The sequence below is a fragment of the Trematomus bernacchii genome, unplaced genomic scaffold, assembly GCF_902827165.1.
Source record: "Trematomus bernacchii unplaced genomic scaffold, fTreBer1.1, whole genome shotgun sequence".
Taxonomy (NCBI): Eukaryota; Metazoa; Chordata; class Actinopteri; order Perciformes; family Nototheniidae; genus Trematomus; species Trematomus bernacchii.
The window spans coordinates 33278-104435 of NW_022987797.1; the positions used below are offsets into that span (position 1 = coordinate 33278).

A 71158-nucleotide genomic window follows, 5' to 3' on the forward strand; every position below is an offset into this window, starting at 1 on the left:
ATTTCTAAGTAGCAGCCAGATGAATGTTATGGATGTTGTTTTTCAACAGTTCTGGTGTTTAACAGTTTCAACAGTTCAGGTGTTTAACAGATGTTGTTTCAAAAGTTCAGGTGTTTAGCAGTCTTATTGCCTGTGGGATGAAACTGTCCCTGAGTCTGGTGGTGTTAGTCCTGATGCTGCGGTACTGCCTGCCAGACGGCAGCGGACAGAACAGTTTGTGGCTGGGGTGATGGGGGTCTTTTATAATCCTGAGGGCTTTCTTCCTGAGCCACTGGGAGTAAAGGTCCTCCATGGATGACAGCTCCATCCTGGTGAAGTTCTGTGCAGTTTTGACCCCTAACATCGCTTTAGAATGTGTGTGTCTGTACCACCTTAAGCTGTATTATTCTGTTCTCTGAAGATTGCAGCCTCATACTGTAGGCCCTTGAGACCATTTCTTTTTATATTTGCTTATGCCCTGCAGAGAGCAAATGTGCTCATTATAAACAATACCTTTACAACTCTTAACATTTTTGAATTGCTTAAATTTTAGTAGCACTAAATAAAAATTGACTTGAGCCAGGATTGTGTAAATCTGTGTCTGCATCTCGCCTAAACCCCCAGTAGCAGTACCTAAAATAAGTCCATAAATACATACAAATGCTTACAATACTTTTTTGACAACTAGTGCAGTAACTTTGCTAGACTGCTGCAAAGTGGGAGCAACAATAGCTTTACTATTCTCTATTCAATTATAACTAATATCAAACATGTCGTAGGTTCAAACTGCACCACTTGGGTTACCAGAAATACACCCAACAAGTGAGAACAGTCCTCCAGATTGTACATGTTCTCTGTGCAAATTCTCGAAGTGTACAATTGTATCTACACTTTATTTGTATTATTATTAAAATTACAATTTGTATTATTTATTTTCAGAACATTTTCAACAAGTTGTACGCCATGAAAGTAGCAAGATAACATGTGAACGTAAATTCACAGTTGATAGTTGTACTTTTGAAGATCCCTAAAGCCAGTGGCGGCTGGTGGAAAATATTTAAGGTGGGGCTGTGGAAATGGTGACCAAACAATATTAGGGAGGGATGCTCCCCCGGTAAAAAAATGTGAGAAAAGACCCCTTAAATTATGACTTCTGGTGATGTTAGAGGGGGGGGGGGGGTGGGGGGGGAAAGGACAAATTGAGGCTTAAAAATATGAGAAGACTGATCAATACCTCCATAATCTTCAGTGTGGTTAGCTATGAATCTTCCAAAACTTCCAAACACCTTGTCCTGGACATAGTTTCTACAGCATAAACTGTGTAACAGTACAGTAGGCCCACACAAACTGCAGAACACCGGGGCTTTGGGAACACTCAAAATTACTTAAAATGATTGAATTCCCATTTAACCTGTTAAGGGGCTTTTCCCCCCCGTTTTTTTCTCACGAAACTGTGTCTCAGGGCTTCTTAAAATGTAATAAACTATTCATGTGTCCTACTCAGAGGAAACGCAGCTAACTGATGATATGAACCATGTTTACCGAAACAAAACACAAGTCTCACAAGAAGCGTCTAAATGAGCCCTGAGCGAAAAAATGCTAACGCACTCTAGGTATAAATCAATCGATATACTTATCGGAAATGCACAAACAAGCTTAGCTAACAAGCTGAGATTCCACAGATTCTAGAAATATAAGTATCATCACTGAGCGATCAGAACTCGCGACAGGGGAAGCAAATACAGACATCACACGTCGTAGCTTTAGGTAGCAAAACACGGAGATATGCTCACCTTTTGCTGTTATTCTGATCAAAAACAATTATTGATGATCCATAATTCAATTTTTATGTCAAAAACTGAGTTTTCATTCGCTGCTAATGATAGCTTCCAGAGTGTATGACAGCTTCCTGTTTTGTCTCCTTGGATACGAGTCCAAACAACTCACAGACTGCACCGGGCGTTGACGTAGGCGCCCTGTGACCATCAGATTTGACGACGCTGATTGGCTGAAATTATGTTTCGGCGGCATAGTTTAAAGATAGCAACCGTTGGCTTCTGCTGCCTGCACTTGCTGCACTCTCGTCTGGGCGCTGTGCATAGCGCCCAGACGAGAGAGGGTAATGATACACGGGCAAGGCCAGGCAGGAAACATGTGACTTATCAGTAACTTTAGACATCTTAACACAATTTTAAACGAGATTTTATTGTAGATTATACATTTTACTGATACCAATTATATAATATTTACCTTGTTTATTAAAAAATATATATATATATATATATATATATATATATATTAGGGCTGTCAGTCGATTAAAATATTTAATCGCGATTAATCGCATGATTGTCCATAGTTAATCGCAAATTAATCGCACATTTTTTATCTGTTCTAAATGTACCTTAGAGGGATATTTTTCAAGTTTTTAAAACTCTTATCAACATATGAGTGGAAAAATATGCTTTATATGTTTGTTTATTATCATTTGAACAATGACAAATATTCTCATGAATATTAAACACAACAAGCTCTGAACATTACAAATATTCGCCTCAAATCAACCTGGAACCTCTCTCATACAATAATACAATACAAAGTGTGTGTGTGTGTGTGTGTGTGTGTGTGTGTGTGTGTGTGTGTGTGTGTGTGTGAGAATGTGGAGACACTGTGATGGATCGCTGGAGCTATGTGCAGCTCAAGGCATATATGCTCGAACGGGAGCTGCCTGGACGCTGCAATCATGTTGCGCGCACTATCCGTGCTGAGTGTGCTGACTTTTCGTACAATGTCCCACTGTCTGGCTACCTGCATAAAGTCAAGTGCTCGGCGCAGTTGTCGGCGACATGTCGCTCCTCTGTTTTCATTGAAACAGCTCCTTATATCCGTTAGCGCAGCTAGCTAGCACCAGATGCCAACAACAACAACAACACGTAAGGTGTGCCTCGCTCGAGTCGCGCCACACATACACACACCCTCCCGGTCCTCCCGATGGCCAGTCCGGGCCTGCCGGTGAGCGTGGAAGTGTGGTCTGCCACAAGCGGGCGGCAGGAGCGGGGCTGTCAGCATCAGCTTGTAGATGGTATCTAACTCATTACTGGATCAGCTGCTGCATGAGACAGACACTGACACTGTCAGAAGAGAGGGAGGAAAAAGAGAGGCTCCGTGTATTTTATTATTATATATAGTCGTTATTCATTTGTTTTAAAGCTCAATAAATAACAAAGAAGACCTTTTATAATTTTGTCCGGAAGATTTAAACTTTAACACACGTTGACCGGCGAAAAACTCTGCCCGGTTCCCTCGGCCCCCACCTCGGAGAATAAACAGAAGTGCAGCCATGACAACCATTCTTCTTCGCTGCTTTTGTGCTTTTGTTACAGCGCCACGTACAGGCTCGGCATATGTACTGCAGCTTTTCCAGCGGTTGTAGCTAAACGGAGCTGTCTCGTGTGGGTAGACACTATCCGGTGTATATTGCGTGCAACCCGGTATCACGGCAAGACGTGAACATGTGACGATCTACCATGCTGGGAGACGTGAATATGTCACGGTTTCGTCCCTTCAAACGTGACAGTTACACGGTATTGTTAACATGGCCCAACCAGTGGAGAAATACCCGGAAGTGCCAAGCAAATGGTCTACCGCGCCTATTGGTCGGTTTTTATTGTCAAAATGAGATGTTTTTAATTTATTTTTTAATCATCACACTTGATTTCGCCGATTTTCTTGTTTCCCTAGCTGGTCGACACCTCTTTTAGCAGAAACAAAGGCTACATTAATGTATTAAATCGATGTTAATCCATGTGTGTGGAGGTGAGGATGTGGAATTAACGGACGTGACGTTGTGCGATTGCGTTGCCAGGCAACGCAATTTACAAACTCTTCAACTACAACCCTAATTATATTTAAAAACATTTTAGACAGCCTCACGAAATACTTTAATGTAAATTCAAATGTAAATGTGAAGGGGTGTGTGTAATGTGGTGATTGACATTATTCACCCACGGATCTATGGGTTGGGGTATTGTTCCGCACGGACATTTTAGTTAACCGGACTCCTGTTGATTTAAAAACCCCTAGGGTCTGGGCCGACCTTACATGGAGGGGCAGAGTGTTCCAGAGCCTCGGGCCAGCTGCTGCGAAGGCTCGGTGCCCTCGGGTTTTGAGCCTGGTCTTGGGCACTATCAGCAACAGCTGGTCAGCAGACCTTAAAGCTCTTGTTGGGGTGTAGCGCTGGAGGAGTTCAGCTACAGTATATAGGCCGGAGCCAGCCCATTTAGTGCTTTAAAAACAAATAAAAGGATTTTAAAATCAATTCGGAACCGAATTGGAAGCCAGTGCAGTGAGGCCAGAATTGGGGTGATGTGGTCACGCTTTTTGTGGCCAGTGAGTAGACGTGCAGCTGCGTTCTGGACTAGCTGCAGGCGTTTAATTGACGCCTGGTCCATACCCACGTACAGAGCGTTGCAGTAGTCCAACCTCGAGGTAACAAAGGCATTAACAACCCTTACCAGGTCCTCAAACGATAAAAACGACTTAGTCTTGGCCAATAGTCGTATTTAAGAAAAGCAGGTTTTGACTACGCTGCTGACCTGCTTATCGAATTTAAAAGCGCTATTGAAGGTCACTCCAAGGTTCGTGACAGAGGGGAGGATATTATTTTTGAGGGAGCCCAGAATATCAACCTGGGAGGCTAGAGGTTGGGGTCCAAAAAAGATAACCTCAGTATTGCTCTCATTGAGGTTGAGGAAATGTTGGTTCAGCCAGGATTTGATATCTGCTAAGCAGTCCATCAATAGCTGTAATGAGTTAACATTTGAATTGAGTGGCAGATAGATCTGTACATTGTCAGCGTAGCAGTGGAAGGGGATGTTGTGTTTTGTGAGAATTGAACCTAGGGGCAGTATGTACAGTAGAAAAAGGATGGGGCCCAAAATCGAACCTTGGGGGGCTAAACTCATAAAGAGTTTAAAATCTTGAAGGCTGGACGTTGACGGTGCAGCTGGCCTTGATGTCTCTGAAGGTGGAGCAGTCGAAGTCGGCCACCAGAGTCCTCTTACCGCGCTTGTAGGGAACGAAGGAGAAGTTGACACGAAGACGGTTGTTTGGCTTTATGTCTGGAAGCCTGCAGGGATCACAAATAGCAAAAGGTGAAAACAAGACTCAGAATGGCTCAGTTTGTGGGTGAAACTCGTGGTCACACACACACACACACACACACACACACACACACACACACACACACACACACACACACACACACACACACACACACACACACACACTTGACTTCCACCTCTTCCTTCACCAGTCCACTCCCAGAGAGGGTCAGAGTGCAGTTGGTGAGCGTCTCTGTGACCACGGGGTTCATGAAGATCACCTCTCCTCTTGTGGCACGGTTCACTTTGGCAGAACTGGTCATCTTGAACGCACATTTCACATTTATTTTAGCAAAACTTAATCTAAGATTTTGAGTATGAGAAGAACGATGACAGTCGTTGACAGAATTCCTTTTTTTAAATATATATTTGGAGATACAGTGTTGAAAGGGGGAGATAAACAATGACGATTACATTATCCAATCTGTTGAAATAATACATTAAATTAGAGTCAACGTTTTAGTTTTTTCCGGTGGCCAAACATAATTCTCTTTTACTGACCTTGAGGGAGATGGGGGGGTCGATCAGCACAACGTCGTCCACAGCCAGGTACGTGTTGTCGGGCCTCTCTTTGTCCGTCACCAAGGCTGAAACCTTCAAGCTGTCACAGTCCAACATGGGCTTATGGTAGGCCGAGAATGGGACTCGGATCCGGATAGACAAATCTCCAGGAGACAGAAAAGGAGAGTTAATATAGGTTAACAGCAAATCCTACAAAAAGATACAGATATTCCCACCCAATGCTCATGGTAAGTTAGGTCGGAGTGCAAGAGTTTATGAGATGTTTTTCTTGTGAATGTATTATTGTACAATGTCAGAGTAATATTATATAATATTTTATAAAACTAACAGTTAAAGGAGACACTTTTGGTACTTTTACTTTTCCTACTTTGAAAAATATTGATGCTTACACTTATACTTTAACCAAAGTTACAACATTTTACTAAAAGCTTTGATTCCAGGACTTTTACTTGTACTGAAGTGTTTATGCATTGTGGTATTTAAAAAAGAAAATGTGTTCAACCACTGTAAATGTGAATATTTTTGTGTAAATATAACACGTCAAGCAGGGAATATCAGAGCTGTTTTCTCCTAAATGTACCCCTTTAATAACAGAAAACTCTTTTTTTCCTCAAATGTAACTTCCATCCCCAAACTAAGTTATTATAATATGTATTACCTTCAGTCGAGTTGCAGTGTTTAGACGTTAAGATTTTGGTTTCATTTAGCTTAGGTTACTTTATTTGTCTCTGTAGTTAGATGTTACCAGACTTTTAGACATCCGCCTCCAAAACTAAACAGCCCCATCAGAGCAGCAGAGGATCACCTTTCCCGGGCCGCAGTATCTTGTCCTTCACCTCGGTCTGGATGCTCGCGGCCGGGAAGCCGTTGTAGGTCATCGCCTGGACGCTGATGTTGACGGAGAGCGACCTGACGGAGCTGCTCTCACTGCGCAGCAACAGCTTCAGCCTCACATCCTTACCGTTCCTCGGTGGGCTCACCTGTAGCAAACAGAGTCGACTGAATACGCTAATGAAGTGTTTTTGTCTTGAAGAAGTTGATGTAGAAAAAGTAATTACATATTCAAACTTGTGCTGTTGAATGCTAACCTAACTAGTTATGTTGTTGTTAAGATATTCCATATTTCCATGTGTAATTTAAGAGTTTTGAGTCTCCTCACTTTCATTCATCTTTAATAACAATCCTGTGTTTATGATATATCACTTTAAGTTGTAAATCACTAAGACATATTTGGTACATATTATTAAATCTGCTACAAGCAATTCATGCTACATTTTGGTGCCCTGTGTGAGGCCCAAGACACAAACTGTTGGTTTGATCAAGTAATTAAAAAGGATTTCAGTATTTGGGTAAGGACACCAACAATAAACTGCCTTACCCAGCTTTACCCTCTACGGAGCCCCTAAAGCAGGGGTGGGGAACCGCGAGACCATTTGGTACGGCCCTCGAGGTAATTTAAAAATTAAACAAGCGAGTGCCTGTTTTTTCTGGCCAAGGTCAGGGTCCTTGAACACAACACGAGCCTAACGTGTCATCACGTGGTATATGTCTCGTCTGACAGGGGTGCAGTTCTGTCGGAGAGCACTAGAACGCGGCTCTGGCACTTCCAAAAATTGCAGTAGCCATAAGGAGCCGTACACATGCCGCAGTTTGTGCGTGGCTGTGTCTTAGTTGAAAGCCCAGTGGCGATCTGTTCATCTGTTCATTAGCACCTTGGGATTGCTGCTAGCAATTAAAGGTGCTTTATAAATTGAATTTATTATTATTATTATTATCTGTCATACTGATCATACACTCAATAACTTTGTTGTTATTAGCATCTGGTTAGCTACACTGTAAAAAAAGATCGTAATTTTACAGGAAATAACTGTAAATTTTTATAGTAATTATCATGTTTTTTTAAATAACTTGCAAAATCCTGTAAAATGACAGATATTAACTATAAATTAACAATCCAAAACATTATTTTAAATATTTTGACAATAACAACAAATAACGATTATTTCATTTTTTTTTACAGTACATTTACTATATAATATTTACAGTATTTTTGCACTTTCAGAAAATACATGCAGATGTACGTAAAATAAAAAGTATTATCTGTAATTAAATATGTAACTCGTAATATAAAAGTGTATTACTATTATAAGACTTTAAGATATTTCTTTGTAATTTTAAGGTAAACATAAAACTGTAAAAAAAAGCGTCAAACAAAAAAAATGTAAAGTAAAACATTTTTACATAAATCATTTTCTCAATATTCGATTGAATCCACCACAAACACAAAATATCCAATGTTGAAACAAAAGTAAATAAATATGTTTTCATTAAATTCCTAACTTACTATATTGTAAACATCTACAGTTGACAATATCATTAAAAAAAATAAAAATCTTAGAAAGTGGAGAAATCTCTGCAGGGAGGACCCAGGTTTAAAACACACACTGTTATTTACTCAACAATAAGTCACAGTTATCCTTGTTTTATTGATGTGTTCTGTTGCTGTGTTTTTTTCTCCCATTGGTCAATATACAGTAATAAGCCTTAGTCTTTCATGCAGTATAATGTGCATGGTTTTCGGATTCTGGCCGACATTCAGCCATAACACAGCAGACAAGTCAGGCATGTTTGGAATGAGTCCACAACACTCCTGATTGGTTAATATAAACGTCATCGAAGAAACCTGCCAATGAGAACTGCCCGCGCCTGTTGGCTCAAGGTAAAATTAACAAAAGCTAACTGTTGTTAGACTATGTTCCCCCCTTCTAAACTTATGAAGTAATCAATGCCCTTGGGATGCTCTCAATTGTGTGTGTGTGTGTGTGTGTGTGTGTGTGTGTGTGTGTGTGTGTGTGTGTGTGTGTGTGTGTGTGTTCATACAAGATTTAGGGGATCTATTGGCAGCTGCTGATAATAACATCCATCATTATGGTTTACTAATAGTTATCACTTCACTTCCTCCTCCAGCACCTGGACACAGCAGGAACCTACGCCAGGATCCTGTTTGTGGACTTCAGCTCTGCCTTCAACACCATCATCCCAGCTCTGCTGCAGGACAAGCTCTCCCAGCTGCAGGTGGATCACAGACTTCCTGTCTGACAGGAAGCAGCACGTGAAGCTGGGGAAACACGTCTCTGACCATCAGCACCGGTTCCCCTCAAGGCTGCGTTCTTTCCCCTCTGCTCTTCTCCCTGTACACCAACAGCTGCACCTCCAGTCACCAGTCTGTCAAGCTCCTGAAGTTCAGACGACACCACGCTCATCGGACCCATCTCTGGTGGGGACGAGTCTGCCTACAGGTGGGAGATGGACCATCTGGTGACCTGGTGTGGGGAAAACCACCTGGAGCTCAACGCTCTCAAGACAGTGGAGATGGTTGTGGACTTTAGGAAGAACGCAGCCCCGCCCGCCCCCATCACTCTGTGTGGCTCACCATCACTCTGTGTGACTCCCCAGTCACTGCTGTGGAGTCTTTCCGCTTCCTGGGCACCATCATCGCCCAGGACCTCAAATAGGAGCGGAACAGCAGCTCCCTCATCAAAAAAGCCCAGCAGAGGATGTTCTTCCTGAGGCAGCTGAAGAAATTCAACCTGCCAAAGACGATGATGGTGAACTTCTACACCTCCATCATGGAGTCCATCCTCACCTCCTCCATCACCATCTGGTACGCTGCAGCCACAGCCCAGGATAAGGGCAGGCTGCAGCGTGTCATCCGCTCTGCAGAGAAGGTGATCGGCTGCAATCTGCCATCCCTCCACGACCTGCATGCCTCCAGGACCCTGAGGCGGGCAGGGAAGATAGTGGCCGACCCCTCCCACCCTGGACACAAACTGTTCACCCCCCTCCCCTCTGGCAGGAGGCTGCGCTCCATCAGGACCAATACCTCTCTCCATCAGGACCAAAACCTCTCTCCATCAGGACCAGAACCTCTCTCCATCAGGACCAAAACCTCTCCATCAGGACCAAAACCTCTCTCCATCAGGAACAAAACCTCTCTCCATCAGGACCAAAACCTCTCTCCATCAGGACCAGAACCTCTCTCCATCAGGACCAGAACCTCTCTCCATCAGGAACAAAACCTCTCTCCATCAGGACCAGAACCTCTCTCCATCAGGACCAGAACCTCTCTCCATCAGGACCAGAACCTCTCTCCATCAGGACCAGAACCAGGGCTCTCGACTAACTTTTTTCACCATCCTCCCGGAACCGTCCCGAAATACAATCTAAGCCGTCCCGAAATTAATGTGGATCATCCCGAATTTAAAATATTTGTTTTTCTACATTATCATTAGTTAAAATCATTCAAAGTGACCTTTAACATAAATAAAACATCATACAAATCATTAGATGATAATTCATCAACCTTTTTATTTGAGTAAATCAGTCAAACACATAAACAAAGGCCAAATATATTAAAAAAAAACACACAAGCGAGAAAGTTACTCGTTAATCCAATCAAGTCCCATCCGATTAACAAAAAAATCCAACACTCTGTCCTGAAGACAGAAGACAGAACCCAGAGTAACCACTAACCAGGATGACAGTCTGTAACACAGTCAGGAGACCTTTACAAACTGCCCCGCCCCCTCGCACACAGACGGGAGAGAGAGCTCTCTTGTCTGGATTGGAAAGATCGAAAATACATCATAGACGCATTTTGTAGTCTTATTGCATATTAGAAACGGAGTTGGCGAAACTAAAACTGCAATATAATGTTCATGTAGCAATAATACATATGACATATGTTTTAAATGTCTCCAGTACCGATAAAAAGACCACTGTTGGTACCACTGTCTTTAATAATTCCGGCCCGCGGCCCGTTTAATGCCGGGGCTCGGTACCCATCCCTACATGGGGAGAGGCGAAGCATATTGCTAAGGACTAAATACGATGGAGAGTTCTCATCTCAGCTGCAATGACATGTCTGGAAACCCCCTCTAGGGTGCTCCATGCATAGCGCGCCGTCAAAAGCTGCTTCATAAGTTACGTTTTGTTTCTCCGCACCGCTCCGGGGTAAAAAAAATGGTAGTTACATCACAGCTGTGCGGCTGGCTGACAGCTGTAGCTACGTACTGTGTGTGTGTGTTTCGCGGGTTGCTAAATGCTTTGTGTGTGTTTATGTTGACAAGGAGGTTTAATAACTGTGTACTACACAAAACGTGCAGTCAGTTTCATTTTCATCGCCGTTCGTAGTAGAGTTAGCAGGGTATTTTTATTTTAACTCTCGTCCCAAATTCGTCCCAAAATTAATTTGTATCCTCCCCGACCCGATTTTTTTCGGCCCCGGGACGACGGGAGGTCCTTAAGCTCGAGCCCTGACCAGAACCTCTCCATGAGGACCAAAACCTCTCGCCACCAGGACCAAAACCTCTCGCCACCTCAACAAGGCCCCCCCACTGACACTTTACCTCATCCACAACGCAGACTCTATGCATTACATAATGGAGATCACAGGATGGTAAATAATGCAATGTTTAAATATTGCTTACTGCACATATTTTATATTCTATAATTTATTGCATTCTATTTCGATGTATATTACTGCTTTATTTTATTGCTATCTTACTATATTTTTATTACAGTGTTCTTAATATAGTTCGCTATCTGTGTACTTTTTTTTATTTAATTTTTTTTATTTATATGTGTATGTACGACACCTAGTCAAATTCCTCATACGTGTGAAAAACCTGTTTCTGATTCTGATCTTTTTGTCCTCTAGGTTGCACTGCCACGTCTACAGTAGTGCATAATGGACAGAGGAAACATGATTGGGCCTCAAGTTTTTTGCAGCCAATATACATTCTACAAACTTGGGATAGGAGGGTGAGTGAACAAGTTATCCATTGGTTGGAACCTACATCCCCATTGTTAGACGTACTAAATCCTGCACACTGCTCCTTCAAATTGACAATGTGAACATATGTCGCCATTTTGTAATTTCTGTTATTTTCAGTTGAGAATGTTTCAAAGTACTCTTAAAAAATTCAACTTACTTTTTGTTTCTACTGTTTATAAGTATGATGTTTAAATATGAAATGCTGTATTCATTAGTTTTCATATTTTAAGTTTTCAGAGTAATTGTTTCCGACAGAACATTTTGTGATGTCTTTTCATTGAATGTCTTTGATTGGAAAATGTTAGAAAAAAGCTGTAAAATAACAGTATTCTACCTGTAGAACTTTAGGTTCTGTATTTATTTTAGTGTTTGATCATACAAATCTAATAAAAAAAAAAGTAAAAAACAGTTTTTCTCATCCGAACTTTATTTAAGGTATTTGAATGTAACATTTTAAGACAATGGATTTTGAAAAGAGAGGAAAGTTTCCTGTAAAATCGTTAAGGACAATTTCTGTATATTAATTGCTTTTGCACTTTATTTGAGTTAAAGTATTTTTACTTTAATTTTATGGTTTTTGTTTGGCAGCCGCTGCTGCCAGTACTTTGACCGTTTTTTTACAGGTTTTTTGCACGTTAAAGTATTAGTAATGTACTTTTATTAAAGGTTATTGACTGTAAAAAGAGAGGATAAATCTGTAAAATTAGAGTATTTGTACGTTAAAGTATTAGTAATGTACTTTTATTAAAGGTTATTGACTGTAAAAAGAGAGGATAAATCTGTAAAATTAGAGTATTTGTACGTTAAAGTATTAGTAATGTACTTTTATTAAAGGTTATTGACTGTAAAAAGAGAGGATAAATCTGTAAAATTAGAGTATTTGTACGTTAAAGTATTAGTAATGTACTTTTATTAAAGGTTATTGACTGTAAAAAGAGAGGATAAATCTGTAAAATTACAGTGTTTTCCTGTAAAATCTTTAAGGACAATTCCCGTAAATTAATGGCTTATTCACTTTATTTCAGTTAAAGTATTTTACTTTAATTTAAGGGTTTTTGTTTGGCAGCCGCTGCTGCCAGTACTTTGACCGTTTTTTTACGAGTTTTTTTTTTACAGTGTAGCTATGCTAACGAATATAAGAAGCTTCTACAACCAGTGAGGTAAAGGCACATCTTTATATGATCATTATAGTTATAAAAAAATAAGAGAATAAAGTAAACAGGTATAAAATACTATATGACAGTAAAAGAAAGTTGTTATTAATAAACAAGAACACAGTTTGAAAGGGGAGTGATTTGTAAAATATCCATAAAGAAAAAGAAAATCTGCTTCCAGTTCTGTTTCATATGGGTGTTGAGAGATGTATCCATAGAGCTCCTAATGTTGCTCTCAAAGTGCACCAGATTGATGCTTTTAACTTCAACATTTAAAAAAAAATCTTCCCGGGGGAGCATGCCCCCCGGACCCCCCTAGAGGAGGTTAGGCCCCCCCCCCCACTTAAATCATCTTCACATGGATAGGAAACCAAATACATTTGCACACATCTTGTGTCCATATCTTTCTGTTTTGGTGGTCATGCCACAACCGTGCACGTGCGTGCATGCGCAAGTCATGGTAAGATATCTGGATTAAGAGGTTGCTTTTTCTTTTCACAGCATGAAAGAAAGGCCAAATGAATGGGCTGTGATTTTTGTATTTTTAAGCAGAGGTCAATAATTTGTACGGCCCTCGGAGGATGTTGAAAAATTGAAAAGGCCCTTGAGAGGAAAAAGGTTCCCCACCCCTGCCCTAAAGGGACATGGACAAAAAGAAAAACGTACTTGTGCTCAAGAGAAAGTTTCTCGTGCGAAATAATTAGTTCCTCGTGATCACGAGAAAGCTAGCAGTTGGCACAGGAGGAGGTGGAGCGCACAGGAGACCACCAGCTCACTGCAGACTGTTATGTTTATGTGTGGGAATAACAGTACAGACTTTAATTTAGTTACATTTCAAAGTTGGACTTAATTTTAAGGACATTTACCTGCAGTGTGGAGCTACTTATTGAAGCACCGGAGCACATCGCTGACGCGCACAATCGATCAACCAATGAAATTGTATTTATATAGCACAATATCACAATGTACACTTGTCTAAGGGGGCTTAACAGTGTGCACAGAAAACCCAAGAGGTATTAAAGGTCTCCTATTGTACTATTTGTAGGCATATATTGTACGTCTCAGATATATACAAATATATAAAAACATGTGCATGAAGTGCTCAAAATACAAAACAGATCACCCATTCTAGCCATGCCTCATACCCCTCTATTTCAGCCCTGTTAGAGAAGTGCTGATTCTGGGTCCGTAGATTTAAAAGAAGAAAAAAATGGAGGAAAAAAAGAGGAGGGGGAGCTTGTGCCTGCTCAGAATTCTACTGAGATACTCAGCTAAATGCTGCAGCGATGAAACGCCATATCATGTTCAGAACCACATCAAGGATTATTTCTGAAACAGTATGGAGCTTTTAATACATACTCTCTCCAGTACAGGTTAGTATGAGGGGCCGTACAGGCCGTAATTCATACTGGTCCTCTCACGCACATACATTCTCCTTTTACATACATATATTTTCACTCTTACACACATATATTCTCCTTTTACATACATACATTTTCACTCTTACACACATATATTCTCCTTTTACATACATACATTTTCACTCTTACATACATACATTCTCCTTTTACATACATACATTTTCACTCTTACATACATACATTCTCCTTTTACATACATACATTTTCACTCTTACATACATACATTCTCCTTTTACATACATACATTTTCACTCTCACACACGTATATATTTACACTCACACATTCATACATTCTGCTCTCATATTATCATATTTCAATGCACACATTCATACATTGTCACTCACACATTTATACGTTTTTCACTCACACATTTTTACATTTTGTTCTCATATTCATATATTTTAATGCTCATATTTATACATTTTGCTCTCATGCACATTCATTCAATGTTTACATTTAATATTATAAATAATATATGCATGTATGAAGACAATATATGTATGCAAGAGAAGAATGTATGTATGTATGAAGACAATATATGTATGCAAGAGAAGAATACATGTATGTGTGAGAGAAAGTATAGTGGAAACGGAAGGAGTATGGTTGAAACGGAAGGCAGGTCATTATCGCGCTGTGATTGGCTCAGAAGGTCGAGCGGGGCGGGCTCATGTTCAGAACTTCTGATTCAAATCAACATGATGGAGGGAGATTAATCCGTGTATCTACGGACCATTTGTTTTTCTTTATTAAACAAGTAAACGGAGGCGCGAGGCGTTTTTGCTTTTTGTTTTTTACCTTACTAATTGGTCTAATGGTCATTGTAGCGAGGGGGGAGGGGGGAGGGGGAGGGGGGGCCGCGAAACTCGCGGAAGTGATTTCAAAACAAAAGCACTCGTTTGCTTGGAACGTTGATATTATTATAAACAAGGGGAAACAAGGTGAATTTAGCGATCACAACGAAAACGGCCAAGACACACATTGAGCCCAGAAAATGAATGTTATTAAGGACTGTAATGTAAATATAATAAGTCTATGTCTAAAATGGACAACATTGTTAGGAGATTTAAACTATAGGCTACAGCGATTCTGCACTGCGGTCACTCAGCCGTCTCTCCACTTTGTTTTTTTCAAATCAGCTGCTCTTCATTTTTTTTTTACAAATATTTTGTACCGCAAGTTCTTAATAAAACTGACACTGTTGGACTCGGTATTATTTTGACTGCTACCAACAATAAAATGAAGTACTTTTTTTTTAGTAATCCTCTGTCAAAGTCCCCTCCTGAGTACTAGAATGCATGTTTCTCTACTATTTTTGAATAAGCGTTAAAACACCTTTCTTCATGAGACTTATATTGTTGGACAGAGTATTTTAAGAGGATGGTAGACATGATATCAGCACTAGTACTGCAGCAGCAGCATTTTACACCATGCAAAGTCTTTAGAGTCTGGCCTGGACAGCTGGTCTATCCTTCAGCAAAGTGACACACCCTTGTAACTCTTGTTGGCTGCTGTCTTTTAAAATATGATTATTTCTCTGCTCCTAGTTAATTCCTCGCAGATCTTCCACCAGTCCCAGTCATTGCATGTCAGAGCTTCGAAAAATGTGTCCAATTCAACTAAATGTTTTTTTGTGAGTGAAGGCCAGAGCTAAATTATAGATTGTTTGATTGTGTACGGTGAGAGAAAATAATTCCACATCCTCCTATGAAACTTTTTTTATTTACTTTTCCATTATACTTATACTTACTTGTATTAGACAGGGTTCTTATGGTCATTAACCTCTTAAGCACGGCAGTCCCCCCATTGGACCCCTCCCACCGTTTCTTTTTCGAGATAATGTCTCAGGGCTTCTTAACATTTATGAAACTATTAATGTGTAGCACCAGATTAACGGGAAGAGTCTCAGCTAACTGAAGATATGAACCATTTTTACCAAAACAAAACACAAGTCTCATAAGAAGCGTCTAAGTGACCCCTGAGCGAAACAATTCTAACGCACTGCGGCACATAATTCAAGATAAAGATACCCTTAGTACTTATCGTAGCTGCACATACAATATAGCCGATTAAAGCTGAGACTCCACTGATTATTTAGGTATAGTATCATCACTGAGCGATCCGAACTTGCGACAGGGGAAGCAAACACAGACATCACAACACGTACCTTTACGGAGCTTTTACGGCAGATCGTCTCACCGTAGCTGTCAATTAGGTCAAAAGACGTGTTCAATGGCATTAAAACGAAAAAAAAAGAGGCTACAACTGTTGATCCATAGGTTGATAATGTACCTGTGCCTTTGAAGAAATTATTTATAATCCATAATTCCATTTTTTATGTAAGAATCGGAGCGGAAAAGTTAGCTGCTAATGGTAGCCACCAGAGTGTATGCAGCTTCCGGTTTTGGTAACGCGTCACTCTCACTCCTTATTTGTTAACGTGTTGGTGTGTATATAACTTTCCCTCGATTCCATTGGCTCTAGCGGTTATAAAGAGATTTCATTCATCAAAATCGAGCAAGGGGGGCCAGAGATAGGTCAAATCCACCCAAATGACCCCAGAAGTGGGTTTTTTTTTGGCTAAATCTCTCTAAAAAGGTCAAATTTCACTTGTTTTGCATCAATCTTGATACAGGGTACTTATTATATGTTGTACTTTGGATTCCTAAAGCTTTTAGTCTACTAACCCATCATCCAAGGGTAGTTTTCACTATAAGTAAAAAAGAATTTTTGGACGGACACTATAATTTACAGTTTTTTACTATGTAAAATCTGAATTTTCATTAAAATAAAAAACATCTATATTGATTCTGACTTGTCTACATCCAACTCACAGGTTTATCATTACTTTGAGAAAAAAGATTATTAATTTAACCCTTTTAGAAGGGAAGATATGGTCATTTGTTCTGGGAATGTCATTCTCGAGCCTGAGACCTGAAAAACAGGCTCAGGGCTTAAGAGGTTAAAAACCTGGAAAAGTCATGGAAATTCAAAATGCTAATTCCAGGCCCTGGAAAAGTTATGGAAAACAATATTTTCCCCAAAGTTTTGGAAAAGTCATGGAAATGTGACTAAAATTGCATCAAATATAATTTATATTTGATCTAATCGCCAAAATAGTAATACTATAATGATAATAATGACTGTATCGTATAGTAATGAAACGTAAAATGGCATTTAACTGACGAGGTATTTTGCTGGTGAGAGATTTTAGTTGCTTTAGCCTGTAGAAGCTAGTAAGCCTACCTGTTTTCAGACCCTATTTTCCTGTTCCATGTTAAAATAAACCATTTTCAGTGGTACCGCTGAGACAGAGTATTGTTTTTGGTCATGGAAAATTAGGTATAGGTCATGGAGAAGTCATGGAGAAGCATTGGTGAAAAAGTGTATGAACCCTGATTAGAACATTTGCATGTTGAACTACATGCTGGATATCTTCCCCAGCCTCAAGGAAATACAATAAAATAAATGGATTCATAATTTTAAACAATTGATAAAAATGTATAAATTAATAATGTTTGGTGCAAACATTTCAAATTTAAATACAAAAGGAAAAAAAAGTTTACTTTTGAAATGATTTCTCACAAAAACCTTTCTAAATAGTAAATTATTAAAAAGCGTGTAGTCAATAGACGTTTTTCTGCCTAAAATAGTTGAAATTGAACGTAAACTATATCAAACACCACATCCATGGCAATTAACCCATTTTTGCCCGCTATTTAAATTGACTTTGGTTGAAGTTAATACAAATATTCATATTATATATATATATATATAAATATATATATATATATATATATATATATATATATATATATAGCATATCATTGATGCAGTCTTTCTGAACACTTATAAAATAAAATACTGCAAATGAAGAATATTTGTAACCCTTTAACAGCCAGCGCCACCATTTGGTAGAGCTCATTTTGTGTCTTGATATCTTATAAAAAAAGTTTTACTCCATCTGATTCAGCCAGCTCTACAATTTGGTTGACATGTTATGCACAAAACAACCTCTAGATGTCACTGTGGTTCGAATAGAAAGCCCTTCAGCTAGCTTCAACTTGTATTTATAGATACAGTCTATGGCTTCAACTGAGAAAGTTGGCATGCTAAAAATCACTGCTGACGAAATCACTCTTTTTGGTCAACTTTTGTAAGGTAACCATGTCATTTTTGACATATTTTAGTGTCAGAGCACTGAGTGAACATAATCAGATAACTTGATGCACAAAAAAAGTTTTAACAAGGGTGTAATTATTTTTTTGAAAATATGCTCAACCAACCGGTCGAATTGGCCTTTTATGGTAAACTAGCAATATGACTTTTTCAGAGTTTCAGAGATGTTTTTCAATAAAATATGGTAAATAAATGGCTAGATTTGTGGTAATATTACTACATCTAGTACTGCCTTATGATTCTCAGAGTGAAAGAGTGATAATAATTCATAAAGCAGCTTTCATGCATGGCATTCAGCCCGAAGTTGCACACAGATGAGCAAGTTAGGCCAACACAGGAATTAGGCCAGTGGTTTCTTGTTAGGCCAATTCAACATCTAGATGAGCAAGTCTTTTTTTTATTATGAAAAACACTTAACATTACTTTTTTCCTTTTTTACAATTATAATTTATTTTCTTTTATGAATATATCTATATATTGCTAATTTTATTTGAGTTTGATGCATACAAATACTGTACTGTATGATGATTGTTGAAAATGCACTTTTACCATAGAAGGCCAGCTCGACCAGTTGGTAGTCTGGCTCAAAAAAACAAAACTGTGTGGTCAGTCAAAAAAAAAGAAATGTGTTTGTGGTTAGTTGTGGCCCATTTGATAAAAAAATGCAAACAAATAATTGTTCCATAGCTTTTTTCTTGGTCTGGCAGTTAAAAGGTTCATGTTCTGCACAGATAGTGCCTTAACTTGAATTTGAAAACACGTGGCAACTTTATTAATACAGCAGATGAAAAGATTTGTGGAAGGATAAATTCTTCATGGGCTTCAATGGCTCTCGAGATAAAGGGCGTTTTATGGTTGCTTGTATTATCCTCAGATAGTGGTTTGTTTAAATAACTAGTGACATTTTAATAAATATTGCAAAAAAGGGCATATATATAACCTGGCCGGCTTAACCAGTCTGTATTTCTTCAAGCACCACAAGATTCAGAGTTTATAAAGTAACTACACAGTAAAAGTACTTCATAGTACTTGTGTTATTATGTTATGTTATTATGTTGCATTGTTGGAGAAGCCTGTGACATAAGATTTTCAACTGCATAATTACTCTGTAGCTATGTCAGATTGACAATAAAGAACCTTGAACCTTGAACCTTGAACCTTGGGGGTTTCACTAGTACTGAGTCCAACAGGATCAATCTCACGAAGAACTAATGACAACAAAAAATAATTCCCTCATCAAACTTAGCAGAAGTGGCTTGCTTTTGTTCTCAGGAGGGGACTTTGACAGGGTATTTCTCAAAACATACACAGTAAAAGTACTTCAATGTATTGTTAGTAGCAGACAAACTAATACCGAGTCCAACAGTGTCAGTTTTATTAAGAACTTGTGGTAAAACATATTTGTAAAAAAAAAATGAAGAGCAGCTGATTTGAAAAAACAACGTGGAGAGACGGCTGAGTGACCGCAGTGCAGAATCGCTGTATAGTTTAAATCTCCTAACAATGTTGTCCATTTAAGACATAGACTTATTATATTTACATTACAGTCCTTAATAACATTCATTTTCTGGGCTCAATGTGTGTCTTGGCCGTTTTCGTTGTGATCGCTAAATTCACCTTGTTTCCCCTCGTTTATAATCAACGTTCCAAGCAAACGAGTGCTTTTGTTTTGAAATCACTTCCGCGAGTTTCGCGGCCCCCCCTCCCCCGCTACAATGACCATTAGACCATTTAGTAAAGTAAAAAACAAAAAGCAAAAACGCCTCACAGACACTCTTCCGTTTACTTGTTTAATAAAGAAAAACAAATGGTCCGTAGATACACGGATTAATCTCCCTCCATCATGTTGATTTGAATCAGAAGTTCTGAACATGAGCCCGCCCCGCTCGACCTTCTGAGCCAATCACAGCGCGATAATGACCTGCCTTCCGTTTCAACCATACTCCTTCCGTTTCCACTATACTTTCTCTCACACATACATGTATTCTTCTCTTGCATACATATATTGTCTTCATACATACATACATTCTTCTCTTGCATACATATATTGTCTTCATACATGCATATATTATTTATAATATTAAATGTAAACATTGAATGAATGTGCATGAGAGCAAAATGTATAAATATGAGCATTAAAATATATGAATATGAGAACAAAATGTAAAAATGTGTGAGTGAAAAACGTATAAATGTGTGAGTGACAATGTATGAATGTGTGCATTGAAATATGATAATATGAGAGCAGAATGTATGAATGTGTGAGTGTAAATATATATGTGTGTAAGAGTGAAAATGTATGTATGTAAAAGGAGAATGTATGTATGTAAGAGTGAAAATGTATGTATGTAAAAGGAGAATATATGTATGTAAGAGTGAAAATATATGTATGTAAAAGGAGAATATATGTGTGTAAGAGTGAAAATATATGTATGTAAAAGGAGAATGTATGTGCGTGAGAGGACCAGTATGAATTACGGCCTGTACGGCCCCTCATAGGTTAGCTCTGAGTGCTAGCGATGCTTGCTAATGTAAACAAAGACCGTATTACTTCCAAAACACGTAGCGCATTGTTTCTGATAGTGACGTTTCTGATAGGGCCTTGGGTGTAAAGCCAGCCCAGATTTCCGATATTACGTTATATTGGCAGCAAATCTGGATCAACTCCGTTGCAGCCCCGTTTTTAGAGATTTGGGTACGGAGGAAAAGAGAGAGGGTTGTGTTTTCTGACACTTTGTGAGTTCCCTGACACACCGGGGACACATATTCATGTATAAAAGACATACAAATGTGCATTTTGCATGATAGGTCCCCTTTAAGGGAGTTTCTGTGACGCACCTCTTCAAACTGCATGGTCACAGGCGGAGGTGGAGGTATGCAGATCGGTATTTCTGCATCTGAGGTCTCATTCCCAGCTTCGTTCTCCTCCTCCTCTTCACTCTCATCATCTTCCTCCTCATCACTCGGGATAGCGTCATCTGTCTCTTCCACAGCCACGTTGTCCTCCATCTCATCATCGTCCTCGCCCTCCTCAATCTCATCCTCATCCTCATCCTTTTCCTCATCATCATCCATTTCGGATTGGGCGTAATCAAAGACCTCCCTCTCCTTCTCTGTTCCTGTAAATTGACAGGAATAGTTTCAAAATCAATTTCCAGAGATACCTACGGCTGTTTACAGAGGGGGAAAAGTAGAAATATGAGTTAAAGTCCTGCAATAAAAACATTCCCTTATTTAAAAGTATAAAAATATTAGCATCAAAAGAAGGCTACATAAAGTTATTTTTGCACTGGCCTATTACAGAAAAAGATATACAAAATAATGGTATCATATATATTGCTTTTTATATATAAGCTTCTTTTTTTTACTATAATGCTGCCAAGTAGCTTGTGAATTTCCGTTAGGGATCAAAACAGATTTACCTTTATTAGCACATAACACATTATTTGTTGATTATATTTTGTATTATTAATCTGAACCGTTAAAGTAACTTTAGTCATGAAAACATTTAGTGGACCTAAAAGGATAATATTTCTCTCTGAATTGTGGCGAACTGGAAGTATAAAGTAGGAGGAGATGGGAATATTGGAGTGAAGTACAAGTACCTCAAAACTTGAGTATCTCTAGATCAGGGGTTCCCAACCCCCGGTCCGCGGACCGGTACCGGGCCGCGGAGGTGTTACTGCTGGGCCGCGAAATAGCTGTGAGTTTATCGTAATATTTGCAGAAATATAAATATATATAAATATTTTATTAAAAAAAAAAAAAAATTCTTTTAAATTTTCGCACCTATACCAGTCATATTATTTCATCCAAAACATACAAAATAAATCTAAATTGGTTAGCATAAGGTCTCAGCCTCTCGTGCGCAGAGAAAGTTACCGGTGCGCCAATAGGAAGTGGAGCACACAGGAGACAACCGTTTCATCGCAGACTGTTATGTTTATGTGGGGAAATGGCAGTGCATACATTATTTGAGATATATTTTAAACTCGGACTTCATTTTAAGGACATTGCGGCCAGGGGTGTTGTGGAGCTATTTTTTTTTTGTTGTAAAACCTCCTTCACTTGCAGCATCAGGAGGCAGCCTCTGAGAAGTGCAGCACCAGCGCGTACACAGCGCCTTCACTGTGTTCACCACTGCAAGGCAGGCTGCTACGTTTCAACCACACACACCTCTACACACACACATCGAACGGCCCGATTATTCCCCCTATTACTTGTTGTATGAAGGAAATACGGTCAATACGGTCACAAAGGCGCATGATGTGTGTGTGTGTGTGTGTGTGTGTGTGTGTGTGTGTGCGTGTGCATGTGCGTGTGCATGTGTGTGTGCTCTGCGCTCTGCTCAGCTCCGCTGTGTGTGTGTGTGTATGTTCGGTGTGTTTGTGTGTGTCCAACAACGGCATTTGTTTTCAAATGACCATGAACAGTAATTTACACACATCTGGCCAACTCCATAATGTATATGTGGGTGTTCCCAAAATAAATTAGTTTAATCTTAATCTCGATGTAGTGCTAAATGCTGTCGGAGAGCACCGGCAGCTCTGTGATCGCTTGACACCGCCGGAACTAATGATCCGTCAAGCGAACTATTCCGGACACCAGCACCCGACCGGACTGTCACTGGACAGCGCTGTCAGTGTCAGGGTGCTGATGTCAGTGAGTGTAGAGGTGAGCGCAGGTGCAGAGATGAGTGGACCTCAGCAAACTTCCATGAACCGCTTCTTTGCGGGCTATTCTACTAAAAGAGATGGTGAGGCACAACCCGAAAAAGCTACCAAAAAGAAAAAAACGAGCTTTAATCGCAAATACGATTCCTCGTATATCAAATATGGATTTGTTGCAACGGGCGATTCGTTGGCGCCAAAACCATTGTGTGTTGTGTGTGCCGAAATGCTTTGTAATGAAGCAATGAAGCCATCGAAACTTCAACGGCACTTGTCAACCAAACATCCTTTTCTGATTGACAAACCAGTTGAGTTTTTTGAAAGGAAAAAACGCGAGTTGGATGGGCAGAAGCAAGTGTTAAAGTCCACAACGTCAACGAGCGTCGCTGCAACAAGGGCTTCATATCTGGTTGCTCACCGAATAGCCAAAGCTAAAAAGCCCTTTACAATAGGAGAGGAGCTGATACTGCCCGCTGCCAAAGACATCTGCCGTGAACTTTTAGGAGAAAAAGCAGCTGGGATGGTAGGACATGTTCCACTCTCGGACAATACTGTTGCCAGGAGGATCGATGATATTGCCGAGGATATTGAAGGGCAATTGTTGGACAGAATAAAAGCATCTCAATGGTACGCAATTCAAGTGGACGAATCCACTGATGTGGAAAATAAGGCAGTTGTGTTAGTTTATGTGCGCTATGTGCATCAAGACGAGGTGGAGGAAGATTGGCTCTGTTGTCTTTCACTTCCAAGCTCAACCACCGCCTCCGAAATATTCAGAGTGGTGAATGAATACATTGCAGGCAGACTGGATTGGGCGTTTTGTGTCGGGGTCTGCACTGATGGGGCTGCTGCGATGACCGGCCGGTTGTCGGGGTTCACTGCCAGGGTGAAAGAAGTGGCACCGGAATGCGAGGCAACTCACTGCATGATACACCGTGAGATGCTGGCAAGCAAGAAAATGTCCCCTGAACTGCACACGGTCCTGAATGATGCAATAAGGGTCATTAACCACATCAAAGCCCATGCCCTGAATTCGAGGGTGTTTGAATTATTGTGCGAGGACATGGATGCTGATCACAGACGCCTTCTTCTACATACAGAGGTGAGGTGGCTGTCGAAGGGGAAAGCCCTGACGAGAGTGTTCGAGTTAAGAGAGCAATTACAGAAATTCCTCTCTGACAAGCAGTCACCTTTAGCCGCGCACTTTAGTGACAAGAGCTGGCTCGCAAAACTAGCCTACTTGAGTGACATTTTTATGGCTTTGAACCAATTAAATCTGACAATGCAGGGGAGGATGGCTGACACATTCAGGCTCGCAGACAAAGTCGCCGGATTCAAAGCCAAGTTGGGAACCTGGGCACATCGCGTCAACCAGGGTGTTTTTGACATGTTCAGCAACTTATCCAGTTTTTCGGAAGAAGCCGAGGGACTTGGCGAGTTGATACACAGCCACCTGCTATCACTGTCTGATGCGTTTGAACGCTATTTTCCATCTGCAAAGGACCCGAGGAATGGCAAAGGATGGATGCGTGATCCATTTCTAAATGACGATGGACGAGACCAGCTCCCATCGCAACAAGACGATCAGCTGATCGAGCTAATGAATGACGGAGGACTGAAAACACTCTTTAATTCAACATCGTTGACATCCTTCTGGATCAAAGCGTCGGGAGAATACAAAGAGATCGGCACGCTTGCTCTGAAGACACTGCTCCCGTTCCCAACGTCATATCTGTGCGAGGCAGGTTTTTCTGCCATGACGGCCACTAAGACCAGACTTAGAAGCAGACTGGACGTGAGGAATACCCTGTGCATTTCATTGTCAACCATCACGCCCCGGTATGACGTTATTATGGCTGGCAAACAAGCCCAGGGGTCTCACTGACATTTCAGTTATATCAGTGGTCCTAATTTGTTTTAATTGTATCCTGGTTTTAAACTTTGTTAATATGTTTTGGATGCATATTGTTCTATTATTTGTTCAGGCTGTTACATACAATTAGCCACTGTTGCCACCTAGGCCTATATTAGGCTATATTATATTATATATTATATTAATATTTGTAAAGCGGTCCTAATTTTTCGTTTGAATTGTATCCTGGTTTTAAACGTTAATATGTTTTGGATGCATATTGGTATTTGTTCAGGCTGTTAAATACAATTAGCCTCTGTTGCCACCTGCTGGTGAGTAAATATTAAAATCAGTTAAAATTGACAACCGGTCCGCGATTTTTTTTTTAATGTATCTGCCGGTCCTTGGCACAATAAAGGTTGGGAACCCCTGCTCTAGATAATTACTCTTCATCCCTGGCTGTTTATGTGTTCTTCAGGCGAACTCACCCTCTCTGTATTTGTAACTGTCGGTGATGTCCAACCTCTTCTTGGAGCCGACAGACTTGGTGGAGATATTGTGACCCACCCTTGCAGTGTCAGAGAAAATATTCAATTTGGAGCCATCAGCCTTAACCTGATAGGACACACAAACAGTAGCAACACAAAGAAACAATGAATTACACAAAATCAGTAAAAAATGTCTTTGAAACCATTTAGCGGTGTGTGTCTGCACTGAAAATAGTGAAACGTTGACTTGTAAATGTATTATGTCAACAGATTTCACATAACTGTATTAGGTTAGTTGAAAGCAATAACATTAAGTTTAAATTAAGAGAATATTCAACTTAATATTATTGCTTTCCATTTTGTTGTCAATTTGTTGACATAATACATTTAATTAATGTCAGTGTTTTAGTTTTCCCGTGAACGCTGATTTGTCATATTTAATAGTTCAACATTTATTTTCATGCTGTTTTGTATATAGCAAATTAATCATTATTTAGTGTCATTAATTAAGTTATTACCCATAGTAGTACATATGGTTTTTCACCAGGGAAATAGAGGCACTCAAAGCCATTGCCTTATTGTTTGATCTTTGAAACCTAAGGGAAATAAACCGAACACACTACAATCTTGCCTGGACAATGGACTGCTACCCGATGCCTCTATGGCAGTTTGATTTCGAGTTAGTTTTCTGTTTTTTTGGTTTTTGAAATACCAGCTACACTGTGTACTGTGTGTGTGAGGCTCACTGACCAGCCAGTCAATGCAGTCGGCGTTGACCTCGGCGAAGACAAATGGGATGTCATATTTAAGGTCTGTCTCTCCTTTTAGGATGGCTTTCACCGGGGCGGGACCACAGCAGAAAATACCTGCAGGAGGAGAAAAATAATTAAATAAAAAAACATTCCAGGAGTGTTTACGTCACTTAAAACCGCTTTCTGAAAGATTTTGAAATGTCTCACTTTGATGCCAAGTGGTGGTTGTATTATTTTTCTGGTGGTCATTTTTGACGTTAAAAAGCCGGCCCGTAAGTTTGCCTAAACCTAAAGCCAGAACTCTCACATCTGTAATTGTGAGTCCTCCTAAACCTGTCCCTACATTGACATTTTTTTAACTTTGATTATGCGTAATATGTCATCAACGTTCACATAACTGTATTAGGTTCGTTGAAAGCAATAATATTAAGTTGAACCTAATATAGTATATTTAAACTTAATATTATGGCTTTCAACTAACTTAATAAAGTTAGGTGAAATCTGTTGACATAATACATTAATGATTCAATTCAACGTTTCAGTTTTTTCAGTTTAACTTAAATCTGAAAAAGTCATAATTGTAATGAGGTTAATTGGATCTACAGGGCTAGATAGGGTTAGGGTTTTGGGGAGCACGGTGCACAGGCTCTCGGGTAAGTATTTTTGTTTAAAAACCTGTAATAGGGGGTGACGTAGGAGCAGCGACATGTGAGGATGCAGTTTTCTGAGCTCTGCTTGGAAAGAACATTTAAAAAGTTATTTTCGCCTCTTTTCTCGCTCCCGTGGGGTAAATGTATCTCTAAAGTGTTCAGCTATCTAAAAGTGACCGTGTTTTGATTTGGTTGTACATAACACTCTCAAAAAATGCCGAAGAGCCAAAGATCGAAGCCAGGCCCAAACGCCACGGACTCGCCTGAGAAAGTCACGGCCGGGTCGGCGGAGCCGCTGTCGGATACACAGACAATCATGATCGCCCTAAAGCAGACTGAGCAGTGTGTGCTAACTAAGATCGACTCAACGGTGACGGCGGCTGTAGGTGAATTGCACACCAAAATAGACAACTTGTCGAGGGACTTAAGATCAGAAATCTGCAATGTGCGCACAGAGTTTGCTAAGGTTGTTGAAGATGTTAAGAAGGAGAACGCAACTTTCGTAACGCGCATTGAAGACCTTGAGGAGGGGGCTAATTGCTATGCTAACCGGGTAGTGGAACTCGAGGCTAAAGTTACTACGCTGTCCTCACAAGTAAACAGGTTGGTGGACAAAACCGAAGATCTAGAGTCTCGACAACGGAGAGATAATTGTCGACTAATCGGTGTGGCGGAAGGGGCTGGGAATATTCGACCAGAGAAAGCCATAGCTCAACTACTGCAGGATGCTCTGAGACTGGACTACACACCGACGCTTGACCGTGCACATCGGGGCTTACAGCCGAAACCAGCTGATGGGGATGCCCCGAGGCCGATCATCATTAAATTCCACTACTTTCAGGAGAAAGCTGATATTATACGGAAAGCCATGGGAGCGGGGCCCATCTTCCACAACGGAAAGCGTTTCTACATCTACCCGGACTACACGCTCTCTGTGAGGAAAAGGAGGGCGGCCTTTACTGAGGTCCGGGGGCTGCTGCGCAGATGCCCTGGTGTGAAGTATGGTCTTGTGTATCCAGCCACACTTAAAATCACAACCTCAGCTGGTGAGCAAAAGTCATTTGAAGACCCAACCAAGGCAAAGCACTACATTGAGACGGATTTGCACCCGCGGGACCCGGAGGGAGAGTGATAATCAATATTGGGGCCATGACAGGTACTGTTGGAGCTGCAGGATAATGTCACAGCCTGTGTCACAGTGACTAAATGTTTGACTGTTAATTACACTACAGTTGGTTGCGCTTTATGTGTGGACTATGGACAATGATGAGTCAGGGAAATGACAACAATGCAGATTTTCTTAAGTTATAGCTGTTTGTATCTCCCAACTGTAGGTATTTAAGGCTGTTTTAAGTTATGACCACATAAGTGCAGCAATGTCGGTGCTATGAGAGGGGCCATGTTTAATTTAAATTCATATTGTTCTGCCCTTGCACAGTTCAGTTGAGAGTTTAGGCTAGTCTTGACGTGTTATATGCCTAAGAGTAGGATGAGTGTTTGTAGGGCAGTCTCAGGTTTTAAGAAGACCAGCCCAGGGATCCAGGATGGTAAGAGTTTATTTGTTACCTTTTTAGCTTTTGTCGGTTTTATGGTATTTTTTTGTTTTTCTATTGTTTCATGCCTTAACCCAAGATTGCACATATGTGTTCAGATTTTGCCAGCTTTCAAGTCCAGACCATGTATCCAGTGGCAGAGTTATGGCTCCTGATGCTGTAGACAAACAACAAGGTGCATTCTCTTTCATCAGCTGGAATGTCAAAGGCCTAAATAACATGGTGAAACAGAGAAAAATATTTGCCCATTTAAAATCATTGAAGCCGGATGTGATGTTTCTGCAGGAAACACATCTGAATATTAACTCCCAAAAGAGACTAAGATGCAGTTGGATTGGACAAGTGTATCATTCACGTTTTGATTACAAAACCAGGGGCACAGCAATTTTAATTAGAAAGGGGATACCTTTTGAACTCTCTGAAATAATATCTGATCCCAACGGTAGATATATTGTTGCAGTTGGCAGGTTGTTTAATACTCCTTTAATATTGGCTAACATCTATGGACCGAATTGGGATGACTCACAGTTTTTCATAAACTTCTTTTCAGCTCTCCCTGACCTCAATACCTATACATTGGTATTGGGTGGTGATTTTAACTGCCCACCATGTTCACCATGCCCACCTTGACAGATCCAACCCTAGACCTAATAGTACCCTGTCAACATCTGCGATAAACTCCTTCCTGCGCTCCTGTGGCCTATCTGACCCGTGGCGGGCAAAACATCCTAATCCTGTTTCAGATGATTCCGATTTTCATCCCAAAATCCTTTTTTGCCCAACTAGACAGCCTTATCTCTGCGTTTATATAGAATAAGAAGCCTGCACGCACAAAGAAGGCAAATCTGGAGAGGGTCAAATCTGAAGGTGGTTTGGGTCTACCTAATTTCCTATTTTATTACTGGGCAGCTAACATTGCTAAACTCACATACTGGATTACCACATTTGCAGACAAGGAGGGCCCAATATGGGCTACAATGGAGTTGGAGTCCACACTCCCAATTTCCCCAATCTCATTTTTAACTGCCCCCCTTCCATTGAATGTTAAAGTAAGTGAGTTTAACTCAAACTTAGTGGTCCAAAACTCAATTAAGATCTGTGGTCAATTTAGGAAACATATGAATCTGAAAAGCATATGCAGTTTCTCGCCAATAATGTCCAATCACCTTTTTACACCATCCCGTTTGGACATGGCATTTGCTGTTTGGCATAGAAGTGGCTTGGTCTTTTTTCAAGATCTTTTTAGTGACGACAGTTTTGCATCCTTTACACACTTGTGTAGGGATCACAACATACCAAAATCTCACTTTTTTAGATATCTCCAGGCTCGGTCTTTTGCGTCAAAACATTTTCCAGGATATCCGTGTCCACCCTCTAAAGATCTAGCTCACTCGGTTCTTAATGTGAATCCATTTAATAAAGGGGCTGTGTCCAAAATATATACATTGATTCTGAATAACTGCCCTCCCACATGGGACAAAATTAAAAAAGCATGGGAAGGAGATATTGGTGATTCTATTTCAGAGGAAGCCTGGGAAAGCATTGTTTCACGTATACACACCTCTTCTTTCTGTATTAGACATGGATTAATCCAATTTAAGGTAGTACACCGACTACATTACTCCAACGACAGACTAGCTAAGATCTTTCCCAGTGTCGCTCCAACCTGTCCCAGGTGTCATTATTCCCCTGTCTCCCTGGGGCATATGTTCAGGTCATGTCCGTCATTAAGCAGTTTCTGGGCTTCTGTGTTTCGGTCACTTTCTGCAATATCTGGCACGATACTATCTCCTAACCCTCAAACAGCTATTTTTGGAACTGTTGACACTGGACTAGGGTTCTCCTCCCTCCACAAAAATGCGGTTGCCTATGCGTCGTTGCATGCCCGCCGTCTCATACTGCTAAATTGGAAAGGAAAAAATCCCCCTTCCTATATTCATTGGATCAGGGAAGTGATGCTTGGGTTAGACTTGGAAAAATTGCAGTGCGCGGTTTAGTTAACAAATACAACAAAACTTGGTCGCTATTTATTACCCATGTTAGAGGCCTTTCCCTCACCTGATTCACTGTGCATTTTTCTTTGACTATTGACCTGGACACTCTGGGGTCCTTAGTTGTGGGCTTGAAGTTGTTACGTACCTTGTCACACTAAGGGTTTAGAAGACTGGCAATAAGAATAGCATAAACTAAAATGTTTGTTTGGGTTATGTGTGTGATGTTTTATATCTGATTATTTACTCGTATACTGTCTATCGTCATTATTTTTGTTGTATGTGTTTATTTTGGTCTATTTCTATTTTTTTTTTTTTCATTTATTTTACCTGTATTTATATATTTTTTATATTTGATTTCTATGACAATTCATTTATTTTTGTCGTATGTTTGTCTATTCACTGGGGGATACCACCTGGAGGGGGAGGGGGGTGGGATTTGGGGGGTTTGCAACTTTTTGTCATAAATATTGGACATACTGTATTTGTGAAAAACTGAAAAATAAAGTTGTTAAAAAACTTTTTTTTAAAAAACCTGTAATAAAACCAATACAAGTTTATAAAAGCCATGTTTGGTCTGTGTTAAAAAATGAAATGAAATAAAATAAAGAAAATGCAAATAAAGGGATAAAAGAGAGCAGCGGCTGAAGCACAGAGTGTGCGGCGGGGTTAAAACCTCATCCCCCGGTGGTGTGTCCGAGGCTGCGTCCCACAACATCTGGTAAAAGACCTGGTAAGTAAGCTAAACACATCTGGCTAAAAGGACCGAGGTTGACTTTGTTTAAAATCGGCATGCAGGTAAGATTAGTATTAAATGGTAAATGATAAATAAATACATAAAAGTGCTTTGTAAAATCAGTGCAACACTAGAACCGCCAACGGGTCAATTTTACCCGCAGCTGTTTTTTGATTGTATGTAACTTTTTTTCAATAAAATATTCAAGTTTCCCAGTCCTTGACTTTTCCTGAAAGTGTGTTATGTAGCACCCTCTGTTGTTAATGGTCAATATGAAGTCAGATTGAAAAAATCGCCCAAAAAAATGCCATTTATACCTATATCCGCCAGCGGGTAATATTTACCTCATAGAAAATGCAGCGTAAACATAACGTGTTGCTATAGCAACGTCTTTTGTCTACTGCGGTTCCTTATAGATAGAGAGATAGATTGAGAGAGAGATAGATAGATAGATTGATAGATAGATAGAGAGAGATATAGAGAGAGAGATAGAGAGATAGACAGATAGATAGATCGATAGATAGTTATGGAGAGAGAGCAGAGAGATTTGTACCTAAACAAAACACAAGTCTAACACCAAGCGTTTAAATCAGCACTGGTAGTGATATTTTATACTTCATGGTATCTGCACAAACGATATCATATGAAAAGCTGAGAGTCCACAGATTCTATTGGTATACGTTTCATCCCTGTGCGATCAAAACTCACTGTTCTGTATGATAAATAAAAGAACATTGTACCTTGAAAATCAATAGCGGGTAAATGTGACCCGTTGGCGGTTTTAGGTATACAGCGACCTCTGGCGGTTCTAGTGTTAAAAAAAAGGGCTGGTAAAAAAATCACATCAACCCAAATAATACAAGATAACATAACATATACAATATATCAAATATAATATATAGAACTATAAAATATAATATATAAAGTATAAAATATATAAAATATGTCAAATGTAAAGTATAAAATGCACACGGGTTAGTAGGCACACGGGGAAGGAAAATATTTTAAAGTAAAGTCAACCAAGTGTCCCTAAGGCCCCGGCTCCACGAGGACGAAAACGGGTTGAATCCGCATATTTCTCATGCGTATAGCCCTCTAAGCTCGACGACGCCGTAAGGGAAACGTAGAAAACAGACCCCGCAAACGACAACGGGTCCAAAGGTGGATAGATCTGGGAACGGAGCGCTCTGGGGGGTCCAACGGGGCCGTGGAGTCGCCTATACGGTCATTCGTTTTCATAGCCCCGCCTCTCCCCCGCAGGGTTGCTATCGTGCTCCAGTCGCTACTGACCATGCTACAGTTCTTTGTGCAACATCTACAGGAGCTCCTCCTTGAATTCAGATTATTTATCTTTATCTCGATATGGACATAAACGCGAGTGAAGTCTAATCTGACAGGACGGAGACACGCAGCTCCTGCCGCTGTGATGCAGCGGGAGCAAAACACACACTTCAAGTCAGATCATCACCCTTAGCTATTTTAATTACCTCTCAAACTACCTAAACTAGTTATAAATATGTTCATTTTTACTGTCGGGTCACTCATTACAGGATCAGCTGCTGCATGAGACAGACACTGACGCTGTCAGAAGAGAGGAAAAAGAGACAGGCTCAGTGTATTTGATGATTATATATCATTACATCGTCGTTATTCATTTGTTTTAAAGCTCAATAAATAACAATGAAGACCTTTGACCGGCACTTTTATCATTTTGTCCGGAAGATTTAAACTTTAACACACGCTGACCGGCGAAAAACTCTGCCCGGTTCTGTCGGCCCCCACCGCGGAGAATACACAGAAGTGCAGCCATGACAACCATTCTTCTTCGCTGCTTTTGTGGAGGAAGTTGCTGCTTTTGTGGAGGAAGTTACAGCGCCACGTACAGGTTCGGCATATGTACTGCAGCTTTTCCAGCGTTTGGATGCAAACGGAGCCGTCTCGTGGAGCTTGACACAATCCGGTGTATATTGCGTGGGGACGGAAGGTTTTTTGCGGTTGCATTTGCGTTACTCCGATGCGTTTTGCCGTATTTGTCCTCGTGGAGCCGGGGCCTAAAAGTGTTTAAAACCCAGGCCGAGGTCTAGGTGGTGCAGGTGAGACATGGGACACGCCTTGGATGATGTTTAGAAATACTTTATTAAAGGGATTGTTCCAGGGTGTTTCTCTGCGGGAGGCTCCAACATCCATTTCAAATAAATAAAAATAAAAAGTAATAACTCAAATATGAATAAAATAATATAAACAATGTTTAAATAAGAAACGGGGGATTAATAATATATAAAAAGATCCTCCTCTTTTGGAACCTATTAAAATAAGGAAAACATGCAATAAACCGTGCAAACATAGAATCAAGTGTAACATGTAAAATATAAATAGTAATAGAGTAGGGTTAGGGTCGCGAGGCCTTCTAGATTTTAAGGAGTGTAAGAAAATTGGCCCTTATCTCAGACATTTATTTATTTGTTTGAAGGAAACTAAAGGATACTTTATTTTAAAGTTTGGATTATTATTAATGAAATAACCTTCTCTCATGATACATGAGCAGTTACCTGTGCAGTTTATTACTTGGTCTGTAATGTTGTTTTTCATGCATTATAATAAAATAATATTTTTTATAGTGATTGTCTTTCTACCTGTCTATTGCATATTTCAACAGCGAAATATTAAAATAACGACTAGCCATAATTACAAGGGATTTGTTGGGAATATAAATGATCAATCATCATTTTATGATTTTAGTCAAACTTTCATCTAGAGCACAATAAATATGGAAGTTCTTCTGAGCAAAACTATAGACTCCAAAGGATGAATGCTGTATTATTTTGTAACTAAGAAAGTAATCAGCATGAACTGTAGTTTATAAAGTGTAACATCCGTACCATCGCTCTTCTCCTGTGGTGTTGGATCCACAACCTGCCAACCGTCAAATGCTCCGTCCTCTGAAAGATCAGGGCGCCTCATCCACGCCTCCACCCACACGTGGTAGTTCCTAAGACATTAAGTAACAGTTATATTAGGGCTAGGCGATAGTGAAATACAATAAGAATCATAATCTCTTTATTGTCATCATACTTTGGTATGAGGACATTTTGTTTGGATCGCTTACTAGAGTTAGACACAAATAAATAAAAGCAGTGATAAAAGCAGAGGTAGCAGCAATGACAAGGCACTGCATGGTAAAGCACTGAGATTAAATTAAATTAAATGTCAATGTACATATTTACAAATGTTACAGACCATAAAATGTTATAATACAAACTACACAAGTTTAAATATAACTGGGTGTTCGTAAATTGATGCAAAAAATGATCATAGATGCTAAAGAAAAGAAGAAAGAAAAAGAATGCATTTGTATTTATAAATATTGTAATTACAGTCTTTGAAGGGTGGAGGTGTAAGTTATCAACTTTATGTTGACGAAAATCATATATCAAGAAAAGGTAAAAAAAAAAAGCATATACTAATGCGTTCATCAACCCTGGAACGTACACATGGATTGCTGCTTTGACGTTATTGGGGCCATACACTTTTCATAGGACCTTGTTGTTCACTCTGGATACGTTTTCTTCAACGTGTCGTGCAGTGTGTTGATGTTAAGTAAATGTTTTTGTATCCTCTCACCAAATGCTGTCATGGGATGCTTTGGGTGCGACTCCGTAGTCGGCGTGGTACTCGTCGATGATCAGATTGGCGTTGTTGTCGTGGGCTGACGAGAAGTTGGTGACCACACGACAGGGGATGCCCAGCAGGCGCATCACTGCAACCAAAAACAAAGACTTGATTTAACACTAGATGTTACCCTATTGCACTGAAAAAACCCTGAAACGTTGACTTTAATTAAATGTATTATGTCAACAGATTTCAGATAACTGTATTTGGTTAGTTGAAAGCAATAATGTCGAGTTTAAATAAAAAATAGTAGGTTCAACTTAATATTATTGCTTTAAACTAACCTAAAACCGTTATGGGAAATTTGTTGACAAACTATATTTAGAGAAATGGCTTCAAACTCAGATTCAAATGTACACTAATCTGCATGGGAGTTTAATTCAAAGGGAAAGTTCACCCCAATATTAAACATAAACATATAGATTATTTTACCTTTTTAGGATATTAGTGTTTTTTTTCCTAATTTCTATGAAAGCTGAAATACATTATTTTCTTATTTGAAAATTCGAAATTATTTTCCATAGCTTTCAGATCATGTGACTCCAGATGAATGCAGCATTGTATTGCTACACTGGACGGGCAGGACATACTTTTATTGGCATTACCAATACTTTTACTTTTGGCACTGTTTTTTTTTTTTTATGCCTTATAACTTATTTGCTAGTTTTCAAATGTAGTATTCCTTATTTAACTTAGGATATAAGTACTTCTTCCATTCCATTCAAACTATCTTGTTGACTTGTCTTATGAGCATTTCAATAATTCAAATGTAATATTAAAACTGTTACCTGAGCACATCACCCCAGCAAACACCCAACACTGGCCATATTTGACGGGGTGTGCACCGATGTTGTACCAGCGACGCAGGATGGGGTAACTGCCACTCCAGTGAGAGGGGGAATACCCCCCAATATATGAAGTGCCCCAGTTCCCCTGCAGGACCCCCCGGTCATCTTGAGAGTTTATCTGAAAGAAAATAAGCACACTCTTTTTAGCGATAGAACGTTTTTACTTTCTGCATTAAGTGGTATCAATGTCTCGCATCATTTCTGGATTTTTGGTACACAACAGTCTGAACTGTCAGCCAACAAAGGCTTAGCTGCTATAAAAAGGTTTAGGAAGCAGTGCGTAAGAAATACAAATATATATCATACCATGGCGCTGACCACGCGGCTGACGTAGATGGGGTTACAGCGAGCGGAAACATCGTCAGCAGGGTCTTTCTCGTGTTTGAGGTTAAGGTCCAAAATCAATAAACTAATTTCCACCATGTTGTCCTCAAACTGGAAGAAGGGAGAGAATTTTGAATTGAAATATATAATATATTTGAATTATTTAAACTTTAAAATATACATCATTTGCAGTTTGCTTTATAGTAGATAATTAAAATTCAAACTTAAAGTTCACCCACTAAAATGTCAGATTTACAATTTAAAACTTACATCTGTGATACTAAAAAAAGAGTATTGGGTACTTGAATTCTAAAAAGTATATAAAAAAATGTTTCAAAACACTGTGTGTGTGTGTGTGTGTGTGTGTGTGTGTGTGTGTGTGTGTGTGTGTGTGTGTGTACCTGTCCAAAGTCCCAGGCTCCAGGGGAGATATGTCTTTGACTGCCTCTGTAGATGACTCCTTGTTCATTCATCACATACTCCTTTATCTCATTCTCATCCTTCAGATACACCCAGTCATCTACAGACAGACAGACAGACAGAGAGACAGACAGACAGACAGACAGACAGACAGACAGACAGACACACAGACACACAGACACACAGAGAGACAGACAGACACACAGACACACAGACACACAGACACACAGACAGACACACAGACTTTTTATTTGTATTTGATGGTATGGGTTTACAAGTATTCAAATTATATGATAAAATGTCCTGTATTCAAAATCTTACTTTAGCAATCTTACTTTATGGCAAAAGAGGACAGATGTAACTGTAAAAACCCTTTTTTCCCCTTTTATTATCTTAAGTCCTTCTGATGTACTTTTACTTGAGAAACAATTTGTAAAGCAGCATTTAACTACATTCCACATTAGCCTACATGTGGTACATTCTTTCTTGCATAGTGATTATTAAGATAAGTATTATTTTCTTCCTTTTACAACAAACAATTTTTGTCACCAAAGATAAATAAATAAATAATGTTTTGTTTGACTATTCCATCGACCAACCCCAACCCCCTTTTTATTTAAGTTTAAAATAAAAATGTTTTGAGTGACTTTAGTTTAGTTAATTTAAATGTTAATTTGTAATAATTTATAAAATAAAATAAAAATATACTATATATAATATACTATATATATATATATAGTATATTATATATAGTATTATTTATTTATATTTATATATATTGATAGATATAATTTTTTTTAACCAGACTGTTTAAACTCCTTTTCACTCTAAAATAACTTTAATTATTTTGCCATAGGGTAGATATTCTCTACACTGTTGCAGTGTATTTGAACTATTGAGTAACACAGTGTAAAAATACTAAATAATAAATAAATACGCAATATCTGATAATTACTTTTATGTTGCTGCTTGTTAATAATTGTTCAACTATTTGTTTTTTAAATAGGCCTACTGTATACTGTATTATTACACAAGTTAGTTGTTTACTCTATTCTGATTGGTCATTTGGACATTTCACAGGTTGTTAATACTCGATAGCACACAGCTGCTAAGCAAAATAATGACCGTTGCTAAGGAGGATCAAGGGAGAAAAGAAAAGACAGAGCTTTGAACGTCAGAAAAATATATAGAAGATAGACAGGAAGTAAATACTAACGGGAACAGCAGAAGAAGACAAGCAGGAAGTAAACACTAAAGGGAACAGCAGAAGAAGATAGACAGGAAGTAAATACTAACGGAAACAGCAGAAGAAGACGGAAGGGAAGTAAACACTAAAGGGAACAGCAGGGTTGCGGTCGAATAGTCCAAAAATCAGCTCCTAAATTCTAACCCTATCGTCTATTCCTTGACCTCGGAGTGAAACGTCACGGGGTTAAGGGATAGTGGATAGGAGAATTCAAAAGGATTTAGGAGAAGAGACTGCGGTACTTTAGCATACTACTTTAGCGGACTACAACATGGATGTTTAATAAGAACGAGGGACTACTGTAAACTCATCTAGAGACTCTGCACCGTGCTCTGATGCTGTTGTTTTATGCTTTATGAACGGGGACAACAGAGAAACATATTCTTCATGACCAAAGTTGGAATTGAAATAAAAAAGGAAAGTGAAACTTATGCTCGTCACCCTCTCCCTCCGGTCCACATTAATACAAATGATCCCAATACGTATGATTGTATGAAAAGATCTTAAAATCAATATAAATGTATTTATTATAAACGTTAGTCCTTAACATCTATCACTGTGTATATCACCATTCAAACATCTTTTAAAAGTTGAACAAACCCCACACAGCTCAGTAAAGACTGTGAAATGTTGACTTTATTTGATCATTTCAGTAAAAACTAACGTTCATATTTCTCTTTTTGATTATAATACTGATGAACGTTCAAAACAAAGCACTTTGGCAACTTACCACATACGTTTTAAAATGCTTAATAAGCACCGTAACTTTCATGATATCATTTCTCGTTCATAATCGGTTGTTTCCGTGAACGGCCGACTGTTGTGTGACGGCAAGGCAAATGCCGCGGCCGCAAGGCATTGTGGGGCAGCATTTTCTCCTCTCCTTTAGGTTAGGGAGGTCCAGTGGTTCCTAAGCTAAAGGAGGTTATAAAGGAAGTTTGAAACCTCCTTTCCTTTCATTTAGAGAATTCGAACGGCACTTATCATGGCTGCCACTGAGGGACTTCCGGGTCATTTCACTCCGTTAGGAAGGTTCCTAAGCTAAATGGACTATTCGACCGCAACCCAGAAGAAGATAGACAGGAAGTAAACACTAACGTGAACAGCAGAAGAAGGAAGACAGGAAGTAAACAGGAACACGGTATGGGCTCTGGCGGTGTTTAAGGACTGAGCTAGGTTAGTGGAAAAGAAACTGTGAACAGACTTGGACAGTCACAGAAAACCTTGTTCAGTGCTGCTGTCATTTTAGGTGGTTGCTGTTGCCGCCTTTCAGCAGTTGTTACGCAGTGGAGCAGACTATTTTTTAATGCCGAAGCAATACCATCATTTTTAAATCAATTAAATTATTTTCAGTTTGTATTGTATTATTGTACTAACTATAGTGTGACTATAGGCCTACTTGGTTACTTTTAAAAACTGGTATCTTTTAAAGATTTGAAAGTATCTTCCCATTGACCAGACAGATGAAGCACCTACCGGGACACCAGGGGTTGTAGAGCACCACCAGCTTCCCCAGCAGCATCTCCTCACCCCTGAGTTTCACAGTCAGGATCCACTCCCCCACAGGGGTGACAGCCGGGGGGGTGAGGTTGAGGACCAGAGTTTGCAGGGAGGAGTCCTTGTGCAGATCCGCCTTCCATACTGCTATCGCTGAACGGGAGCGGGTCACCACATCTGAGACGCCGAAGAGTGAAAGCGTCCCCTGTTTCTCCGTTGGAATTTCTCCTGCAGAGAGGAGCCAATGAAGTTAACGTAATGGTGCACATGCTATGAAAAATACCCAATTTTGTGGCCATATGATTCGGCATTCTTATAAAGAAGGTCTTGCGCTGTTTGTTAATAAGTAGACGGGGTGTCATCAGCTACAGTGCAGAGGAGAATCCAAATCTTCTGAACAAAGTAGAATCTTACAATTCCATGCATCATTTCAGATTTCAAAAGTAGGCAAATGTGTGGGCATCACATCGATGTCTTCATGATATCAACTGGATTAAAAACATCTGGCCGAAAAGTTCCCTAAAACTCTGTACACCTGTCTAAAAAAAAACATTATAAATTTAGCGAGACTTTTCTGAAGCCCAGAAAGCCATCTTTGACACTACACACACTAAAATCACACTAAGGAGGAGCACATTTTCATAGATTTATCTCAATGCATTATCTATTGGACTTGCCCCAGCAACAGTCAGTGTCACCATAAACCGTAGATCTTGCCAGACAGACACAACTGATTGACATTAGCTCATTAGTGCAGTCACACCCAAACACAAAAACACACAGTTAGGCCAAAGTACCTTTTCTTATCACACCCCTTATTTAGTGGGAATGCTGACACAGCATTCCCACTATCTGTTATGCTACACACAAAATTCTTTATTATTCCGCCGGGTTATTTTGCGCTGCTTCTTCTCCCACATTGAACATCGCAGAAACTCTGTTCAAACATCAAAACGTTCAGCTCGGTCGGGAATCTATGGCTATTACTTTTATCATTCATAACTTTCATAATTCCAGAGATACATCCCATAATACATCCCATTTTTTACATGGAAGTCAATGGAGAACTCTTCAGACTTCAACAATCTTCATGCAACTTCAACTGCTAACTGCTCCTTCTTCAACTGCTAACTGCTCCTTCATACTTTCACTCAGAAACCATTCCAACTTTAAAATGTCACACATCTTTCTGACATTATTCGTGTAACACAACTTTTAAATCTGATTCGTACTTTTAGAGATATTAAACATTGTTCAGACCTTGGTAAAGAGGCCTTCTTCAGATTTTAGAGTGCGTGATGTCACAGCTAGAGTGGAGGACAGATTTAATTTTGCCTTCATATTTTCTTTTAAACCTGCCATAATTCCCAAACCCTTCATTCCTGAGACATAATTTTTCATGACAAACGTAGGAAAACATCTCGTAGCTTGAAAGATTAAAAAAAAATTAAGCAAAATAATTAAACAAAATGCCTCTTGAGGGCATGAAGTGACAAAAACTTTCAACATGTCTCCATTAAACCCCATTGTAAGTTCAGCCTCATCTTTCCCCACCACAGCAGCCGCACACCTTTTGTTAATCTGCCAAAAAGGCCACATTATTAACCCGAAAGTACACAAAAAGTACACTTCAGATGCTCAAGTTCCTTGACATGCTTCACGTTTTAAAATTTCACCGATATCTGTTACGGTTCTTCAACAAAACGTTCACATGTAACAGGTTTATATCTCATTCAGAACAATGAAAATGCATTCCTCTCACTAATCACCATGGAAACCTTTGATCCCTGGGCACGTCGTTAGCTCAAATATAAACACCTGTGTCATGGAACACGATGATGTCATAACTCCAATTGACATAATTAGAGCAGCAGACAAATGACGTGGTCACTGGAGTTTAACAGACTGTCTCAGCCTATTATTTTCCGTCTGATGGAGACTTCATACTGACTTCAACATGTTCCACATATTTTAGACATTATTGGTGACGTATTCTTTTAGTTCTAAAGTTTTCAGTTCAAATATTCTGCTGCTTTTTCATGCATTTAGACTTTTATTTTCTTGTTCTTATTTCACATTCAAGTCCCCTCTATTCATGAACCCTTTAAAGTACTCAGCCAAACCACTTATATACCACGTGCGACTGTTGCTATGTCAGTTAATCTTTCAAATACAAGGTTGCTTGTTTGATTCAAGCTCTTGTAGTCAATATGTCAAGGTATTTATCCCTAACATTTTATCAGCTAACTAATGACACACACTCAGAGGATCTTTATAAACATTTTAAGTATTGCACATCTTTAAACATGACTCTTATACATCACTTTTAAAACCAGCGATGCACTACAGTGTCAGCTTTTCTAAAATAGAAACTTCAATGTTCACATCTTTCTAAATGATTCTACTTTTCAATGACCTACAAATAATCCTAATAATAATCCCATTTTCAATCTTCCAACTGTTCATATTTTTTGGTCAATTAACAAACCTGTTACAAATGTGTTGTTCAACACATTTGAGCCTTTGCCACATTTATTTGAATTATTTATATAATTCCTACATAATGGGGAAGCTTCCCACTCTATGTTATGTAAATACAAGTCTTTGACAAGAAAATATGTGAACTTCTAAATATTTAATGTCGATCCCTGGTTTTGGTTCTAGTATGTTCACTGTACTGTAGGTTATTTAGTGGGAATGCTGATACAGCATTCCAACTATCTGTTATGCTACGCACAAAATTCTTTATTATTATTATATCACCATGGAAACCTTTGATCCGAGGTTTCTCCCATTTTTCCCTTTGAAATGTGGGTTTTTCTCCGGAAGCTTTTCCTTGTACGATGTGAGAGTCTAAGGACAGAGGGTGTCGTTTTTCTCATACTGATATTCTGAACAAACTGTGCTGTTGTATTTGCTGTAAAGTGTCTTTACTGTAGGGTATTTTTATTATATGTACAGCACTTTGGCTCGACCAAAAATCGTTTAAAAATGTGCTATATAAATAAAACTTGATTTGATTTGATTTGATTTGATTTGATTTGATCTCTGGACACGTCGTTAGCTCAAATATAAACACCTGTGTCATGGAACACGATGATGTCATAACTCCAACTGACATGCTCAGAGCAGCAGACTTCAGATAATGGTTAACACAGCTCTACATCAAATCTGATGTTACGTAATGTACGCATCCCTTCTCATAACTTCAGTGAAAATGCTCCAAACGGCACAAAACTTCACAGGTTTGGTAACGATGCAGCCATCAACGCATCTAAGCGTATTATTTTGGATGTCATCAAATGCCGTTAGTTAGTTCAAAAGTTTGCAGTTCAAATATTCTGCTGCTTTTCCAAGCCTTTTTACTTTCTTTTCTTCTCTCATCACACATTCAAGCCCCCAGTGTTCATGTATCATTTCAATCTAAATTCTTCACTTTCTTCTTACACATTACATTTCAGCATAGCAGTTTAGCATCAGCTTTTCAGCATAAAGCATTCCCATGAGCAATTTCTTCAGGAATTGCATTCTCTAGTTATGGAATAACCTCCCGTATTATAGCGATCAGAGAGTCTCATTTTGTCTCAATCCCCCCAACCCCACACCCCTTCTAAATACTGGACCCATGGAGTTACTGTATCATTAAAGAAGCTCAGGATGGGTCATGTTTCTTCAAAATAAAGTGCCCATATAGAGTAACTGTATCCGTACTGGAAGCTCAGGAAGAGGCATGTTTTCAAAATAAAAGTGCCATTTTGGCTTTAGGCCTTTAAGCACAGACATATTTAAAACAAATAATGTAAAGTAAGCCCAACCTGTCTTTGCAGTGATGTGCAGCTGGTGCAGCTTAGGGCCAAAAGGCTGCGCCACATTCAGGGTCAGTTTGAAGGGCTGACCTCGCCTCACGATCAGCTGATCCACAGAGATCTCACTGGTGTGGTGGAGGAAGTTGTTGTTCTTAGGGTGGAGGTCCACTCCCTTAAAAACTGAGAGGAAAAATAAAACAAACATGAACAAGCTGAAAAAATAGCGACCGTCTTTATTCAGATTAAAAATGTAAGATTAGTGCAGTTTTTATGGTTGCTCATAGTGGTGCCAAAAGATGTTGGAAAAGTATTAAATAATAAATTCATAAAATACCTAGAATAAGTTTTGCACACGATTGATGTGATTTATTATTATAGGTTCAAACATTATAGGCAGTTACAGAGGGTCTTACTTGAACATGAAATTAATTTTCATTTTCTTTACCAACCCTCTTTGAAATTCTGTAGAATGTATTTTAATACTTGGCTGGTTTCAGGGGAACAAATTCTGACTTGCTCTTCGAGAACGTTTTTTTCCAGCAGACTGGGCTCTGGTTTCAGACAGAGGGTGAAAAGAGGTGCTGCAGCACAGGCAGTATGAGAAAAATAAAGAGCTTTTTGAACATTAAAGCATGGAGACATGTCACTAAATATATATATGAACCTGAAAATTAGCATGATATAACTCTTTAAGTGGTATAAAGACAACTTCCCTCTCGGGTGGAAAATGAAGTAGTTCCATCCTATCTATCTATCGTGTCTGGACTGCACCTTTACCAATACAATTTAAAGAAAGTTGTAGTACTTTAAAATGTTTGCTTATTTTAAGCTTTTGTACATGAATGTGTATCCTCATGCTTGATTCTACTTATTGAGAGTCACTTTGAATAAAAGCGTCAGCTAAATGAACTGTCATGTGATGTCATCTGTAAAAAATTACTTTTCAACTGATGTTTATGTTTTTATTTTACATGCAAATGATTAAATCCATGTTTACTTGTTATTTACCGTACCAGTTTTCTTTCTTAAATGTTTGGAAAATAATTATGAGTGGGAAGCAGGGTTCGAGTTATAAACTGAGCTCTATGGGGGTCTTTGAAACTAGCACGCACGCACGCACGCACACGCACACACACACACACACACACACACAATAAAAAAAAAAATCGCTAGGCCATCGGGAAACCTCCCGGCCCTCCCGATGGCCAGTCCGGGCCTGCCAGCAGCCCTCCACTTGCTACAAACTTAAATATGAAAACATAGCCGTGGGAACATGTTTCAAATGCTGTGGGGATGACACCAGGGCCGGTTCTGACCAATTTGCTGCCCTAGGCAAGATTTTTGCTGGTTCAATGATATCTTATTTTATCAGTTAACATTTATTTATTCATCCATAGTTTTTAATCTCTCCAGTTTTAAAGGATATTGTTGGTTTACTGTCCTATAGTATACATGTGCCAAGAGCAAGGACTGTCTTAGGTAAGACAGCTTTTATGCTTGCTTGGAACAATCTTCAGCAAGAATTGAAACTGAGCAATCTCATTCCTCTGCATGTTTTTAAAGCTAGGCTAAATGAAATGCTTGTTGATACTATGGGCACTTGTAAATGTCTATAACTATGTAAATGTATCTTGTAAATATAATGTATGATGTCCTTTATTGTTTTATGTTTCATGTGGAACCTCCAAAGTAACTTCCTGAAATGTAATTGTCTGCGGTGATTCTACGGAGTCCCCAAAGGCCCAAAATTGTGCACACAAAACATATTTTCGGCTGCCCGGGCCTAAGGAAGTAGCTCTACTTATGAAATCTCTGTTAGTTTAAACTCCCACTTCACTACTTTACATTCAAAACAAATAGCTTATAAAATGTGGCACGGCATTATTGATAAAGCTACATATTAGTCTATAAAATAGTTACATCATACTTATCTTAACCAGCAACACCAATAAAATACTGCTACACATAAATGCATTGCAAATAATCATCAGTTTTTATTCAATGCATATAGAGGCAACTGAACCACACATCAACATTTCATCCATGCATTTCTTCACTTGTCAGTTGTTGTTCAAGCTCTCAAACAAACAAGCGGGCAGTACATCACATCGGCTCTTTTTCTGCTACTTTGACAACATGGTTGCAACCGGTTTTCGTGCTGTGATGCCAATTTTCATTTTTTTCTATAGTGAGTTGATGATTTCATAAACTAAGAGTGAGGTACATTTTCGCCTCGCAAATTTTCCATCCAAATGAAGCAACATTTCTAAATCATTTTCAGACAAATTTGACTACACATGTTAGTGTTGTTCAATCTTATTGTCTTATATTTGTGTACAGCACTTTGAATTGCTTTGTGTTGAAAGGTGCTCTATAAATAAACTTGCCTCGCCTTGCCTAGTGATGACTCACAATCTACTAGGATTAATAAATGTCCAAAGTGTCTATTACGTTAGTAGGAAATCCAACCTAGAGCAACTGAGCATTGGAATAAAACATGTTGTTTCATAAGGCCCAATGAGAACAAACACATCTAAACGGGAAAGTGTAAAAACATGTTGAATCATGAAACATCTGCTAGAACAAGACACACCAAGTTTTTGTTTTTCTAAAAACAAAACAATGAGGTAGATACTAGCTGTCATTTTTTTTAAGGAGGGGCAGCTTGGGCGTATTGTTGTACATAGCCGTGGGAACATGTTTCAAATGGGGGGTGCTGTGGGGATGACACCAGGGCCGGTTCTGACCCATTTGCTGCCCTAGGCAAGATTTTTGCTGGTTCATTTATATCTTATTTTACCAGTTAACATTTATTTATTTATCCATATTTTTTAATCTCTCCAGTTTTAAAGGATATTGTTGGTTTACTGTCCTATAGTATACATTGGAATGATTTCAAACCTGTTTTTATTTATCCTAATAATTATAAAGGTGTGCCTTGTGATCAAACCGTTTGAGACCCACTGAGATAACTTAGACTAAAGTGAACTATCTAAACACTCAGAGTCCTTTACCTCACTGAGCCTCTCAGGGCACATGGAAAATGTAACCGGGGTGAAAAGGGTGTTACCTTTACTTAATTATGAATGTGAACATCAAGGCCGAAAATTCGTTTTTTTTGTATTATATTTGTATTATATTTCCATTTAATCTTGTGGACGTGCAGATTCCCTGTCCTCCATCAGGGGGTGCTGCAGCACCCTCAGCACCCCTACTTACCACGGCCCTGTATGAAAAGGTTCAACTGCGCACACACACATCATCTCGGCTCGCGCAGCACGCTAACAGGCATAGATTGTGCAATAAAGTATTGCGCACCTTGGAGGTGCAGCGCAGGCATATTGTTATTCAAGAGATGCGTTGTTCTTTTGGAAAACATGTTTTTCTTTTCAATAATACTCATTACATTGACACATGCATTATTTGTGATTAAAATAATGGTTGTTGGTAATGTATTAGCGACCCCCACAGATGTATGATTTCACTGCGTCCGTGGGAGCTCAGACCCCTCCTTATGGGAGCTCAGCTCCCATTGGCTCCCACATAACTCGAACCCTGGTGGGAAGATTTAAAGAAAAGTTTCAACAAGTTAAATAAAACACAAGTCTTTAAAGGTGGGGTAGGTAATTTTGGAGAAACCAGCTCGAGTGCGCTAGAATTTGAAAATACACAGCCGGAAAAAATCTGCCACTTCCTTACAGAGCCCCTCCTCCAACACACACGAACGCGCACATGACCAATGAGGGCACGAGATAAGTTTGTGCACAGATGGAAGGCTGACAGGCAGGTAGGCCATCCAGTTATTTTAGCCGGGCCGGCTCAGATGATTGGTCGTGCTTTTTACAGTACGACGGCTTCCACAGATGACATTTTTTTATGGATTTTTTGTCAAAGCACTTAAGATATTCATTGCTATCGGGATGTTAAGAGCATTCCATGGAATATAACAAAAAGTGTATCTCGAGCCGGTTTCTCAAACTTACCTACCCCACCTTTAAAGTAATTATTTGTATTTTGTGGTCATACTTGCAGAATATTGAAGGAAAAAATGTGTGAACATGTACACTATACAATACAATAGTAAGCAACAAAAAACATTTCATTTTAAAGAACCCTTTTGTTTTGTTTTTAGTTAATATAATAGACAATAGACTTATACAATCTTATTTAGGAACATTTTAGACAATAATATTTTAAGCCTGAATTGAAGACACTCAGAAAACCTGCATCATAAGAATATTTATAGCAGTGTGCAGATGTTTTCACTAACAGACTGTATACATCCTGTCAGCGCATACATTTAATATGTGATTAACATCGTCAAATTAAGCATTGAGTCGCTAGTGAATTTCCCTAAGGCATTAAAAGATATAGCTGAACAGTTTCATTTGTTTTGTATAAAAAGCATCTTCTTTCTTAAAGAGCTTTGGGAAACAAAGCTAAGTTGTTCATTCAATCATTACATTTACAGTTAGAAGTCCATATTAAGATTGTATACATAATTCCTCTTAATATGAGCTGATGCTATTTTAGATGTTGGCTGACTGTCAAACTATGTTTTGCAACCAAACTCAACACCATTATTAAAAAATCTAATAAATGCAAGCAACAGGAGACTCTAATGTTCTTACCAGATTCTGAATCTGTCATCTTTCCAAAAAGCTTCCTTCCTAGAATCGTTGATGTACAGAAAAATGCGCGCTGGCAGGCAGTCAGCAGCACACTGGAAGCACAACTCGTTTGTGGAGATTTAAATACTTGAGAACCCCAACCCCATTTCTAATGAACGTGCAACAAGTAGCGCAACCTGGAATTAAACCCTTCCTATCAAAATAAAAGTTCCTGTTTCCCAGATTACTTTTTCATATCACTATGCTGCTATTCCATTCATTGACTTTTGTCCACAAAGACGTAGTGCCCATATACGTGCTCTAATGGAGAGGTGGGACAGAAAGGGGCTGCCAGTGTTCGATATGCACTATGAAGCCAGTGCTAGACAGTGAACTGTCAACGGGGGGGAGCCCCGCCGGTCATTATCGGCCGATATTCACTCTTAATAGTTTGATCGGTGCTCTCTATAAAGGCCGATCAGGAGAGCTGGATCTGATCGATATGGACATAAACGCGAGTGAAGTTTTAGCGAGCTGCATGAGAAACTGACGGGCTGTCAGGAGAGAGGGAGGGAGAGAGGAAAAGAGATGATCCTTACTCCCGTGTTATTAGCCATATCCGGTCATAGTCCGGTAATTAACTGCTAACGGAAACTCTGCTACACAATTCTTCTTCTTCTTATTATTATTATTGAAACATGACCGGTAAGTTTCAAATTTGTCCGGTAAAATTAATTCTGTCTGCGGAAACCCTGCTCCGGACAGCGCAAAATGCGTATATGAAGTGTCATGAACGCAATCGATCATACCCTCATGGGGACGCGCTCATGTGATTGGCTTAGAATGAAGGAGACATCTGATTGGCTTTCGATAGAAAAAATTACAAGTACGAATCGGGTGACCGTCAGGGGAGTCTCAAAAAACCCACACACGAATGCACAGCGATCCATGCACAGAAAGCGGTTTGTGTTTGCAGGTTCAGGGGATTTAAACGGAAAACAAATATGTGAGGATCAAAAATACATATGTAAAACTTTTTTCTGTATTTGGATTTTATTTACATGTATATGAAACGGAACACATTTGTGTGTGCATTGAAAAACACAAGTGTGGATCCGGAAATACAAGTGTGAATCCTTTTGCGGATCATGAAATACAAGTGTGAATCCTTCTGTGTGCATGTGTGTATTATGAGACTGTTCTGAGCCCATAAGTAACTGCTAGAATCCACTTCAAGACAATGGTACTTGCGTACCATGCTGTGAATGGATCTGGCCCTTCCTACATCCAGGACATGGTTAAACCATACATCCCAGCACGTGCACTCCGCTCTGCATCAGCCAAACGGCTCGCTGCACCAGCACTGCGAGGGGGACCCAAGTTCCCATCAGCAAAAACACGTCGGTTTGCTATCCTGGCTCCAAAATGGTGGAATGAGCTCCCCATTGAAATCAGGACAGCAGAAAGCTTACACATCTTCCGGTGCAGACTGAAAACTCATCTCTTTCGACTCCACTTCGAGCAATAAAATTACTAACAAAGAATTACTATCAAAGCACTTATATACTAATAAAGGACTGGCTTATCTAAAGCCAGTTGAGTAGCACTTGAAATGTTTTGGCTCTATGAAACCTGATGTACTTATATGATTCTGTTTTCTTCAAGTTTGTATCTTCCTGGTCGAATGCACTATTGTAAGTCGCTTTGGATAAAAGCGTCAGCTAAATGCAATGTAATGTAATGTAATGTTCGATGGTCATAGGTCATGATTTTTCCGAATGTCGAAACAAAGTGTGACTCAGAAAGCCAGTTTTACGTGAAAATCTCGGGAGCAGAAAATATAATTGCACACTAGTTGTTAAGAACACCATGTTGTAATGGTGGAAAAAACATGAGGCATGGAATGACTACACAAATAATTATATGTGCCACATTTGAAAATAATTCATCTGGCATTTTAATTTCAGATATAGTGTAACACACCTTAAAAGAAGCTTAGCTGGTTTCCATGTTAAACCTTTCTGACCTCCTTTGGCCATAGTGTGTAAAGAGTGAAGAAAAAAAAGTGTAAATCTTACACAATGGACGTACAATCATAACTTTCTTTTGTTTCATTTTTATTTTGAAATCATACATTTCACATTTCTTTCTTTGGAATTGTGTTTTTTAAATCAGTGCAGTTAGTTAGGGCAACACAGTCTCACTCCCTGATAGTCCAAGAGCGACACTTGGTCAGGGTCCTTTGGCGTGCAGTTGTGACGCACCGAGTCTCCTTCAGCTTCATAAACTGACGCAAAGACAGTGCTTGAATTGGGCCGGTACTCACCGGTACGCAGTACCGGGACTTCTGATTTTTACCCATCTGGTACCGTTACTTCTTACTGAGTACCGGCACGGTGCCGGTACGGCGATACTCAGTACTCATTAGATGCGTCATGAGGTATGGGGTGCCGCCGCCGCTTTGCCCGCCTCGCCCCCGGAGCAGCAGTCTTCGTCGCCCCAAACACCGCCACCCCTCGGCGGCCCGCAAGTGCCAGAGGACCTCGGCTAAACAGAGCCTGCTCAGGTATATTTAAACAAGTTCCCAACTCGCCTGTACAGTGCGGTAAGGCGCTCATTTCGCAGCTCATGGTTTAAAATCAGAGATTGGCTGGAATTTCCTGTAAAAAAGATGCCATCTTCTGCTATGCCTGTAGACATTTCGGTTCAAATACATCTAACTCAGATGCCTTCACCACAATTGTACCAGAGTACCAAACGCTGTCTCCTGGTACTCATCTGAGTAACTCAATAAAAATGAAATACTATGACAGTAAAACAAGAATAGAGTTTAAAAGGGCAGTGATTTGTAAAATATCCATAAAGAAATAGAAAATCTGTTTACAGTTCTGTTTCATATGGATGTTGAGAGATGTATCCATAGATCTCTTAATTATGCTCTCAAAGTGCACCAGATTGATGCATTTAACTTCAATATTTAAAAAAAAATCTTGTGTTAGATCCACTCCCCACTTATAAAAATAGCTCTTTACCCCTGCACCCCCTCTAATCTCAAATGCACCCTGAGTCATTTTGTTTAAGTACAGTGAGCCTTTCTAAAATATACAGTAAAGAGAAAAACCCACCAGCATTATAGGATATACTATGACTTTGAGCCAAATACTTGTTTTTGGGCTGTATAAATAAATTGACTTGAAACAGTTGCTGATTTAGAGTACTGGCACCTTTTTTATTCCAATTCAAGCACTGCGCAAAGAGCTCATCATCAACTCAAAACGCCAGATTATCCTTGTTATTTACACAAGAGTAATTGGTTTAAATTGTGTACAATGCTTTTGTATTTTTCCCCTTCGATTCTGAGAAACAAATAGTTTTATCGGAGTTTAGGATGGCCGAAGACACTACAATACCCATAATCCTCAGCTATCGTTTGGGACGACGCCAGTCCGCTTTGCTCGACAAACCCCATGATTAGTCCTCAAGCTCTGTGATTGGTTGACCTCCGACTGTATTCCATATGAAAAAAACGTTTCGTAAAAGATAAAATCATACTTTATTCAGCTAGTGCTTGCTTTGCTCTTTGAAAGTCATCACATACATGCATTGTAATAACTGGTTCGGCTGCATTAAATATTACACATCTGCGGTAGTTCTTTATCTATCTACAGAGATTGGGCCTCAGAACAGACCGGAAACTATTCTTTTACCGTTCTGTTTTAATTTCACAATTGAGTTTATAGTAATATTTTGTTTGATATTATTATTGGGTCACATTGGTTAAGACCATCTTATTACACGTTTAGAGTAATTGCAATGCAGGTAGATTGTGTTGCTTTTTAATGACTGTTTTTAAATGCCTTTTTCTTAATGTCTTTTGTAAAGCACTTTGAATTGCCTTGTGTTGAAAGGTGCTATATAAATAAACCAGCGACGTGCAGTCAGGGGAGGCAGAGCCTCACCTGTCATACTCCAATGTAACGGAAAATCAACTAAAGAAAAACGAAATAGTAATAATAATAAAATGTCTCCACTGATCTGTGTTGTAAGTGTGATTTATGTATGATTCCAATCGTTTTTTCTAGTCAAAATTAGCAAATTTGCCGAGCTCCGCTACGGGAGCGATGAAAAGTGAGGCAGGGACGTGCTCTGCCTCTCGTAAGCCCACAGTAACTTGCTGGAGCACGGGCACTAATTTAGCGCGGGCACTTATTTTGTGAGCGCGCTCAAGCCAGTTACTGTGGGGTGAGGTGAGGCACAGATGAGATCTGCCTCACCTCAGAATGCGTCACCCCACAGAAACTGGCTGGAAAGTGGGCCCTAAGCGCATGCCTGTTACCATCTCACTGTAGGTCACCAATGTAATGTTTGTAGATCCCTTTATTACATGTGTCCTTGCCATCCATAGTCTCTAAATAACTTATTTCAATCGTATATATGATATTTAGGCTCGCTGGTCTCATCATACAACGGCAATGAAAAAAGTATCAGGGGAGGCAGCCATAACCTCTGCCGCACTGAAGGGGGCGCACGTAAGCCCACAGGTTCTTGTTGCTACTGTAATTCTACGCAGAGACGGTAGACGCAAACAACAAACTAGACTTTTGAAACTACAGGAAGATAAGGAGGACTTTTACAAAAAAGTAATAGAGATTGTTGTCCAGAAGGATAGCATGGACTTCATCTTCAAGTCAAGGTAAGACCACATTTGTAATGAAAATGGGATCTTACTAAGAAAGAACAATCCAATATTTAGATTTTGGGTATCCTTTTGTTGAATGGTCTGTTTAAAATGAATCGAAGCATCAGACTAAAAAAGCTTTTGAAAATAACCGAATATTTCGATTAAGGTCAAAATATAATATTTGTAAATCTGACTCAGTGAGTCAGTGCCTCAGCAGCCATGAACCTCACCGCACGTCACTGAAATAAACTTGCCTTGCCTAAGGTGTGCTGCATGTGTTGTTGAATGTGTTATATTTGATGAAAACATTGAAATATTAAGAGTACATACAAAATAGGGGGAAAGTAGAAGATCAATGATAGAAATATAGACTAGAAAATATCAAGAAGATACTGTAAATGATATCTAGAATAAAACAGTTTAGTGCCGGATGTACAAAGATATTAATAGGAGGATGTGCAAAACAGACAAATGATACATATTTTTTAAATGTGATAACACCAATGTGTTTCCCATCACCTATACGTATACGGACCGCAAGACCATTTGGTACGGCCCTCGAGGTAACCGCACAGATTAGATCTGCCTCATGTTCGATCTGCCTCATGTTCGATGGTCATAGGTCATGATTTTTCCGAATGTCGAAACAAAGTGTGACTCAGAAAGCCAGTTTTATGTGAAAATCTCGGGAGCAGGCAATATAATTGCACACTAGTTGTTAAGAACACCATGTAGTCACATTGTAATTGGGGAAAAAACATGAGGCATGGAATGACTACACAAATAATTATATGTGCCACATTTGAAATGACTGTCTTCCTTTCTCTCTATAAAGAAAAATAATTCATCTGGCATTTTATTTTCAGATATAGTGTAACACACCTTAAAAGAAGCTTAGCTGGTTTCCATGTTAAACCTTTCTGACCTCCTTTGGCCATAGTGTGTAAAGAGTGAAGAAAAAGAAGTGTAAATCTTACACAATGGACGTAGTCTTATATCAATCATAACTTTCTTTTGTTTCATTTTTATTTTGAAATCATACATTTCACATTTCTTTCTTTGGAATTGTTTTTTTTTTAATCAGTGCAGTTAGTTAGGGCAACACAGTCTCACTCCCTGATCGTCCAAGAGCGACACTTGGTCAGGGTCCTTTGGCGTGCAGTTGTGACGCACCGAGTCTCCTTCAGCTTCATAAACTGACTCAAAGAGCTTTCAACTGATTGCAATGTATTCTCATCGGCGGCGGTATTTGATGCTCAGGGAAGCACCGCATCCGTCCATGTCGGCGGCAGTTAAAGGCCATTCCCATTGGATAACGGAGAATTTTACACCCGGAAGTAAGTATTCTCCTTCCCAGCTAGCGGGGAACATTCTCACAACTTTGGCTAACATTACCATCTAATAATGTTTTAAAGAAACGTTTTAATCTGATGTTCAAAGAACCTTTTTAGGATGTTTATTATTTCAAATAATGTTCCTATAAGGTTTAAGGTTAACTAAGACATAACGTTTTAACTGCAACATTCAGAGGATGTTTTGAGGATGTTATTAAGGCCTGAGATGACAGAAAGTTTTTTTATAAAACGTTCCTTTAATGTGATATGTTAACAAAGGTGGAACGTTTTGCCTGCAACATTCTAAGGATGTGTTTTGGACGTTGTTGGGTAACACATTAAAGATGTTCTTTATAAAACATTCCCTCAATGTTACATGATAACAAATGAAGAACATTCTCCAAGAAACGAAACATTCTGAAAATGTTTTCAGGATGTTATTCCTTTTTTATAAAACGTTCCTGTGATGGCAAATATTAACACGGTCATGGTCAACGTCAGATTTATTTCTAGAGCGCTTTAAAAAACAAACTTGTTGCATTTGTTTGAAAAGGATGTTTTAAAAAATATGATGTCACCATATTTTCCTTTTGAAAAAAACAAACAAGCACGTAATTCATGATAAGCTGTAAGCAGATATTGCATGTTTGCGGTGGCATGTGTGAGTTTCCCAGCTAGACATCTTTGGTTCTCAAAAAATTCTGAGAATGTTACCATTCATTGTTCTAGGAATGTTTTCAGCGGGACGTTTTATTTTGGTTCCCAGAATGTTCTTCTGAAAGGTAGGATAACGTTCTTTAAAAACATTCTTAACATTTTTGGTGATAACTTTCTGAAGATGTATGAGCGCATTGAGACAATGAATAGGACGTATAAAAACTAGGGCTGTCAAGTTAACGCGTTAATAAAAAAAATTAACGCCACGAATTATTTTAACGCGATTAACGCATGTGTATTTTTTGTCCTCGGCTGCCCCGTAGTTTCAGAGCGCATCGAGTTTAAAATACCATCTACAAGCTGATGCTGACAGCCCCGCTCCTGCCGCCCGCTTGTGGCAGACCACACTTCCACGCTCACCGGCAGGCCCGACTGGCCATCGGGAGGACCGGGAGGGTGTGTGTATGTGTGGCGCGACTCGCGAGCGAGGCACACCTTGCGTGTTGTTGTTGTTGTTGTTAGCATCTGGTGCTAGCTAGCTGCGCTAACGGATATAAGGAGCTGTTTCAATGAAAACAGAGGAGCGACATTTCGCCGACAACTGCGCCGAGCACTTGACTTTATGCAGGTAGCCAGACAGTGGGACATTGCACACACACACACACACACACACACACACACACACACACACACACACACACACACACACACACACACACACACACACACACACACACACACACACACACACACACTTTGTATTGTATTATTGTATGAGAGAGGTTCCAGGTTGAATTGAGGCGAATATTTGTAATGTTCAGAGGTTGTTGTGTTTAATATTCATGAGAATATTTGTCATTGTTCAAATGATAATAAACAAACATATAAAGCATATTTGTCCACTCATATGTTGATAAGAGTATTAAAAACTTGAAAAATATCCCTCTAAGGTACATTTAGAACAGATAAAAAATGTGCGATTAATTTGCGATTAATCGCGATTAACTATGGACAATCATGCGATTAATCGCGATTAAATATTTTAATCGACTGACAGCCCTAATAAAAACGAATTTGTATGCCAATATTCACTCACATGCACTTATAATCACACTAAGGTATGTAGGCCCACAGTATTCATAATATCATATGTGTAAAATATCAGAAAATAATCACACTTTTTTCTGACTATAAAGGTTGTGTCTCGTATGTAGGTTCTAACTGTTAGAGAAGTTATCTGGTCGTGTGTGGTTTGTGAGGGTTGCGTATAAACAGTGTCCGCTGTTTATGCATATTGGATAAAAATCGTTATTGCACCCTTTAGATTTGAGACCGACAGACATATAGAAGAACGGACCGACTGTCACTGCCCGTCCCTGAAACCCCTGTTAGTGTTTGTATGTGTTTGTTTCTACTGTGTGTCTCTCTCTTCCCCCCCCTAATAAACAAATGTTACTTTCACCAGCTGATTCCGAGTCTGATTCTGGGTCCCCTCCAGTACATGTGACACCGACAGTGACTTGTACTAGCTGCTGGTCGCATTTTTAAAAAAAAGAAGAAAGACTTTTGATAAATCGGAACGATAAAGCACGTTATCGTATATTCTGGGCCCCATCCTTTTTCTACTGTACATACTGCCCCTAGGTTCAATTTTCACAAAACACAACATCCCCTTCCATTGTTACGCCGATGATGTACAGATCTATCTGCCTCTCAATTCTAATGTCAACTCATAACAGCTATTGATGGACTGCTTGACAGAGATCAAATCCTGGCTGAGCCAAAACTTCCTCACCCTCAACGAGAGCAAGACCGAGGTCATCTTTTTTGGACCCCAACCTGCAGCCTCTCCGGTTGATATTCTGGGCTGCCTCAATAAAAACATCCTCCCCTCTGTCATGAACCTTGGAGTGACCTTCAATAGCGCTTTTAAATTTGATAAGCAGGTCAGCAGCGTAGTCAAAATCTGCTTTTTTTAAATACGACTATTGGCCAAGACCAAGTCGTTTTTATCTTTTAAAGACCTAGAAAGGGTGATTAACGCCTTTGTTACCTCGAGACTGGATTACTGCAACGCTCTGTATGTGGGTATGGACCAGGCGTCAATTAGACGCCTGCAGCTAGTGCAGAACGCAGCTGCACGTCTTCTGACTGGCCACAAAAAGCGTGACCACATCACCCCAATTCTGGCTTCCAATTCGGTTCCGAATTGATTTTAAACTCCTTTTATTTGTTTTTAAAAGACTAAATGGGCTGGCTCCGGCCTATATAGCCGAACTCCTCCATCGCTACACCCCAGCCAGAGCCTTAAAGGGCCCATGTCATGGCCATTTCCACTGATCATAATTACATTGTTGAGGTATACTAAAATAGATTTATATTGTGCAATTTTCCAAACTCACATTGGTTTCGCATACAGCATCTCTGTCAAGCATGTGTATTCAGCAGTATTCACTTTCTCCACTAAACGACTCGTTGGAGCTCTTGCCCCCCCCTCCCTGTGAGCCTAGTGTGCTCCGATTGGTCAGCTCGGCCACTCTGTTGTGATTAGTCAACCACCAGAGAGGCTGCGCCCATGTCTAACAGTGCTTTTCCCGGCTGCTCTCAGCGGAACATCAGTCTTATCATGTCGTCGGTACAGCCGTATATTTTATATACATATATATTTTTAACTGTTGTTATAGAAGAGTGTGACGGCCCCAGGGCCTTTGTCTTACGATGGGGTGGAGCTGAAGAGGCTAATCAGCACGATCACGGACACCTCCGGAGCCGAGGTGCTATTAAGCCCAGCTGCCCGGAGTCACACGACGGCCCCTGTCTCTCTCCAAAGCGGCTGCAGGAAGACTAACTCTGCGATCCTCTCAACCACCTATCTCTGCATTTACCACAATAAATGTGCCGTGGTTTTGTAAACTCGTGTATGTCTCCTTGTCTTTCCGTTGTGGCCTACGAGCCGCTCATAACAAAGAGTAAGTTATTTTTACCCGTTATAAACTACTACTGTTTGATGAGAAATCAAATCATGGTTTGCTATATATGAATTCAGGGAAGAAAGGATAGGCCTACTAAGTATTTCCATTAAACTTTATTTTTAGAAATGTACAAAATGAACATAAATATACATATATACACACGGTATATCATCCATTCCTCCTCGCATCAGCCGGTGCGGTGCCTTTTAGCACGAGGCCTCAGTAGTAGTAGAAGTCCCGTCCCCGTCATGGATTGTCCGCCAGGATCTGGCTGGACGAAATCAAATGCAAATCACAAAATATTAGAGAAACTTAGTTGTTTTAGATTCGTTAGTAGTAGTTGTGTAATGAACAGCTTGCCTGCTAATATGCTAACCTAGCTTTGTTTACCTTGGTAGCTAACACGATATGAACGTTAGCTTGGAGGAAAGGCAACTATAATGCAGTGTAATAAAACTACTATGAACAAAAGCTAGTGGTTCATATTAGGCTAGCAATAACGTGTTTATAATTGCAATCGTATACGGGTATTCTGCTACCATACAATGTAACTTGCATGAATACATTGTTTTGCGCTAGCATACAGCTAGCCTCGTTAGCTACATGCAGTATATGTACGGTCACAATGTACGGTAAATCACCCGGAGTATACTGTATGAGTATTCCGTGTGTGTGACTGCAGACATTCTCCTGCCATGACAAACATGTAAGGCCATCTGCTGACATTGTAGTTGATATATTTAAACGCTAGCAACGTAGCATCACAAAAATGTTTTTCCGACCAAAACTAGCTCTAGCTCCGTGTGTTAGATCGGTTGCATACACGCTACGCCAGCTATAATGTAATTACGTTTCGCGACTGACCGCACGGCAAATCACCCGGAGTATACTGTCAATAGGTATTTTGTGTGTGAATGCAGACATTCTCCTGCTATGAGATACATGTATGCAAGGCCATCTGCTGATATTAGAGTTGATATATGGAAACTCTAGCAACTTAGTTAGCACAGTTAGCACTGTGTCAATGGCTTAGCAGTCCAACACAGTTTACACATTTAAACAGTCTTGTTTGATAAATACACAAATAACAATGCAAACTTACAGGTTGTATACCCAGATCTTCCCCTGCTCCAAACGGTCCAAACAAGCTGTGCATATCCGGCCTCAAACTGGGCAATGTTTTGGAAGCTTTCGTCTGTGAAATGCCGGTTCTTCGAACCTCTGGAGGAGGAACACGCCGCTGCTGGTGTGGCCATAGCTCTTCGGGATTGGTCCATTTCGTTCCGGGTACCGCATGACATTAGGCGGTACCCGGAAGAATCAAATGGGCAGTGACGTATCTCCAACGAGGCGTTTTGGGGAGGTATTTTCTGTGTTAGAGTTTTACTCGCTACAGGGTGTACTTTGAGGGTTTTGACTCTGCACACCGTTTACATGCATAAAAACCTTCATAACACACAAGGGGACAGGTAATAACCGGAAAAGCATGACATGGGAGCTTTAAGATGATCGATGGCTACTGCCATATTTGCAAAATTTGCCTCTGAACCTTGACAAGTGCATATTTCAGGCTTATCAATTAACAACAGGAGGGGTCACAGACATAAGACCAGCTGTTAAATAAAGCTCTTCTGACCTTAGCTGTCATGTGGGTATATATTAATGCTGCCCATTAATGCTGCCCATGCTGTATGATGTCCTTTTTGTTGTTCTGTTTATGTTTTTATGTTTCATGTGGAACCTACTTGAGCAGGTCTCCCTTGAAAAAGAGATCAATGATCTCAATGGGATACACCTGGATAAATAAAGGTTTGAAATGAAGATGGAAACAAGCAATTTTCACCCATTTATTAATTATATGTTTGAAATGTGAGTGTTTCCTATCCCCTAAACCTCCAGGGATGTACACAGTTTAATACTGGCAACTTCTTATTATGGGAAATACGAAAACGTCTTTTAAAACTGCAATTCCCAGTAGAGACGTGCCATAGAGAACATGTTGCAAAACACACAATAGCCAGCATGTGTAGTTCTGGGGACGGGGTGGGGAGGGGGGTACGGGGTGGACCTGTTCAAATCCAGTTTTGGACAGTCTGCCGTGGTTCCATCCCATTTCAAAGTGCTGTTCGACGCTCGGCTTAACCCTCGGCGCACACTCAAACATCCAATCACAGAGCTTGAGGACTATCACGGGGTTTGTCCAGGGTTTGTCAAGCGAAGCGGAGAGAATACTTACTTCCGGGTGTAAAATTCTCTAAAGCAACTATGAGCTGCTCCGACCCTCGGTCCTGACAGACTCCAACTTGTGTTTATTAATCAAACAAATAAATAAACACAAGGATAATTATTTGTTATTGTTGAGTAAATAACAGTGTGTGGTTTAGAAAAGAATACAAAATTAGAAGGAAAAAACGATGAAACAATACAGATTTCAGTTTTCTGAGCCCCTACTCTCTCCATAACTGACGGCAACAAAAGTCCTATATTATTCAATTAAAATAAAGAAGTAAAAACAATAAGTGTGGCTTAATATTGAGTAAGAAAAAGGTTGATAAACGCTGTGAGAATGGATCTGCGGAGAGCATTTCGCCGCGATCCCAACTCATCTATTACCAACGTTCAGGGAGCTCGATGCAAGTCAATGGGACGCCCTGCCCGTTGAAAACTGACTCTCAAGGGGTACCCTGTCCGTAATAGAGTGACGGGGAGGGGCCCTGACCGACCGTCAACATGTGATGGGTTGGGAGTGAGAACGTGTTGTTATATAGCACCTTTCAACACAAGGCAATTCAAAGTGCTTTACAAAAGACATTAAAGCTCCCATGTCATGCTTTTCCGGTTATTACCCGTCCCCTTGTGTGTTATGAAGGTTTTTATGCATGTAAACGGTGTGCAGAGTCAAAACCCTCAAAGTACACCCTGTAGCGAGTAAAACTCTAACACAGAAAATACCTCCCCAAAACGCCTCGTTGGAGATACGTCACTGCCCATTTGAGTCTTCCATTTAGTTCCGGGTACCGCCTGATGTCATGCGGTACCCGGAACGAAATGGACCAATCCCGAAGAGCTATGGCCACACCAGCAGCGGCGTGTTCCTCCTCCAGAGGTTCGAAGAACCGGCATTTCACAGACGAAAGCTTCCAAAACATTGCCCAGTTTGAGGCCGGATATGCACAGCTTGTTTGGACCGTTTGGAGCAGGGGAAGATCTGGGTATACAACCTGTAAGTTTGCATTGTTATTTGTGTATTTATCAAACAAGACTGTTTAAATGTGTAAACTGTGTTGGACTGCTAAGCCATTGACACAGTGCTAACTGTGCTAACTAAGTTGCTAGAGTTTCCATATATCAACTCTAATATCAGCAGATGGCCTTGCATACATGTATCTCATAGCAGGAGAATGTCTGCATTCACACACAAAATACCTATTGACAGTATACTCCGGGTGATTTGCCGGTCAGTCGCGAAACGTAATTACATTATAGCTGGCGTAGCGATCTAACACACGGAGCTAGAGCTAGTTTTGGTCAGAAAAACATTTTTGTGATGCTACGTTGCTAGCGTTTAAATATATCAACTACAATGTCAGCAGATGGCCTTACATGTTTGTCATGGCAGGAGAATGTCTGCAGTCACACACACGGAATACTCATACAGTATACTGTACTGTGATTTACCGTACATTGTGACCGTACATATACTGCATGTAGCTAACGAGGCTAGCTGTATGCTAGCGCAAAACAATGTATTCATGCAAGTTACATTGTATGACCGAACGTAGCAGAATACCCGTATACGATTGCAATTATAAACACGTTATTGCTAGCCTAATATGAACCACTAGCTTTTGTTCATAGTAGTTTTATTACACTGCATTATAGTTGCCTTTCCTCCAAGCTAAGGTTCATATCGTGTTAGCTACCAAGGTAAACAAAGCTAGGTTAGCATATTAGCAGGCAAGCTGTTCATTACACAACTACTACTAACGAATCTAAAACAACTAAGTTTCTCTAATATTTTGTGATTTGCATTTGATTTCGTCCAGCCAGATCCTGGCGGACAATCCATGACGGGGAAGGGATTCTACTACTACTGAGGGTGCTAAAAGGCACCGCACCGACTGTGCGCAGGCAAGATGCGAGGAGGAGGAATGGATGATATACCGTGTATATATGTATATTTATGTTCATTTTGTACATTTCTAAAAATAAAGTTTAATGGAAATACTTAGTAGGCCTATCCTTTCTTCCCTGAATTCATATATAGCAAACCATGATTTGATTTCTCATCAAACAGTAGTAGTTTATAACGGGTAAAAATAACTTACTCTTTGTTATGAGAGTAGCTCGTAGGCCACAACGGAAAGACAAGGAGACATACACGAGTTTACAAAACCACGGCACATTTATTGTGGTAAATGCAGAGACAGGTGGTTGAGAGGATCGCAGAGTTAGTCTTCCTGCAGCCGCTTTGGAGAGAGACTGTGTCCGGAGGTGTCCGTGATCGTGCTGATTAGCCTCTTCAGCTCCACCCCATCGTAAGACAAAGGCCCTGAGGCCGTCACACTCTTCTATAACAACAGTTAAAAATATATATGTATATAAAATATACCGCTGTACCGACGCCATGATAAGACTGATGTTACGCTGAGAGCAGCCGGGAAAAGCACTGACATGGGCGCAGCCTCTCTGGTGGTTGACTAATCAGAACGAGTGGCCGAGCTGACCAATCGGAGCACACTAGGCTCACAGGGAGGGGGGGGCAAGAGCTCCAACGAGTCGTTTAGTGGAGAAAGTGAATACTGCTGAATACACATGCTTGACAGAGATGCTGTATGCGAAACCAATGTGAGTTTGGAAAATTGCACAGTATAAATCTATTTTAGTATACCTCAACAATGTAATTATGATCAGTGGAAATGGCCATGACATGGGCCCTTTAAGAAAAAGGCATTTAAAAACAGTCATTAAAAAGCAACACAATCTACCTGCATTGCAATTACTCTAAACGTGTAATAAGATGGTCTTAACCAATGTGACCCAATAATAATATCAAACAAAATATTACTATAAACTCAATTGTGAAATTAGAACAGAACGGTAAAAGAATAGTTTCCGGTCTGTTCTGAGGCCCAATCTCTGTAGATAGATAAAGAACTACCGCAGATGTGTAATATTTAATGCAGCCGAACCAGTTATTACAATGCATGTATGTGATGACTTTCAAAGAGCAAAGCAAGCACTAGCTGAATAAAGTATGATTTTATCTTTTATAAAACGTTTTTTTCATATGGAATACAGTCGGAGGTCAACCAATCACAGAGCTTGAGGACTAATCATGGGGTTTGTCGAGCAAAGCGGACTGGCGTCGTCCCAAACGATAGCTGAGGATTATGGGTATTGTAGTGTCTTCGGCCATCCTAAACTCCGATAAAACTATTTGTTTCTCAGAATCGAAAGGCAAAAATACAAAAGCATTGTACACAATTTAAACCAATTACTGTTGTGTAAATAACAAGGATAATCTGGCGTTTTGAGTTGATGATGAGCTCTTTGCGCAGTGCTTGAATTGGAATAAAAAAGGTGCCAGTACTCTAAATCAGCAACTGTTTCAAGTCAATTTATTTATACAGCCCAAAAACAAGTATTTGGCTCAAAGTCATAGTATATCCTATAATGCTGGTGGGTTTTTCTCTTTACTGTATATTTTAGAAAGGCTCACTGTACTTAAACAAAATGACTCAGGGTGCATCTGAGATTAGAGGGGGTGCAGGGGAAAAGAGCTATTTTTATAAGTGGGGAGTGGATCTAACACAAGATTTTTTTTTAAATATTGAAGTTAAAAGCATCAATCTGGTGCACTTTGAGAGCATAATTAAGAGATCTATGGATACATCTCTCAACATCCATATGAAACAGAACTGTCAACAGATTTTCTATTTCTTTATGGATATTTTACAAATCACTCCCCTTTTAAACTCTATTCTTGTTTTACTGTCATAGTATTTCATTTTTATTGAGTTACCAGGAGACAGCGTTTGGTACTCTGGTACAATTGTGGTGAAGGCATCTGAGTTAGATGTATTTGAACCGAAATGTCTACAGGCATAGCAGAAGATGGCATCTTTTTTACAGGAAATTCCAGCCAATCTCTGATTTTAAACCATGAGCTGCGAAATGAACGCCTTACCGCACTTTACAGGCGAGTTGGGAACTTGTTTAAATATACCTGAGCAGGCTCTGTTTAGCCGAGGTCCTCTGGCACTTGCGGGCCGCCGAGGGGTGGCGGTGTTTGGGGCGACGAAGACTGCTGCTCCGGGGGTGAGGCGGGCAAAGCGGCGGCGGCACCCCATACCTCATGACGCATCTAATGAGTACTGAGTATCGCCGTACCGGCACCGTGCCGGTACTCAGTAAGAAGTAACGGTACCAGATGGGTAAAAATCAGAAGTCCTGTTACTGCGTACCGGTGAGTACCGGCCCAATTCAAGCACTGTCTTTGCGTCAGTTTATGAAGCTGAAGGAGACTCGGTGCGTCACAACTGCACGCCAAAGGACCCTGACCAAGTGTGTAGGAGTAGAATACCTCTGCTACGCGCCGTTCGTTGGATGAGGCTGGATCTCTATTAAATTAAGAAAGGAATTGAAAACACCGGAATCAAAAGTTACAACAATTATCTGAGTTTACTGGTAGGAAATCAAACACATATACAAGTTATACAGAGTACTCCGGGTACCCCGGGCTTTTAGATTTGTGATGCGATGCGGACAAATGCGTCAGGACCCGCCAACTCATCAAACCAAAAAGAAATTGGACTTCAGGTTTGTGATGCGATACGGACACAGTTCTCAGGACCTGCCACTCACCAAACCCAAAAGCAATTTTACACACACAAACGTCAGTATTTCTATCTGTCTTTGGGGCGGAGATTTGTCGATTCTTCCTTCCCACTTTTCTCCCAAGCGAATCAGAGAAGCCCTGGGGAGGAGCTGTTTAAACTGACCACCTCTCCCAAGTGCCCTGACTGGCTGGATTCGCTTCTGGCCGGGTTCAATAGTTCTCTCCAGGACTTGAAATTCCAAAGTCCCCTAAGGTCAAAAGTCAATTCTTATCTCCGTCCCGATCTCCCCTCCCTACCTTTTCCAGGGGATCTTTTCCTATTTTACGATGTCTTTAACGACTTAGAAACAGCATCTGGCTCTTAGTGGTGATAAGGATCAATGTTGGTGTGTGAAACACAGAATCTCTAAGTCAGTGAATTTAAAAGTGAGAATAACATTCTTTTTCTAAGTGATTATCAAAACCCGTTCAAACAATATATGTTTACTTCAATACAGTGTAGAATCATATCTTCTTACTTCAATCCCTCTTTTGATCTCACCTCACGAGATCAACATATAGCATTTGAAACATTACCACTGTCAATTTTCTTCTTACTGTGTCTGTCCCAACATTTATATAAACCCATCAGAAGTTGGGATATAGAGCACTTTAAACCTTTAGGAACAGTCCACAACAACAACTTATTATGACAGTGGAGGGAGAATAAAATATGTCTAAAAAGCAAAGTCCTTGTCAGCTGAGTCATCTTTACTCTTCCCTCAATGGTGGAACTGATGAGTCTAACACACAGTGAGCAGATACAAGGCACACAACAACAACCACATGTCACCAAAATGGCAATAAAAGTAGCCACAGAAATTAGAAAAGACATTATCATACTTTTCCCTCTTTTGGTAACACATAGTTCTGTAGAATAAAAAATACAAATCCCTTATATTGTGGGATATAAAAATAAAGTTGAAAGTTCCTCAAAAAAAAAAAAATTGATTGTTCAGACAAAGTTCCACACCGGCTATATCAACCTGTTTCAGCGGGAAATGGAGTTCCCTGTGCCGTCTTGGTTTGCCATGTCTTCGTCCCCCCAGCCCGCTGACGGCGGCTTCTGGGGTGCTTGCTAGAGAGATGTGGCCTGATTGTCCTCCCCCGGCCCGCTGATGGCGGCTTCCGGGTCGATGCTGGAGAGATGTCCTCCCGATCCTCCTCCTCCGGACTGCTGATGGCGCCTCCTGAGTCGACTGCTGGAGAGATGTCCTGATCCTCCTCCTCCGGCCCGCTGATGGCGCCTCCTGGGTCGACTGCCTTGACGAGAGCCAGATCTGTTCTGATGTCGTCCAGGGTCCTCGCGACGAGGGCCAACTCTGTCCTGATGTCGTCCAGGGTCCTCGCGACGAGGGCCAACTCTGTCCTGATGTCGTCCAGGGTCCTCGCAGGTGTTTTTCCCGACCGCACACTGGCTCCAGTGGTACCAGTTGTCTCCCTTTCCATCTAGGCGAACGGCATGGGAGGTCCCCTCCAACCAGACGTAATCTGCTGTGTTGGCCTTGTGTTTCTCGGGTCCCCCTTTTGACGTCAGCAGCCTGTGTGGAGAAGTCTCATACCAAGCCCTTAAGTTGCTGGAAATATGGTTTTGAAATCATCTCAAAAAATCAAAATCAAAAATCAAAATCAAAAATCAAAATCAAAATCAAAAATAGAACAAAAATAAAAATAAAACAAAAAAGGAACAAACTAACAAAACAAAAAATAACCAAAGCTAGATTATTTTAAATGTATCAATTTCTCTTAAAAGCAACAAATAAAACAAAACAAAAAATACCATAACTAGTATTTTAAATTGATAAATTTCTCCTAAAAACGTAATAATCTCACATACATATTGTCTGATGTATATCCTATCCTTTTCCCCCTTTTTCTGAAATAGAACGCCGTTAACGGTGTTCTTATTTTCAGAAACATCGAGCCTTATACATCAGTTATTTAATATCAGCTATATATTTATTATTACTATTACTTATATATCAGGCATTAAATGTCAGCCTTCTTCCATGATTGACCTCGTCTATATTATCTGACTTATATTGATACGTGTCCGTTTGTATTTATTTAATATACTGGGAAATTATTGATAACTTTTTGAATCTCCCTCTTTTCTTAACAACTTGAGGTATGGCTATTTTGAAATCTGACTTGGTTAAGAGATGATTTGTTTATTGGTGAAAGGAACACTCTTCCCCTCAATGGTGTGGGGGTGGATATTCAGGGAGAGTTCCTTACAATCTCCAGATCTTCCTCTCAGTGTAGAGGCCATAAAACCTTTTAATGGGCTCTGTGGTCTGTTCAGATTTAGATTTTCTTCCTCTCCAGAGGTCACGCCTGTCTTTGACCCTGTATGCTGCTTTGAATCTGCAGCGCCTCAGGACAGAGAAAGGGAGATCTCTTCCCAAAAGTGTAAGTTCCCTTTTGAGCAACATAGCTCCACATTTAACACTCCCTGACTTGTTTGTAAAGCGTTCTTTAAGGCCTGAATCGAGTCTTCCGTTATGTAACGGAAAATCCCATTTCCAAAAAGGGTCAGTTTAATAGCCCTTATCATATTACCGCTCTGTGCTTGCATGCTAGGACCTATTGTCTTTGCCAGAGCTGCTGCTAGTCTTTCTACATGTATTAGCTCCATATTAGCAGGGTTCACTAACATGGTTGGTTGATCCAGTTTAAGATTTTTCAATATCTTCCATTACTATTTCCAACATTCCTTATCCCTGAATATCAGGTCTAACAATGTGTTTTCCTTTAGGAGTATTAGATGGGATACTCATAAGTGGCATTTGTGAGCCCTTATCTCCTTAGGGTGGAGGTAGGGTCTCAGACATTATACCACCTTCTCGTTGCTCTCTGTCTCTCAAGTATTACACAGATTTGACTTTAAAAAAAATCACACAGAGCTTCTCATACCTTATCATATCACATTCAGGCAAATTTTTATTGTGCGATGTTTATTTCAACAGATAGCGTGACTTCCAGAAGTAGGCTTCTACAATCTCCTCACGGTGATTGCGACTTCAGGTCAAGAGTTAAAAACTCAGTCAACAAAATCTCTTTATCGTCACGTTTAATGAGCCTGATTATCCCCACAACAGTTTTGTGATGAGATACGGTCGTTCCAAATAATTAGTTGGAGGTCGCGTCTCTCTCCTCCTCTATCACCCACCATATTACAATTACAGACATTTTTATACATTTAAAGCACCACAAAAGGTAACCGCATTAATCAATCTTATCATGATCTGCGGGGAATGCAACCCTTTTTTACACCTTTTGCAGTCTTTAATTGACGCACTGCAAGCTAACCGCATTAATCAATGTTATTTTGACTTGCGGGGAATTTACCCCATACATCTTTTACAGCGTTACAGCGTTCGTTGTTAGTGGGTCATAGGACGGGACTGAATACCCGCCTCTTATGAGCACTTTTGTGCCTTAGGTAAGGACTGAACTACCCGACTCTAAGCACTAATAATCTAATTTAACTAGAATATGTATTGTATTTCCCACCGTGACTAAAAACACTGAGAACGCTGCTGACAACTCTAAATTTTTAGTATAATCAATCACAGATTTTCGATAATCAAAACAGGTGTCTGCTCACCTTTTGTATATGGCCATTGGTTTAGTTGTCACCAGTATCTCTGTGTCCTCCCCCTGGACTGGATTCTGTCCCCCGGCTATCGGTGTTCCTTTCTAGAGATCAGCTCACAAACGTCGGGAGTCACCACTTGTAGGAGTAGAATACCTCTGCTACGCGCCGTTCGTTGGATGAGGCTGGATCTCTATTAAATTAAGAAAGGAATTGAAAACACCGGAATCAAAAGTTACAACAATTATCTGAGTTTACTGGTAGGAAATCAAACACATATACAAGTTATACAGAGTACTCCGGGTACCCCGGGCTTTTAGATTTGTGATGCGATGCGGACAAATGCGTCAGGACCCGCCAACTCATCAAACCAAAAAGAAATTGGACTTCAGGTTTGTGATGCGATACGGACACAGTTCTCAGGACCTGCCACTCACCAAACCCAAAAGCAATTTTACACACACAAACGTCAGTATTTCTATCTGTCTTTGGGGCGGAGATTTGTCGATTCTTCCTTCCCATTTTTCTCCCAAGCGAATCAGAGAAGCCCTGGGGAGGAGCTGTTTAAACTGACCACCTCCCCCAAGTGCCCTGACTGGCTGGATTCGCTTCTGGCCGGGTTCAATAGTTCTCTCCAGGACTTGAAATTCCAAAGTCCCCTAAGGTCAAAAGTCAATTCTTATCTCCGTCCCGATCTCCCCTCCCTACCTTTTCCAGGGGATCTTTTCCTATTTTACGATGTCTTTAACGACTTAGAAACAGCATCTGGCTCTTAGTGGTGATAAGGATCAATGTTGGTGTGTGAAACACAGAATCTCTAAGTCAGTGAATTTAAAAGTGAGAATAACATTCTTTTTCTAAGTGATTATCAAAACCCGTTCAAACAATATATGTTTACTTCAATACAGTGTAGAATCATATCTTCTTACTTCAAGTGTCGCTCTTGGACTATCAGGGAGTGAGACTGTGTTGCCCTAACTAACTGCACTGATTTAAAAAACACAATTCCAAAGAAAGAAATGTGAAATGTATGATTTCAAAATAAAAATGAAACAAAAGAAAGTTATGATTGATATAAGACTACGTCCATTGTGTAAGATTTACACTTTTTTTTCTTCACTCTTTACACACTATGGCCAAAGGAGGTCAGAAAGGTTTAACATGGAAACCAGCTAAGCTTCTTTTAAGGTGTGTTACACTATATCTGAAATTAAAATGCCAGATGAATTATTTTCAAATGTGGCACATATAATTATTTGTGTAGTCATTCCATGCCTCATGTTTTTTCCACCATTACAACATGGTGTTCTTAACAACTAGTGTGCAATTATATTTTCTGCTCCCGAGATTTTCACATAAAACTGGCTTTCTGAGTCACACTTTGTTTCGACATTCGGAAAAATCATGACCTATGACCATCGAACATTACATTACATTACATTGCATTTAGCTGACGCTTTTATCCAAAGCGACTTACAATAGTGCATTCGACCAGGAAGATACAAACTTGAAGAAAACAGAATCATATAAGTACATCAGGTTTCATAGAGCCAAAACATTTCAAGTGCTACTCAACTGGCTTTAGATAAGCTAGTCCTTTATTAGTATATAAGTGCTTTGTTAGCAATTCTTTGTTAGTAGTTCTATCGCTCGAAGTGGAGTCGAAAGAGATGAGTTTTCAGTCTGCGCCGGAAGATGTGCAAGCTTTCTGCTGTCCTGATTTCAATGGGGAGCTCATTCCACCATTTTGGAGCCAGGATAGCAAACCGACGTGTTTTTGCTGATGGGAACTTGGGTCCCCCTCGCAGTGCTGGTGCAGCGAGCCGTTTGGCCGATGCAGAGCGGAGTGCACGTGCTGGGGTGTATGGTTTAACCATGTCCTGGATGTAGGAAGGGCCAGATCCATTCACAGCATGGTACGCTTGTACCAGTGTCTTGAAGTGGATTCTAGCAGTTACTTATGGGCTCAGAACAGTCTCATAATACACACATGCACACAGAAGGATTCACACTTGTATTTCATGATCCGCAAAAGGATTCACACTTGTATTTCCGAATCCACACTTGTGTTTTTCAATGCACACACAAATGTGTTCCGTTTCATATACATGTAAATAAAATCCAAATACAGAAAAAAGTTTTACATATGTATTTTTGATCCTCACATATTTGTTTTCCGTTTAAATCCCCTGAACCTGCAAACACAAACCGCTTTCTGTGCATGGATCGCTGTGCATTCGTGTGTGGGTTTTTTGAGACTCCCCTGACGGTGACCCGATTCGTACTTGTAATTTTTTCTATCTATAGCCAATCAGATGTCTCCTTCATTCTAAGCCAATCACATGAGCGCGTCCCCATGAGGGTATGATTGATTGCGTTCATGACACTTCATATACGCATTTTGCGCTGTCCGGAGCAGGGTTTCCGCAGACAGAATTTATTTTACCGGACAAATTTGAAACTTACCGGTCATGTTTCAATAATAATAATAAGAAGAAGAAGAATTGTGTAGCAGAGTTTCCGTTAGCAGTTAATTACCGGACTATGACCGGATATGGCTAATAACATGGGAGTAACGGATCCTCTATTTTCCTCTCTCCCTCCCTCTCTCCTGACAGCCCGTCAGTTTCTCATGCAGCTCGCTAAAACTTAACTCGCGTTTATGTCCATATCAATCAGATCCAGCTCTCCTGATCGGCCTTTATAGAGAGCACCGATCAAACTATTAAGAGTGAATATCGGCCGATAATGACCGGCGGGGCTCCCCCCGTTGACAGTTCACTGTCTAGCACTGGCTTCGTAGTGCACTGATCGATTAGGCAAGGCTAACCTGTAGCTGCTCCCTCCACACTCACAACAACTTCATACAGACATAAATAAAGCAGCTGTATTCGCCATACAGGAAACACACATTTAAAACGGTTTTGCCTGCCGTTTTTATGTACACAAGCATTCATTAATGGTTCGGAAAGTGGCACTGTACCTTAATAATATAATGGCTTGTATTTGTGTGCATTTCCTGTTCGGAAAGTGGCAATGTACTGAGAGTGGAGGTGTCCTGAGATTAGCGCCTGCAGGCAGGCTCCATGGACCTGTCAGCTCCATGGACCTGTCAGCTCCGGACAGCGCAAAATGCGTACATGAAGCACTACGTCATAAACGCAAGAAATCTACCCTCGTGGGGGCGCGCTCATGTGATTGGCTTAGAATTGAGGAGACATCTGATTGGCTATAGATAGAAAAAATTACAAGTACGAATCGGGTCACCGTCAGGGGAGTCTCAAAAAACCCACACACGAATGCACAGCGATCCATGCACAGAAAGCGGTTTGTGTTTGTCGGTGCAGCGGTTTTAAACGGAAAACAAATATGTGAGGATCAAAAATACATATTTAAAACTTTTTTCTGTATTTGGATTTTATTTACATGTATATGAAACGGAACACATTTGTGTGTGCATTGAAAAACACAAGTGTGGATCCGGAAATACAAGTGTGAATCCTTTTGCGGATCATGAAATACAAGTGTGAATCCTTCTGTGTGCATGTGTGTATTATGAGACTGTTCTGAGCCCATAGTTACTGGAAGCCAGTGAAGTGAGCGGAGGAGCGGCGTGGTGTGGGAAAATGTTGGAAGGTTGAAGACCAGACGAGCCGCTGCATTCTGGATGAGCTGC

General features: G+C 40.0%; 1 protein-coding gene across 1 annotated transcript; it reads right to left on the minus strand.

The window, feature by feature from the left end:
* Positions 1-4820: 4820 nt before the first annotated feature.
* On the minus strand, positions 4821-47472 carry LOC117497908 (protein-glutamine gamma-glutamyltransferase 5-like). Its single transcript, XM_034149942.1, has 15 exons — positions 47382-47472; positions 42760-42930; positions 38924-39172; positions 36183-36301; positions 35764-35892; positions 35398-35575; positions 34562-34697; positions 33820-33929; positions 26009-26124; positions 25259-25385; positions 21087-21367; positions 6466-6640; positions 5640-5803; positions 5265-5401; positions 4821-5104 (listed from the first exon to the last, which is right to left on the minus strand). The coding sequence occupies exons 1-15, from the start codon at positions 47398-47400 to the stop codon at positions 4948-4950; spliced, it is 2268 nt and encodes a 755-aa protein (XP_034005833.1). The 5' UTR covers positions 47401-47472; the 3' UTR covers positions 4821-4947.
* Positions 47473-71158: the final 23686 nt, after the last annotated feature.

Coding starts and splice junctions, on each gene's coding strand:
- LOC117497908 (XM_034149942.1), bottom strand. Junction 34,698..35,397: donor TGCTGGGGTGATGTGCTCAG/GTAACAGTTTTA, acceptor TTTTGGTTGCAG/TGATGCGCCTGCTGGGCATC. Junction 25,386..26,008: donor CCGACTGCATTGACTGGCTG/GTCAGTGAGCCT, acceptor GTGTCCTATCAG/GTTAAGGCTGATGGCTCCAA.